This window comes from Corythoichthys intestinalis, chromosome 4 (genome assembly GCF_030265065.1).
Source record: "Corythoichthys intestinalis isolate RoL2023-P3 chromosome 4, ASM3026506v1, whole genome shotgun sequence".
Taxonomy (NCBI): domain Eukaryota; kingdom Metazoa; phylum Chordata; class Actinopteri; order Syngnathiformes; family Syngnathidae; genus Corythoichthys; species Corythoichthys intestinalis.
In genome coordinates, this window is record NC_080398.1 from 59,661,696 (window position 1) to 59,733,784 (window position 72,089).

Here is a 72,089-nt window from a genome sequence, read left to right on the forward strand (position 1 = left end):
GAAGTTTTTTTTTCCGCCAGAAGCGGCCGCTGTAAGTATTGTAAAAACAAGTCAATGTTGTGGAGGTGGGGAACACACCACTAATTTTGTGACTGAAAGTCCGACCGGCATCAGAGTTTGCATAGCATTAATCAGTGTGAATTTCCCAAACTCAAGTAGGAAGCTGCTTTGAGAGAAATATCCTCCTTTATGTTTTCTACCGTTAATGTTAATTAAACTGTAAGAAATGTAGTGAACCAAGGTTGACCCTCTTCTCCCAAATTTTTATTTTAACACTCAAAAAAAGATGGAGAAAATTATTCGACTAGATTTCAGAAAAATGATCAGATTAAGACATAAATTTTCAGTGTGAAAGTTTTAATGTATTGCGTGGGAGTATGACATACTCCCATTGTGATCATTATCATTATAGGAATTATGAGGGGACAGAAGAAAAGACGGAGAGAGAGACAGAACAAGTACAAACAACAACAAGAAATACATTGAACGCATAAACTAACTATGAATATGTCTGTGCTATCGCTAGCCAGTTGTATTTCCGTTTGACACCATGTGGGGGGGCCTGACGACCCAAGGAAAAAAGAAGTGGTGGGGGATGGGGGGCAGTCAGAATGATAAGTGATTGGGACGGTTGGAGTGTACACAAATCAGCCATGTGAGGTGTAGAACCTAGTATTTGCGTTAATCCCTTGTGAGTCTAAGTATGCTGGTATCCTATTCTGTGCTATTTGATCACTAATCCTGACACCGAGTTTTACTACTTGAGTGTGTCTAATCAATTTTGGAACATTTTTAGTTTTATGGTGTACCGCAAGATGTTTTCCAATGTAAAAATGTGCCGTGACTCAGAAAAGGTTGAAAACCACTGGGTTAGGCCACTCCAGAACCTTGCAATGCTTTTCACACAGCCACTCCTTGGTCAGTTTGGCTGTGTGTTTCTGACCACTGTCATTTTAGAAGATCCAGCCACGAGTTATCTTCCGGTCTCTGACAGAAAGAAGGAGGTTGTGGCTCAAAATCTGACGTTACATTTCACCATTCATCCTCTGTTTAATAAAGTACAGTCATCCTGTCCCCTTCGACAAAAACACAGCCCCAAGCATGAAGTTTCCACCTCCATACTTCACAGTGGGGATGGGGCTCTTGGGATTGTACTCATTCTTCTTTTTTCTCCACACACGACGAGTAAAGTTTGGACAAAAAAGTTCTACTTTGGTCTCATCTGACCATATGACTTTCTCCCATGAGCCCTCTGCATCATTCAGATTGTCCTTGGCAAACTTCAGACGGGCCTTCACATGTACCGATTTCAACAGGGGAACCTTCTGAGCAATGCACGATTTTAAACCATTGCACCTTAGTGTTCCACTGACAGTAGCCTTTGAAACTGTGCATCCAGCTCTCTTCAGGTCATTGACCAGCTCCTGCCGTGTAGTTCTAGGCTGAGCCTTCACTTTTTTCATTGAGATTTTTCTTTAAATCTCAATAACTACTACTCAAGCTCACCCAGAAAACTAAAATCAAAACATTGCCCAGATTGTAGTCATCAAATGTTAGAAGGAGTGATCAATTTTTGTATTTTTCAAGATGAACTGAGAAGTATATCCAATACAACACACATATAAACCCAACTCACCCTCATTCGTCAACCATTTTCCTATCAACTCACTGTCACAGCAGCAGCAGAAGACTGGAGAATAAGTTGATAAATGCCCAGAGCCAGACAACAGTTGGAATGATGACAACTCGACCACCCTGATGTCCAAAGAAAGCTTAATGTTTTTCCATTTTCTTACTTCAACTCCAAAACGCATCAGATTTTTTAAGACTACATGAAAACATTTGAGCTGATTGGACCTGAAGCAGCACCATCAGGAGCCTCAATCCTGGCTTCTCTTCAGCTCTACACCCTTTTCCTAAAATTATACCTCATCAAGTGCCCCTTTACACAAATCATTAAAGCGCTGTTTTAGTTTAGCTCATACCAACCAATGTAATTCAATTTACCCATTTCCCATTGCCAGAGGATACACATTTATGGAAATCAATGCAATGTTAACAGATCTAAATCAAAACATTCTGTTCAATGGATTTTCGCAGCAGTGACTAAACATGCTAAATCTGTTTGGAAATGTTTGCATTTTATGTTTATTGATTTATTTTAGGGCTGTCAAACGATTAATATTTTTAATCGAGTTAATCACAGCTTAAAAATTAATTAATCGTAATTAATCGCAATCCAAACCATCTCTAAAATATGCCATATTTTTCTGTAAATTATTGTTGGAATGGTAAGATAAGACACAAGACGGACATGAACATTCAACACACTGTACATACAGTAAGTACTGTATTTGTTTATTATAACATTAAATCCACAAGATGGCATTAACATTATTAACATTCTTTTTGTTAAAGGGATCCACGGATAGAAAGACTTGTAGTTCTTAAAAGATAAATTTGAGTACAAGTTATTGTAATATTATATTAAAACCCCTCTTAACGTTTTCGTTTTAATAACATTTGTGAAATTTTCAATCAAAAAATAAACTAAGAGCTTGCCATTGTTGACGTTGCCGAGCGGTGACGTCACATCGGGCTCCCTGCCGTTCTTCCACAGTTTCTTTAACTACGTAATAGGTGTCAATGCGAGTTTTAAATTAATTAGAGATCTAGCCAAGGAAAATGTTTGAGTAAGTTTTATGTGTATTTTGCATAGCTATTTTGATTGGGAATGCCAGTTCTCTTTGCATTGAGCGCTTTTCTTTTCGTGAACATTATTTTTTTGAGAGATAAGATTATTATTTTTGTTGTGCTTTCACTAAATGATACTGTAGCGACTTAACTGTTCCGCCCAAATGCATGATTGGAAGTAGGGCAACTACGGCTGTCAGTGGTGGCTGCAAATGGTGTAAAGTATGTTCTGCATTGTGTTCAATTAGGCTTGTTAAGTAAAAGGTCATCTCCTGCTCCGCCCAAATGCATGATGGGAAGTTGGGCAACCATGACTGTCAGTAGTGGCTGCAAATAGTATACAATATGTTCTGAGTTGGGTTCAATTGAGCATGTTAAGAAAAAGATCGTCTCTTGCTCTGCCCAAATACATGATGGGAAGTTGAGCAAACATGACTGCTAGTAGTGGCTGCCAAAACTTAAACCAATAAAAGGCGCGTTCCAATGGACGCATGTGTCCACTCGCATTTATCTGCCTTTTCGCTCTCAATGTGCTAAAACGGCGTCAATGTATACTGTTTGAGGCAATGTGTGAACGGATCATTCCGTGCATGCATTAACTGCGTCAAATATTTTAACGTGATTATTTAAAACGATTAATTACCGCCCGTTAACGTGATAAATTTGACAGCCCTAATTATTTACTTCTCTAGTGCAGAACAGCTAATATTTAAAATACTACTTCATATACAAAACCTCCAACTTGGAACTTGACCAAAGTTTAGGCAGAATATTGCACAGAGTTGCAGTAAACCTTTCAATTCTCAAACTAGTGCTAGCGATGACCATAGAGCAGCTTGAAAACAAGCAAACTCTTTTTAAAATTCTCTTGACCCTAATGAGGATAAAGCCATGGGCGTCGCTAGACATATTTCACTGGGGCACGTGACCCGGTATTGATCAGCAGTGCCCCGGTATAAATTTCACTGGTTAAAAAATTTTTTTTTAGAAATTTCAAGTCTGCATAGTATAACCTACAGTGTGCGCCTATTTAATATGGTCATACCGTATTACTCTATTCACTCCATATATGTACACAATCTGCACATGGCTCCTTTAAATGTTAATTTTTGCATGTAACTTTGGCTGTGTAGGCATATGAGTTGACACTTCTGCGGCGCACCTTCGGGAGATATGCTGCATTCATGTGTATCGGGAGATGAGCCGCTTTCGATGTAGTATACACAAATTCTGGGTACATTGGAATTTTACTATTTTATTTATTCGACGGCAATGTAAATCATATTGCAAATGTAATTTCTTAACATTATAATATATATGTTGTGGCATTAGCAGTACAATCACAGTGACATTTCAGGGCACACTTGAGTATTGTGACTGGCTGAAATAAAAGTATAAAACAATGTTATTAATACGCAAGTCCTTATCGTGAAGGCTGGAGTCTTCTAGCGATGTAGTAAAAGTGGAATTCAGCATTAATTCGTTTGAAACCACAAGTTTGTTAGCTTCGAAAGTTCCTAATACAACATGGCATTGGTCATTACAACAGCAGTGTTGCAATACCCCTGTATAAATGGCCATGTAGGTCTATAGCAAAACTGAAGGAACATTCTCCGAAACTGTCAGGTATTGATTCGTTAACAAGCAGGGATACAAGAGTGTACCAACATCCCCAAAAAGATGTCACTTTGTGCATAACCAGCCGATACTGTGTGCCAGTAAAATAACTAAAATTTTCATACTGTGATCAATGTATGACCTAAAATGAAGGGAGTGCGGTCAGATGAGCAATCTGGAATCTGTCAGCACCTCAGCTCCCTCGGTTGGGAATTCCTTCTTTATCCTGGCCACTTTGGAGTAGTTCCATTGGAAAGTACTGAGCGGTGGAAACTGGCTACCCAAAAATCTCTGCAGTCACAAGATGTCCAGATTTGCATTCCTTCCTTGTGACACAAAAGCAAGGGAGAACACCATAATTTGATCGAGAGGGGATGCACATTTGGCTAAGGGAGTTGGAGTGAGTGATCCAAAAAGAAGCTGACAAACTCGAAAAGTGCGGAAGGAGCAAATATGAGAGATGATGAGTAATAGAAAGTGGAACCCCCCCCCCCGAATACAGGGAGCTGTCAACAAAATCTATGTTGGCTTCATCCGTTTATCGAAAGAAAAGTTGGGCTTTATTCATCATTTTTTAAAACAGGCCTATAACTTGGCAAACAAAATAGTGGGCAGGACAGAGGAAATACAGAGACAACCGAGGTGGTGGGGTGAGCGGCGAGTAAGTAGGCAAGTTGACTAGAGACAGGAATGAGCTGCAGGGTTATTGCTGGCTTCTCAACAGTAGCATTCTTTCAAACTTGCTGGAAGTAATCAGTGACTGGGGCTAGAGCAAAAAAACAGCTCTTTTTGTTTGTTTTGGCAGTGCCTCCCCTCTGGTCTGACTTAATCCGCCTTCCCAAACAAAAGCTCATGTAGCCACAAAAAGTCGACCATCTCCTGCCTTCAAGTACATCACTCATCCAGTCTATAATAGAAAATCACCTCAACAAATGTATCCAATAGCGTACCGCACGAATGCTATTTTTAGACCGTGAGTAACCCGGAAGTGGGTCAACATGGACACGCCCTCGCATACAATCCATGTTATTACTGCTTGTTTTCTGCCAGTAATCTTTCAAAAAAGAACATGCCGAGTAAACTCTGCTGCTATGGAACTTTTAGAAACAACTCTAGACATTACAACATATGAAGGATGTTTTCTTCATATGTTTCCCGAAGCCAAAAACTCGGAGGAAAAATGTGAAGAATGCATCAACTTGCGCGGACGTCCAAAAGACCAGTTTAAAGTGCATTTGACAGGATTAAAAAAGTCTTAAATAGCATTATTATGTGGATTAAAATCATATTTTGAGATGATTAGACTATATACAACAATTTGGCAAAGCGCAGATGACGAGAAATTAGTCTTTTTATCTGTCGTTTAGCCACACCTACCATTATAGGCCTGTAGCATCCCCAACAGGAAGATGACGTCGGCAGGGTCATGGTTTCATCTGATTTATAATTCAGCCCATTCAGGGGGAATTATTCAGAACGAGGAAAGTGCGACAAAGAGAGCAGCAAAATGTCATTGTTTCAAACTCTCCAATATTTTTACAGGATATTCTTTTTATCGTAAGTATTTTCCCCAGTTGCTAAATAAATGCAATGGGGATGACAAATAACAGTCTTGTGCTAAATGGAATATGAAATATTAAAAATGCATTTATTCTGTACGACATGTCAAAATTACTCCATAATGGTCAAAACTGTTGACTTCACCTTTACTGTCGCACCTCCCGAATTATATTTTATGCCACCGTAGTTAGTCGGGCTTTTGTCATTTCCCTGCCTCGGCTTTGGAGAATGTAAACAAAGAGGCGTGACAGCTAGCTGACATGCTAACCCGAACCAAGTGACGTCTTATTTTCGCTTTTCGAAGCGAAAAATCACATGAAACTAGCACGGAATGTCACACGGCGGCTGTTGTCTTCGCCGATCAGCAACCTGCCCAGCGGCGAGCAAATTAGAGTTCGTCGTTCCCCTGCTGCGGGCAGAGGGCTCGTTTGCAGGGAAACAGCTGGACAAAAACTGGCCGACGCCAGAGGAGCGCGCAGCTGCCACATGGTCAACAGGAATATGGCGTAAAATAATGCTTTACTACACGGCAAAGACGTAAACGGTGAGAGAGTCGTACGAGAGCGGCGTGAAGTCGTTGTGCAGCTAAAATGGCAGGATGTGTCCGAGGAGAACTTTTCAACATGTCTGTCCAGGATCAAACGTAAGTAAATAGTCCTTTATTTAAAAAAAGTTTGTAGTGTTTACTTTGTAATCGCTGTATTCGCGGCCATTTTTAACACAAAGTTGAAATTTCTGACGGGATTGAAAATTTGACAGAACACCAAGCACACGAAGAGGGCAATAAGCCGAGAATAGAGGGGGGGGTGCAGCAAGCCGCTGGTCTAGTGGCATTCTCGGTGGACAATCAGTCACAAAATGCAAGCCACCTCTGTATTAAAACGTGTGCCATGATCCCAGTATTTGACATAATACAAAATACGATGTTTACTCACTTCCTCGTAAGTCCAATGGTCCCACAGTTGTCGCACACTTGTTTTGGCCGATCTCGGGGTGAACGGGAACTTTCTGAAACCCAAAACGGCTCACACGCCTCTCCCTGGTGCAGCTACAAAAGCCTGCAGCCATTTGGCTGGCGTGATGCGAAAAATAAACGAATTACTCCGCAAAATCAGCTGAATCCGCATTCCATCTGCATGCTGTAAAGAATTTCTGTATTGTGAGATGCTGACCCGACTGACGTCACCTTTTTTTTTTCTTTTTCTCAGTAGTGAGTAATCTAATTATTTCCTTTTTGCATCTTTGGAACGTTTTTACTGAGGATGTAAAGGGGCGCGTTACAACTATTTGGATGAATGAAGCTCAAGTTGTCTGATTTTGTCACAGCTTCCTGATAGAGAGCAGAGCATGAGGAGGTAGAAAGGGAAGGGGGTAAGAGTGTGACAATATCTCGATACAGCGATATATCGCGATATTTTGCAACCCGATTGGTTATCGATATGCTCCCGCCAAGTATCGATACTTTGAGTTGACATATTGGCCATACAATGGAGTATGAATGCTGTAAACTGCTCAATGTTTGTGGAGCAATTCCTTGGCGGCCCACTAGGGGCGCTCATGAGTGGCGGTGAAGGTAAAGTGCGCACAAGTCGTTTAGAGAAGAAGAGACGAAGCTCCAAGTGGGTTGAAAAAATATAAAAAAGCTCCGTGAGAACGGTGGAGGAAAAAAAGAGAAAATATTGCTACAAATCACACATGTGGACACACTTTAGATTTTACACCAACAAGAAAGGAAGTAAAGTGAACAAAGGACTTTGCTGTATGCACCGGAGTTTGTGTGCTTTCGCTTTCATCACTTGAGGTAAGAAAGTTTTGAAATGTAATTGACTTTTTAATTTACGTGTATTATTTTGATGATATTTGGTGTTGAATGATATAAAATAAACCAGGACCCTAAACTGGATGAAAAGGAATATCGAACGAGCCTACATGAATTTACTGATTTATTTGATATTATTTGAGTACCACTTTCCATCCAGTTTACTACAAAAACTGTTATTACTACCATTTTGATACAATAAGCTATAAAAATGGTTTGAATAGCTTCCAAGATGTATAAGGTGATGTGCATGATAATTAATGTAGCCTACATATTAAAAAAGGTAATTATTGCATTTTTAATTTCTATACATTCATATATTTTTTAAATTTACTCAATACTTCCAACACAACAAAGAAAATATCAGGATTTAAACTCAAAAGCTATTAAATAGCTAATATTTTTTGTTTTTAAGGTAAGGAAGAATGCGACTGACCGAGTGCGACATCTCAAATGCAGAAGCAGATTGGGGAAGTGCTCAAACCAATGCTTTTGGCAACAAAGGTCATATACGAAGAAAAGACCCACCAATTTTATCATTGCCCCACTCCAAGCTCAACTGCTGACAGACACCTACAGCTCTATTAATTATTTTTTAAAAGATTTAAAACTTTAAAGAAATTAAGGGTGCCATTCATCATGATCTCTCCAAGCGATATCAGTGGTTGTGGTGTGTTTCCTCTATATGTGCAGGTACACAATTTGCAGTAGATGTATATTTTACAGCAATGTTGCACAAAAAAGGTGTCACTGTTCAATAAATGACTTAACACTATTTTTTTCTATTTTGAAATATCTTTTTTTTTGGACCTGCTAGTATCGGTGCAAACTCGGGTTCGTTGTTTTTGTTTTGTCCCCCCATACTTGGGGTTTTTTGTTATTAAGTTTTCAATATGGGGTTTTCACAGTCATGGGGATCATTATGTTATTACTTTAGCGGGTGAGGGATTAGAGTTATTTAGGCTCTATCTGGAAGTTTTAGCGTTAGTTAGGGAAGGTGTGCTGTTTACTCTGACAGCTAGTTTCGCCTTAGGGGTTCGAGGAGGGTTAAGGGGTGGTGGTTTCACTCATTGCAATATTGTCATTTGCTGTCACTTTGTCATTAATGCTGTCAAAATGTTACTATATTTTTTGGGTTTAATGCTGACTATTGTCTATATAATATTACACAGAGGAGCGTCATGAACAGTGACCTTGATCTGGTAAGCTGGAACGTTAAAGGCCTTAACCACCCGGTTAAGAGAAAGAAAGTATTGGTCCACCTGAAACGAATGAGGACGGCAGTCGCCTTTCTTCAAGAAACACATCTTCGAAGGTCAGATCATTCCCGTCTGAGATGTGAGTGGGTGGGGCAGCTCTTCCATTCGACGTTTCAAGCTAAAGCAAGAGGGGCAGCTATATTGATAAATAAAAATATCTTTTTTACTCCCACTGGAGTCATAGCGGACCCAAATGGTCGATACATTATAGTACAGGGTAGCCTTTACAACATAAAGGTAATTTTAGCGAGTGTCTATGCTCCAAATCTTGGTGACGCGCAGTTTTTCGAACGACTTATTCAATTGCTCCCTGATGTTAACTCCCATTTACTTATAATGGGTGGTGACTTTAACCTTTGTTTGGATCCTTTGCTCGATAGGTCGTCGCATAGGTTTGGCAGGGTTGCATCCAAATCAGCTTCTTACCTCCAATCTTGTTTTTTAGAACTTGGTGTTTCTGATGTATGGCGTTTTTTACATCCAAAAGATAGGGAATATTCTTTTTTCTCACATGTACATCATACATACAGCAGAATAGACTATTTCTTTACTGATAATAGATTAATATCCAATATTTGCTCCTGTGAATACCAAACTATAGTTATTTCAGATCATGCACCTCTTGCGCTGAAGTTAAATTTACCGGAAGCAGGTGCTACCAGCAGGAATTGGAGGTTTAACTCACTTTTATTAGCAGATGAGGCTTTTGTAAATTTTCTTTCTGATCAGATTACGCTGTTTTTATATATCAATACCACCCCTGAGGTTTCTTTTTCAGTAATTTGGGAGGCACTCAAGGCCTATTTACGGGGCCAAACCATTTCTTATATGGCTGCCAAAAGGAGAAAAACCGATGCAAAACTTTTAGACTTGGACCGGAGAATAGCAGACCTTGATAATACTTATGCACAATCTCCTTCTCCTGCTCTGTATAAAGAGCGACTTCGTCTCAAATCAGAATATGACTGTGTTTCGTCATACTTTGTGGAGAATCTGCTGAATAGGAGTAGAAGTAATTTTTATGAACACGGGGACAAAGTGGGCTCAATTTTGGCTAGGCAACTAAAGGGTGTTAAATCAAAATTTACTATCACCGGCATCACATTGGATGGTAAAACTATTACGGATCAGTCGGGAATTAATACAGCTTTTAAGGATTATTATAGTGAATTATATACTTCAGAAGCTCCCAGGGACACAAAGGCCATGCTAAGTTTTTTTAAGGATTTGGAATCTCGACAGATATCTCCAGAAATTGTCTTAGAATTGGATAAGCCGGTGACTCAGCAAGAAGTTGGGAATGCCATAGCCGGGCTCCAAACTGGGAAAGCGCCTGGTTTAGATGGTTTCCCCAGTGCGTTTTATTTAAAATTTGCTCGGCAGTTGACTCCCATTCTGACGGCTGTGTATGGTGAGTCCCTGTCCTTAGGTTACCTTCCACCTACTTTAAATCAAGCTTGCATTACATTGTTAGTGAAAAAAGATAAAGATCCATTGAAACTTGGATCTTACAGGCCTATTTCTCTTTTAAATACAGACTACAAAATACTAGCTAAAGTACTTGCACATCGCTTGGAGTCTGTTTTACCAAATATTATAACCCATGATCAGACAGGCTTTGTTCAAAATAGACGTTCCTTTTTCAATATCCGTCGGTTATTTAACATAATTTACACTCCTGGCCAGTCTGTCTCTGAATGTGTTATAGCTATGGATGCCGAAAAGGCTTTTGACAGGGTGGAATGGAACTATATGTTCGAGACGCTAAAACAGTTTGGATTTGGGGCTACATTTATATCTTGGATTAGATTATATTCTAGACCTGTGGCTAAGGTTTTAACTAATAATGAGCTTTCAGAGCCATTTAATTTATATCGTGGGACACGTCAAGGTTGCCCTTTAAGCCCTCTGCTTTTCGTTTTGGCAATTGAACCTCTTGCAGTAGCTATTAGAGCTAACCGATATATAACAGGAATAAATAGAGGAGGCATAGAACATAAAGTTTCATTGTACGCTGACGATTTACTCCTTTACATATCTAAAGCTCAAACTTCGATTCCACCTGCTCTTGACCTGCTACAACGATTCGGCAGATTCTCAGGTTACAAGCTCAATCTCCATAAGAGTGAATTGATGCCTTTAGATCAGGGGTGGGCAAACCGGTCCTCAAGGGCCGTAGTGGGTCCTGGTCTTTGTTCCAACTGATTCAGCACAGACAGTTGAACCAATGAGGTTTCAGTGGAAACAAGAAGCACCTGACTGCAATCAACTGATTGCACTTATAAGAAACCAGATTGGTGAAAGGCTGTCCTCATGATGGGTATGAACAAAAACCCGCACCCACTGCGGCCCTTTGTGGAATAGGTTGCCCACCCCTGCTTTAGATGTTGTCAAATTTGAAATTGGTGAAGTCAGCTTGCCTTTTAAAGTGAATATTAGTAGCTTTAATTACTTGGGAATATCGGTAACCAAGCAATATAAGGGACTCCGTGAGCATAATTTTGACAGGCTCTTGGTTAGGACTAAGACTGATCTGGCTAATTGGTCACTACTGCATACCTCACTAGCAGCACGCGTTAATGCTGTCAAGATGACGGTATTGCCCAGATATTTATACCTGTTTCAATGTTTGCCTATTTTCATTCCCGCTTCATATTTAAAAAAATTGGATTCAATTATTTCTTCTTATATATGGAATAATAAACAGCCACGTTTACGTAAAGAATTCCTGCAAGGGGCTAAATGCGAGGGCGGTTTGGCTCTTCCTAACTTTCAGTTGTATTACTGGGCCGCAAATTTAAATTGTATGGCATATTGGTCATATTACCATCTTAAGGAGAATGGTCCCACTTGGGTGCAGATGGAATCATGTGCATGTCTCCCAAATTCATTAGCCGCCTTGTGTGGTGCGCCACTGCCCTTGACAGTTGGGATATCGGGAAATAACCCGGTATTATCTCACTCCCTTCGGATACTTTCTCAATTTAGGAAAAAAAACGGTGTAGTTGGTACTTGCCTTTTTAGCCCAGTGGCGTCGAATCATTTTTTTGTACCCTCAACAGTTGATAAAGCCTTTCATCTGTGGTCCAGCCTGGGTCTTACACATTTAAATGATCTTTTTGTGGATGATATTTTTGCCTCTTTTGCACAGTTAGTCCAAAGATTTAATATTCCTAATTCTCATCATTTTAGATATCTGCAACTTAGAAGCTTTGTTAAGAGTATCTTACTGCTTTTCCCAAATAAACCTCCTACAACAGTTTTAGATGATGTTATGTCTTTAGATCCGACAGAGAAAGGGGGAATTAAGCGCATTTTTAATCTAATTTCTCATTTGGCAGCTCCGTCCTTATCCAGACTCAAATACCTGTGGGCACGGGATCTTCAAATACCAATTGGAGAGGGACTGTGGTCTAAGGTTTTGGGCAGGGTACATAATTCATCTATGTGCGCTCGTCATGCTCGGATTCAATTTACAGTGCCTTGCAAAAGTATTCGGCCCCCTTGAACCTTGCAACCTTTCGCCACATTTCAGGCTTCAAACATAAAGATATAAAATTTTAATTTTTTGTCAAGAATCAACAACAAGTGGGACACAATCGTGAAGTGGAACAAAATTTATTGGATAATTTAAACTTTTTTAACAAATAAAAAACTGAAAAGTGGGGCGTGCAATATTATCCGGCCCCCTTGCGTTAATACTTTGTAGCGCCACCTTTTGCTCCAATTACAGCTGCAAGTCGCTTGGGGTATGGTTCTGGTTTTGCACATCGAGAGACTGACATTCTTGCCCATTCTTCCTTGCAAAACAGCTCGAGCTCAGTGAGGTTGGATGGAGAGTGTTTGTGAACAGCAGTCTTCAGCTCTTTCCACAGATTCTCGATTGGATTCAGGTCTGGACTTTGACTTGGCCATTCTAACACCTGGATACGTTTATTTTTGAACCATTCCATTGTAGATTTGGCTTTATGTTTTGGATCATTGTCCTGTTGGAAGATAAATCTCCGTCCCAGTCTCAGGTCTTGTGCAGATACCGACAGGTTTTCTTCCAGAATGTTCCTGTATTTGGCTGCATCCATCTTCCCGTCAATTTTAACCATCTTCCCTGTCCCTGCTGAAGAAAAGCAGGCCCAAACCATGATGCTGCCACCACCATGTTTGACAGTGGGGATGGTGTGTTCAGGGTGATGAGCTGTGTTGCTTTTACGCCAAACATATCGTTTTGCATTGTGGCCAAAAAGTTCAATTTTGGTTTCATCTGACCAGAGCACCTTCTTCCACATGTTTGGTGTGTCTCCCAGGTGGCTTGTGGCAAACTTTAAACGAGACTTTTTATGGATATCTTTGAGAAATGGCTTTCTTCTTGCGACTCTTCCATAAAGGCCAGATTTGTGCAGTGTACGACTGATTGTTGTCCTATGGACAGACTCTCCCACCTCAGCTGTAGATCTCTGCAGTTCATCCAGAGTGATCATGGGCCTCTTGGCTGCATCTCTGATCAGTTTTCTCCTTGTTTGAGAAGAAAGTTTGGAAGGACGGCCGGGTCTTGGTAGATTTGCAGTGGTCTGATCCTCCTTTCATTTCAATATGATGGCTTGCACAGTGCTCCTTGAGATGTTTAAAGCTTGGGAAATCTTTTTGTATCCAAATCCGGCTTTAAACTTCTCCACAACAGTATCTCGGACCTGCCTGGTGTGTTCCTTGGTTTTCATAATGCTCTCTGCACTTTAAACAGAACCCTGAGACTATCACAGAGCAGGTGCATTTATACGGAGACTTGATTACACACAGGTGGATTCTATTTATCATCATCGATCATTTAGGACAACATTGGATCATTCAGAGATTCTCACTGAACTTCTGGAGTGAGTTTGCTGCACTGAAAGTAAAGGGGCCGAATAATATTGCACGCCCCACTTTTCAGTTTTTTATTTGTTAAAAAAGTTTAAATTATCCAATAAATGTTGTTCCACTTCACGATTGTGTCCCACTTGTTGTTGATTCTTGACAAAAAAATCAAATTTCATATCTTTATGTTTGAAGCCTGAAATGTGGCGAAAGGTTGCAAGATTCAAGGGGGCCGAATACTTTTGCAAGGCACTGTAAGGTAGTACATCGGGTACACTATTCTAAAGTAAGATTATCCAGAATCTTTTCAGAAATCAGCCCTTTGTGTGATAGGTGTAAGCTGGTGGATGCAACACTGATCCATATGTTTTGGTTATGACCGAGCTTAGAAATATTTTGGAAGGGTATTTTTGAAGCCCTCTCCCTAGTGTTGGGGGTCAGAATCACTCCTGATCCTTTAATATCAATATTTGGAGTTTTACCGGAGGGTCTGCGGCTGCCTACTTGGGGGTGTAGGGTTATTGCATTTACCACCCTTCTGGCACGACGTTTGGTTCTTTTGAGGTGGAAGGAGGCTGCCCCACCCACAACATCGCATTGGATAAGGGATGTGCTGATGAACCTTAGGCTCGAGAAAATTAGATATATTCTTCGCGGTTCTGAAAAGAAATTTTACAGTACATGGGAACCTTTTCTTTCATTCTTTGATAACACCGCTACACAAGTACAGGAATGACATATGCACTGTTACTGTACATTGTTAATTTAGCTATGGGGGATGGGCAATAGTATGGTCGCTTTCCATGCTGCTCCTATTTGGACATTTGAACGTATTGCACTGTATTTTGATTCTGTAACTATTATGTATTGAGAATGATGGCACGGAAGAACTTTCTATGGCTCTCTGGACATTTACGATTAGACTTGGACTTCATGGTTGGCTGTGTTTGATAACTTAGAGTGAAACATTAATTTTTTTTTTTTTTTTTAAAGTTTGGGGAGGGGGGGTGTTCTGTATTTTTGTAAAACCAATAAAAAGAAATTTGAAAGAAAAAAAAAAGAAATATCTTTTTTTTTTTTCGTTTCAACAGTTGTATCGTAAAATATCATGTATCAAATTTCTGACCAGTATATCGATAATCGCTGTATCGTGATATCGTGAGATAATCGTTATCGTGAGCCTTGTATCGCGAATCGTATCATATCGTGAGGTGCCCTGAGGTTCCCACTCCTAGAAGGGGGTGCTGTCGCCATTGCAAACGTGATGATGATTGGTTAGGTGGCTCACAGCGTTAGCATAGCATTCGCGTTCTCGTTAGCATTAGCATTTAGCGTGGCGAGCGTCATCTTAAAAACTCTTGGGCAACATTTTTTTTTTTGCATACAGGTGGGTATAATTCATTGAAAATAATGTATTATTTTCCAGCTGAGTGTGCATAATAGTCACCAAGTTGGCATTGTCCTTGTAGATGCTACAATGTTTTTTAATTACCAAAAAAAGTCACTTGCCCTAAACTCTTCTTGAGTCTTTCCATGAACCTTGTATGTTTTTTTTTTGTTTTGGTTTTTTTTAAAAATCAAAACAACTAGAGCAAATATAGGAGAGGCAGGTGATTAAGAGCCTCACCTGCATATTGGAAATATAGGGTGTGATGATACACACAAGTCACACTTCAGTATGTACCTCGGTACGGGGGTCACGTTGCAGGTTCAGTACGACTGGAAAAACAAAAAGGCTTTTTTTTCCTCACAGTATTTTAAAGTAAAAGTTTGTATACTGAAAAGGAATCTGACCTTTCAGCCAGACTGCCAGAATCACGCCAGCCGAACCGCTGAACCCGCACTGGCGCAGCTCCAATGACCCGGGCCGGCGAAATCCCACAACCCAGCCAAAAGGCCAAACTCTGCGTGTTCACCTTAGTCTTAACCCCTTGTACTGACTCTATAAGTACACAATAATTATTGGACCGATAATAGGAATTATTACGTCATCCCAATAAATACACTAACATTATGAATAGGCCCGATAATATAAAGTATAATATTTTTGGCACTGTGTCGGTGGACTGGGAAATGTGCGTTCGTTTTTACTCCTGTTTTGGCAGTACAATGGATCCGTGACTGTGTGTGGTTTAAGAAGAGGGAGTTGTGCCACAAATCAAGAGCTCCCTTTCTGTGACGTAACGCTCAAGTGACGGCAGTGTGTAGCATGGCTGGCTACTACGTCAGTAGTGTGGGATTTTTTCAAGTTGTCAGCGGAAAACGCTTCACTCGCAATTTGTAACAAATGCAAAGCAGAAGTTCCACGGCGAGGGAAAAAAGTGTCGAGCTACAACACATCTTAATAAGCCACTTAAAAGAACACAATCGCTTCGGTGGTGTTTTAAAAGAGTACGAGGACGCGCGAGCTGCGAATGAAGCTGCCCATTCATTTCCAACGCCAGCTAAATAGCCTGGGTTGTACCATTTAATGAGGCCTTTGAAAAGTTTAACAAAGATGACCAAGGGCTATAGCGAGCACAAACATTATCACAGAAATGATGGCGCTACACTATGGGGCGCCGTTTGTAAAGCAGCACATGCTGAAAATTACGACAACATTTTCTTACATTTAAAGCCACGCAGTGTTAAAAATGTGGTGTGAAATGTTTACAGACACTTTTTTTCCACATTTAAACATTATTTAGCAACTTAAATATTTATTTTTAAATAATAAATATTGGACTTAAATGTTTAAATCCAGAACTAAATATTTATTTAAATCTTAAATGTAAATCTTAAATTTATATTCTATATATATATTTTAAATTTATATCTTAAATCTATAAATGAAATTTATATCTGAAATATATACAGTGCCTTGCAAAGGTATTCGGCCCCCTTGAACCTTGCAACCTTTCGCCACATTTCAGGCTTCAAACATAAAGATATAAAATTTTCATTTTTTGTCAAGAATCAACAACAAGTGGGACACAATCGTGAAGTGGAACAAAATTGATTGGATAATTTAAACTTTTTTAACAAATAAAAAACTGAAAAGTGGGGCGTGCAATATTATTCGGCCCCCTTGCGTTAATACTTTGTAGCGCCACCTTTTGCTCCAATTACAGCTGCAAGTCGCTTGGGGTATGTTTCTATCAGTTTTGCACATCGAGAGACTGACATTCTTGCCCATTCTTCCTTGCAAAACAGCAAGTAAATGTAAGATTTATACCCTAAATATACTGTATTTCGGATATAAATTTCATATATAGATTTAGGATATAAATTTAAAAAATATATATATATAGAATTTAAATTTAAAGCAGTAATGTGAACTAATTTCTTCACATGCCAAATAGGGTCACAAGTAAAGTAATTAAACATTGTCCAACAAATAAAGCATGAAAAAATAATTTGTATGTTGTATATTTGACAAAATAATCATGTTTCCGAAGTTCGAGCCTGAAAGGGGACGAACCCGGAATTGGTACGTCACACCGGGAACAGCGTTGGCAGCTCCATGCATACGGCCGCCATACAAAGCCCTTCAAGCAATGATTCAAACAGCGATATAAGCGATAGATCGAGCGCAAGGGCTGGAGATCCAAGCTTTTGAAGAGTTGGAGGAAGAAGAGGAGCTTGGAATTTTATGTTGGACCTAACATGTATTAGCCAGATGCTAATCAGGATGCAAACAATGTGCCTAGACTACCTGACATGGATATGAGACCAGTGTTGTTAATAACGGCGTTACAATATAACGGCGTTACTAACGGCGTTATTTTTTCAGTAGTGGGTAATCTAATTAATTACTTTTCTCATCTTGGCAACGCCGTTACCGTTACTGAGGACGGAAAGGCATGCGTTACTATTCGTTACTATATTGGTCGAAAAGTCTGAGGGAGACGAACTCAATGAGACGACAGAGCAGAGCAGGAGTGGGGAGAAGGCAAGAAAGTTGTGACGCCGAGCAAACGCGATGCTAGGTAGCTCCAATAATACATGTTGTAGCCGATAGCCTACAAACTACGCCCGCATGTCATGGTAGATATGGTAGACATGGTAGATAACACATTGTTAAGGTTGCGTGAGCAAGAGGGGATCCCAGAGCAGACACACAGGGGTGAGATGAGTAATCTTTTATTGGTGATCACAAGAATGTGGCGAGGGCTGATGACTTGGCTCGGGGTAGTTGAGCTGGCGTGAGGCGAGGGAGCTCGGAGGGAGGCAGGCGTGGAATCCGTCAAGGGGCGCGCAGAGAACAGGTCCTGGGGCGAGAGAAAAAACAAGTCGTGAGCCGTTGATCAGGAGAACATATCAAAGCAATGCGAGAAACAACTGACGGTGGAACCAGACGAGTTGATCGGGCGACGAGGTGGAGGCGTCCACTGGCTTTTATGGATGGTTGATTGGCATTGCCAGCACCTGTGGCCGCTCCACCCGTCTGTCGTCCAACCTGCAATCAGTAAAAACATGCACACCTGCCGGAGGTGGCTTAGGTCTCAGGAGGAAGGGGCAGAGGCCCTAACAGGACCCCCCCCGTCTACGGGCGCCACTTGGCGCCCGACGAAGACGTCCAGGATGGGCACGGTGGAAGTCACGGATGAGCTCGCGGGACAACACCCACCGAGCAGGGATCCAGGACCGTTCTTCTGGGCCGTAACCCTCCCAGTCCACCAGGTATTGGAGCCCACGGCCACGGCGGCGGACATCGAGAAGCCGCTCCACATGGTAGGCAGGACCCCTATCGATAGACAGGGGCGGCGGAGGTGGCTGAACAGGGGGTGCCAAAGGGCACGTGGAAACAGGCTTGACTTGGGAGACGTGGAAGGTAGGGTGGACTCTGAAATGGGCAGGGAGCTTGAGGCGCACGGCGTTAGGATTCACTATCTTGGTGATTTCAAATGGACCAACGAACCGGGGGGAAATCTTGACCGACTCAGTCTTGAGCGGTAGGGTCTTTGAAGAGAGCCACACCTTCTGACCAACGGTGTAGACGGGTGCAGGCCTGCGGCGGCGGTCAGCCTGAGTACGGGATTTCTCGGACGCACGGAGGAGTGCGGAGCGCGCTTTCTCCCAGACCTTGGAGCAACGATCAATGTGGGCTTGGACAGACGGGACGGCAATGTCGCGTTCCTGTGAAGGGAACAACGGGGGTTGGTAACCCACGGAGCACAGGTAGGGAGACATACCTGATGAGGCATTCGGCAGGGTGTTGTGTGCGTATTCGATCCAGGGCAGTTGATCGCTCCAGGTGTTGGGGTGAGCTTGTGTGGTGCAACGGATGGCTGCTTCGAGCTGTTGGTTTGTTCTCTCGCACTGGCCATTGGTCTGCGGGTGGTAACCGGAGGAGAGGCTTATGCCAACACCCAGGGCCGCACAGAAGGCCTTCCAGACCTGGGAGGTGAATTGGGGTCCCCTGTCAGAGACTATATCTGCCGGGATGCCATGTAAACGGAACACATGGGTCGTGAGCAGGGTCGTGGTTTCTGTTGCTGTTGGTAGCTTGGGCAGGGGGATGAAATGGGCAGCTTTGGAGAACCTATCCACTACGGTGAGTATAACTGTGTTGCCCTTGGAAGGAGGCAGGCCGGTGACGAAGTCCAGGGCTATGTGGGACCAAGGGTGGCTAGGAATGGGTAACGGGCGAAGGAGTCCAGAGCTGGGCTTGGTGGTAGTTTTACTGCGAGCACAAACAGTACATGCCAGAACATAGGATCTGGTGTCCTCAGTCATGGTGGGCCACCAGAACCGCTGGCGCAGCACAGCCAGCGTCCTACGGATGCCGGGGTGGCAGAACAGTCGAGAAGTGTGAGCCCACTCCAGCACCTGGGAACGGAGATCCTGGGGTACAAACAGGTTAGGTTGTGGGCCTGCTCGAGGGTCTGGATGTTCCCCATGGGAGTCTTTCACCTTCCGCTCGATCTCCCACTCCATCGAGGCAATGAAGCAAGTAGGTGGAAGAATGGGGGCTGGTTCTTCCTTGGGTTCGCCTGTTTGGAATTGGCGTGACAGGGCGTCGGGCTTGGTGTTTTTGCTACCTGGAATATAGGACCGGGTGAAATTGAAGCGGCTGAAAAACAGGGCCCACCTGGCTTGTCGGGGATTCAATCTCCGGGCGGACTTGAGGTATTCCAGGTTTTTATGGTCTGTGAGCACAACGAAGGGCTGGGGTGTCCCTTCCAGTAGGTGGCGCCATTCTTCCAATGCCAGTTTTACCGCCAAGAGTTCCCTGTCCCCGATGCTATAATTTCGTTCAGTGGGGGAGAGCCTACGAGAGAAAAAAGCACATGGGTGGATCTTGCTGTCAGCGGGACGGCGTTGGGATAGCACCGCGCCCACGCCAATCTCCGAGGCATCGACCTCCACGATGTACTGCAGTGAGGGGCTGGGATGGACCAGCACCGGGGCCGTGGTGAACCGGCTCTTGAGGTCGCCGAAGGCGGAGTCTGCAGCATCAGACCAGAGGAATGGTTTGGCGGTGGAGGTGAGGGCGGTGAGCGGAGCCGCTATCCGGTTATAATTGCGAATAAATCTGCGGTAGAAATTAGCGAACCCGAGAAATCGCTGTAGCTGCATTCGGTCAGATGGACGAGGCCAGTGCAGACCCGCTGTAACTTTTGCTGGGTCCATGCGTAGCTCCCCCTTTCCCACGACGTAGCCTAGGAATGTGGTTTCCGGAACATGGAACTCGCACTTCTCAGCTTTGACGTACAGTCTGTTCTGGAGGAGCCGCTGGAGCACTTGTCGGACGTGATCCTCGTGCTCCGGTGGTGTGCGCGAGAACACCAAGATATCGTCTAGGTACACAACCACAAAACTGTTAATCATGTCTCCCAGGACATCATTAACAAGGTTCTGGAAAACTGCAGGGGCGTTTGTGAGCCCAAACGGCATTACCAAATATTCAAAATGGCCTAGGGGTGTATTAAAAGCGGTCTTCCATTCGTCACCCTCCCTAATACGGACCAGGTGGTAGGCGCTGCGCAGGTCGAGTTATGTGAAAATAGTGGCGCCATGGAGGGGGGTGAACGCAGACTCAAGAAGTGGAAGTGGGTACTTATTTTTTATCGTTATCTCGTTCAAGCCTCGAAAGTCTATGCAGGGTCTCAGGCCACCGTCTTTTTTGCCCGTGAAAAAGAAACCCGCACCTACCGGGAAAGACGATGGGCGAATGGCACCAGTTGCTAATGACTCGGTAATGTACTTTTTCATCGCCTCCCTTTCTGGAAGAGAGATGATATAGAGGCGACCCCTTGGAAGAGCCGCACCAGGAAGGAGGTCGATAGCACAATCATAAGGACGGTGTGGAGGGAGCGACGCTGCGCGGTCTTTATTGAATACCTGCCCCAGGTCGTGGTAGCATTTTGGCACGGCTGACAGGTCTGGTTGTTCCAGGCTCGGGACAGGACAAGCAGGCACTAGAGCGGATTTTAAGCAGTTAGTATGGCAGAAATCGCTCCAAGCCGTAATCCTGGGGTGTGTCCAGTCTATGGAGGGGTTATGAGTCTTCAACCAAGGCAGACCAAGGACCAGCGGTGTGCAGGGGCTATGGAAAACTAAAAACTGGCTCACCTCTCTGTGGTTGCCTGACAGGAGGACGTCTAAGGCTTCCGTTTTATGGCTCACGCTAAACAGGAGACGACCGTCCAGCGCAGTGGTTCTCAACGGGGCAGGAAGCGGGTGCGTAGCCAGCCCCAACTGGTCCACAAGGCCACGATCTATAAAATTTTCATCAGAGCCACAATCAACAAGGGCAGTCACTGTATGGGACTGATCCTTCCAGGTGAGTGTGGCGGGGAGCTGAAGCCTTCGTGAGGAATTGTAAGACATGTGACTCACCAGTAAGTCTTTGCTTGGGGAGACCAGACGCACTGGGCAGCTGCGGATGAAATGCCCACTTTGACCGCAGTATATACATAATTGTGCACTATACCTGTGGGTGCGCTCCTCGTGTATCAGCCTAGTGCGGCCCCACTGCAGTGGCTCGGTCCTTCCAGCAGGGGGCGGCGCCGCCTGCGCACCATCAGAGGCTTGGACAGGAAACAGTGATGGCCGCGGAATGACCAAGAGGCGGGTGTGCCGAGCGGCCGGCTGTTCTCTTCGTTGTCTCCGGCGTTCAAGCAGTCGATTGTCAATATTTATGGCTTGGCGGACAAGATCGTCCAGCGAATCCGATTCGTCCCGTGTGGCCAATTCATCTTTGATCGTCTCATCTAGTGCGCAGATGAAGATTTCTTGTAGTGCTGCGTCATTAAAGCGGCTTTCAGCCGCCAAACATCGGAACTCCACTGAGAATTCGGCGACGCTTCGAGTCCCTTGGCGAGCCGACATGAGCCGTTTGGCTGCCTCTTTGCCGCGGACAGGATGGTCAAAGATTTTGCGCATTTCCTCGGTGAAGCGGGCGTACGAGAGACACACAGCGGATCCCTGCTCCCACACGGTCGATGCCCAATCCAAAGCCGCCCCCCGCAAGCAAGCGATGAGGTAGGCAATCTTTGCTCTATCCCCCTGGTATGCGGAGGGTTGCTGCTCAAAAACTAGGCTGCATTGAACTAGAAAGGCCCGACACGCACCAAGGTCGCCGTCGTACGGAGCCGGTGCGGGAACGTGGGGCTCTTGGCCCGAAGCCGATGACGCCGGGTTAGCAGTGGGCGCGAGGCTCGAAACGGCGGCGGGGTGGCTTGGAGATAACGGGGGCGTATGTGAGTGAGAAAGCGATGTGAGCCGTGCCTGGATGGCCTGGATTGTCCGAGAGACGTCAGTTACCTTATGGAAGAGCACTTCTATGGCCTGGTGATGATCAAGGAGTGACGTAGGCGAGCTGGCGAGGTTGTCTGCGGGATCCATGTTATGGCCCGATCAAGCTGTTAAGGTTGCGTGAGCAAGAGGGGATCCCAGAGCAGACACACAGGGGTGAGATGAGTAATCTTTTATTGGTGATCACAAGAATGTGGCGAGGGCTGATGACTTGGCTTGGGGTAGTTGAGCTGGCGTGAGGCGAGGGAGCTCAGAGGGAGGCAGGCGTGGAATCCGTCAAGGGGCGCGCAGAGAACAGGTCCTGGGGCGAGAGAAAAAACAAGTCGTGAGCCGGTGATCAGGAGAACGTATCAAAGCAATGCGAGAAACAGCTGACGGTGGAACCAGACGAGTTGATCGGGCGACGAGGTGGAGGCGTCCACTGGCTTTTATGGATGGTTGATTGGCATTGCCAGCACCTGTGGCCGCTCCACCCGTCTGTCGTCCAACCTGCAATCAGTAAAAACATGCACACCTGCCGGAGGTGGCTTAGGTCTCAGGAGGAAGGGGCAGAGGCCCTAACACACATGTACTGTATATAGATATAACTAGATGCAAAATGACAGACATGGCACTAAATGCGTTAGTAGACAGCCGCCATCTTAAAGCAGTAGACTTTTTAGGACGGCTCTGTTGTAGAGAACCTTCCTAGCGAACCTAAGTAACTTTTTATCTAAAATACTTCTAAATCGGCAAAATCTTGACTTGAATCTATCTTTAAATGATGAAACCGTTTTAAAACTTTCATATGTCGAAAGTAGAGAGAAGGGAACTAATGCAATAATGGGAGCAATTTTAACAACTTTTAACAGTTGATTCAGGGTAAAGGGTAAACTAGGGTAAAGAATTGGGCTCGGGCCAATTGTACCAAAAACCTTCACAAAAAACTTCACATAGTGTGGCCAATGTTTTTTTTTTTTTTTTTTTTTTTTTGAGGAAAAAAAAAAAAAAGTAATTATCACCAATTACTTTGCCAAGTAACTAATTACTCTTACATTCAGGTAATTGAGTTACTAATGCAATTACTTTTTGGGAGAAGTAATTTGTAACTATAATTAATTGCTTTTTTTCAGTAAGATTAACAACACTGTACGAGACCCATCGAGATTATAACATTGGTAAGATATAGGCTGTTATTATTTTCATGATTTGAAGATGCAGGCATTTGCACATAATTTTATGTTTTTGTCTTTCTGATGACATTGTTAAAAAAAAAAAAAAAATCAGACTTCATGTTCATTTTGGCAGATCTGGCAGCTCTCATGCATATAAAATAATATTATAAAAACGTTGGGGGGAAAGAAGGAGATGAGTCGTCGATGGCTTTCTCCACTTTATTGTGGCAACAATAAGAAAACAAAATAATAGCGGACTGCCGCCACATTCGACCGCGAAGTTTTGCTTCTCGCCGATCTTCTCCTCGCCTCCTACTCCAGCGTCTCTTAAACGGATCGTGCATAGTGTCTTGTTATGAGCTTTTTGTTTACAAATGTATCGAACACACGACGTGCTGACAACCTTGTCTCTTTATTAACACATGGAGCAGTTCTTATGGAAAAGTTAGAACACAGCTCGGCACAGCTCTCGGCAGGAAGTGGTGTCTAATGGCGTGAGGAAATGTATTTTTTTCACACAAGCGAACAGATTACAAAGCACCACTTCACTGTTGTCCCGAGACTACATTTCCCATGATTCACTGCGTGACCTACGCGCTCGATGATTCGCTGCGAGATTGACTCAATGCCTACACGCTAAATTGTCACCTGTCAGCGGCTCTCGAACTAGAAACAACAAACTAGAAGGCTATCAAGCGATCACCGTGAAAGAAACGCCGAACCGTACAAATGCAATTCAATTCAATTCCATTTTATTTGTATAGCCCTTAATCACAACAGAAGTCTCAAAGGGCTTTACAGAGGCAATATGATACACAATTAGAAATGAAGCAACAAAGATGAATAATCCAATGCTTGAAGCATGAAGGTGGAAATACATAATACAAATACAAATAAATGTGCACAAACTCACCGGCGGTGTAAACCTGCCGCTGTCAACGCTCTGGGAGGTCGCATTTCACAACATTCTGCCGCGGTCCTCCTTGCCAGCTGTTTGCTCGCCATTCACGCTCGTTTGCATTTATCGCTAGTCTGATACACTCCCGCTTTTTCGGTGAGGTCTTTTGTGTTTATTCGTTATTGGATCGTTTTTGTTCACCACTGTAAATAAGAGCACTGAAGCAATAGGTGTAAGTCGCCATTTCTGTTCAACCTGTTTTCTCCTGTTTTGTTTAGCGTAAGAAGCTAGGTTAGTAGCTGTCTTTTCTTCGGTCTTTTTCATGATCAGGGTTTAGTTCGCGGGTGGGGTTCAAGTGTAGATTCATTTTGTCTGTTGTTTTGGCCTGGGCTTACCCTGAAGCCGCACTTCATCCACATTTTGTACATATTCATTGCGAGTTTGATTGTTGTGTAAATAAATTTGTGCCACTTGTGAAATTGTGTGGCTCGTTTTATGTTACGCCCTTCGCGAGCCGTCCTTGGGACGTAACACTAGAGAACACAACAACAACTATGCCACGACTATTGCCACGAGTTGGCTTTCGGCTAACGTCGCTAGCTTCTACTGTACATTCCACAACAGTTGGCAGCTCTGCTTTGACAAAGTCATCAGTCATCTATCCAAAAATCACACTTACTTTTTGGCAAATACTTGATCATAAGCAGACCGGTTAAGGAAGCAGGCATCTTCGAAGTGTTTGCAGCAGAGAACATTACTCGATGATGGAGTGAAATTCATTCGCTTCGTGCAAACGAAAGATGTCCATTTACGTGCCCTGCTATCCTTTGGCCACTCATACAACTTTTCGTTTGAGTGAGAACAAAACATCGCCACACACCGCCGTGGCATCTTACCGAGAAGCAATGCAACAAACAATACTGTTCTATGGCGGACTTCCCTTGCACTTCCTGGTGTGACGTAATTTCCGAAGATTTCCGAAGATTGCTGAAGTAAAGCATTTTCGTTGTCAAGGGCGTTGCTATGGGTTAAAGAAAGAATCTGGAAGGGTTGCGTTAAAAAAAGGAAAAAAAAAAAAAGAAAATATGCTTATAATTGTTTAGCTATTGATATTATTCTAAAACATGGTTGGCCAACCTTAGTTCACATTTCCCCTTTAAGATTTACATTTAAGATTTAAATAAATAGTTCTGGATTTAAACATTCAAATCCAATACTTATTATTTAAAAATAAATATTTAAGTTGCTAAATAATGTTGCAAATGTGCAAAAAAAAGTAAACATTTCACACCACATTTTTAACACTGTGTATCGCTAAATGTGAGAAAATGTTGTCGTAATTTTCGGCATGTGCTACCTTACAAACGCCGCCCCATACTACACAACCAAGCCTTTTCCCTCGTAGAAGACATAGGATTCAGGCTGCTCCCACGTCATTTGGAGCCCAGGTTAATCATTCCAAGTCGAATGTTTACCGGCAAAGTATGATGAGATTGCCACATGCTTCCATACTTCGATCGGCAACAATGCACGGCACGTAAGTTCCATCACGGACATATAGACGTGTAATGTTAGTCCTGTCAGCATGCTTGGTATGACGGCGCAGTGGCTGGACAATGATTTCATACTGTGCAGCGAAGCCTCATGCTTTATTGAAAATGGGTTCACTCACTGCCTTTTATATGGATTATTGTAAGGCAACTCATTAATCCTTTTTGTTCTACCATATTTTTGATAATGAGGAATGAGTGATGAACCTTACTATATAATGTTTGCATTTTATAGTGTTAGTTATGAGTTAGTAAGTTACTGAGAGGCCTTTTGGTTATTGATTGGCTTGCTGTCCTATAATTGCCAGGTTAAGAAAGGCCATAGCAGTCTCCTCTCCTGTAGCACCAAACGTTTTTATCTGACGATAAAGCACAATACCTGTTGGGTTTATGTTTTAGTTTAGTGCTCATTGTTCAGGGAACATATCTTCACTGACATTGACTAATTGATTGTGATTGACTCAAATTATATTTGTTTGAAAAAATAAATATTGGCACTTTATTTGAAGTCGAGACTGTTTTTGTCTTTGTTTTGTTCATTATAAAAATGTTCATGTCATCATGAAAAATCTGGTTAGGTCAAAGGCAAATCTATGTGGAATCCACCACTATTTTTTTAACCTCCAGGTGTTCAAAAACATTTAAAAATTATTTATTTATTATTGGTTATCGGTATCGGCTTTGAGGAGCAGGAAGTAATCGATATCGGTTTCAAAAAAATAGATTTCGTGCATCCCTAACTGACTCCATTTTGAAAGCTGGAAAAAGGCTTCTAAACACAAGTTGATTATTTATTCCGAGTCGACAGCAATCATTGGGAAAGGCAAAACAGCAACAGACCCAGGTGAGGACGCAGACTGGTTCCAGGGTTGCCATATCACAAGCAGTGTTGTTAATCTTACTTTAAAAAAGTAATTAATTACAATTACAAATTACTTCTCCCAAAAAGTAATTGTGTTAGTAACTCATTTACCTGAATGTAAGAGTAATTAGTTACTTGGCAACTGGTGATAATTTTCATGTTTTTTTTTCCCCCTCAAAAAAAAAAATTTTAAAAATTAAAAAAAATAAAACGGCACACAATGTGAAGTTTAAAGGGGTTTTGTGACAATTGGCCCTAGCCCAATTCTTTACCCTAAAATTACAGTGTGGCAATTAAATATTTACCGGTAGTCAACCACTAATTGTGCAAGTTCTCCCACTTGAAAATATTAGAGAGGCCTGTAATTGTCAACATGGGTAAACTTCAACCATCGGAGACAGAATGTGGGGAAAAAAAAAACCAGAAAAACACATTTTTTGATTTTTAAAGAATTTATTTGCAAATCATGGTGGAAAATATGTATTTGGTCAATACCAAAAGTTCATCTCAGTACTTTGTTATGTACCCTTTGCTGGCAATAACGGAGGCCAAACGTTTTCTGTAACTCTTCACACACTGTTGCTGGTATTTTGGCCCATTCCTCCATGCAGATCTCCTCTAGAGCAGTGATGTGTTGGGGCTGTCGTTGGGCAACACGGACTTTCAACTCCCTCCTCACCCCGTGGCGTCAAAATGATAACAAGAACGGTGAGCAAAAATCCCAGAACCACACGGGGGGACCTAGTGAATGACCTACAGAGAGCTGGGGCCACAGTAACAAAGGCTACTATCGGTACCCCACTGTCGGTACCCCACTGTAACTAGACACAGGGGTATTGCAGATATTGCGGTAAATAGATAGTAACCTTTGCTATGTGTGGAAGTCATTTAATGTTGTGAATCAACCGTTAAAGTTGTTAAAATTGCTCCCGTTATTGCATTAGTTCCCTTCTGTCTATTTTCGACATGTGTAAGTTTTAAAACTGTTTCATCATTTAAAGATAGATTTAAGTTATGTTTGGCCGATTTAGGAGCATTTTAGATAAAAAGTCACTTAGGTTCGCTAGGAAGGTTCTCTACAACAGATCCTTTCTGAGAAGTCTACTGCTTTAAGATGGCGGCTGTTTACTAACACATCTAGTTCTTTATTACACATGTTGCTAATGCCGCTGTGTCTGTCATTTGCATCTAGTTCTGTATATATGTGATATCTACCGAAGCATCATGTGGGCGTAGCTTGAAGGCTATCGGCTAGTCAGGTATTATTGGAGCCACCTAGCATAGAAGCATCGCGTTTGCAACGGCGTCACACTCCCTTGCCTCCTCCCTACTCCTGCTCTGCTCTCTCATCTCCGTGAGTCTGTCTTTTTCAGACTTTTCTCGCGTCAGTCATCGTAACGCATAGTAACGCACGCCTTTTCCGCCTCAGTAACTGTAACGGCGTTGCCAAAATGAGAAAATTAATTAGATTACTCGCTACTGAAGAAAATAACGGCGTTAGTAACGCTGTTATATTCTAACGCCGTTATTAACAACACTGAAGCTACAAGTCATTAAAAGATACCCGAGAAAAATGACAACGATTAGTTAAGCATTCAGTCTTTTAAAGGCTCTGGTGAGGCGGGCCGTGGTCCTGAAGAAGGGTGTGTTTGGCCTTTGTTTAGGATAATCTTCTATCGCAGTTTGGGTTGTTTAGTTCGTGCGGCACAGTTGCTGAGTCCCGCCTCAGCGTCAAAGGGGCGCTTGGAGTCTTAGCAGTCGTGTTATAGGTTGCATATTGGGCGTTCTCTGGAGTTCCTTGTGTTGAGACAGGACATCCCGCCATTTGTTCTGGAGTGTCCTGATTGTGGGATTTGGTGTTGCAGACGTGGGCTTGTAAATGATTTGCCTATTACCTGGTTGTCAGCCTCCATCTTGCAAAGCTGCATGACGCACGCGTTAGGAGTCATGTATCTCTCATGCCCTATGTCAATTATATTCTGCTTGTATTCCTTAAACTATGATATGTTGTTTTATATTGGGTGTTTTAGTGTAAACAAACAAAACAAACAGTCGAATGGTAAATAAGAGAAAAGATACTATTCCCTTCAACGGTTACACTCTTACATGGGCAGAGGTGAAAGTGGCTAGAATTTCTGACAGGAACTGCCTGACATAGTGGTCAACCCAGAGCCAGATTTTTTTTTTAATAAGCGCGACGAACCTCCTAAACCCACAGAAATGCAAAGAGAACTTTTGGCAGACACAACAGCTTTTACACATGCATGAGACCACTGCATTACACTTACTGTAACAAAGCATACAGGAGAAAGTGATTTTCATATAAAATAATGTTTGCACCATTTTAATTTCAACAATAAATATAGAGGTGTGATATAGACACTTTTTAACAATATCACTTGTAGTCGTTCTTATTTTTCACAGAATGTTTATTTGGAAAAACCTGTTATTGTTACATTTAGCAGTATTAAAGCATCCAGTGGGACACCACAATAAAATTAGCCATATGTCCAAGGCCGCATATATCGGTATCGGTTTGATATCAGTATAGGATTTTAGCACTAGAATAAAGTATCATACGTTCAATGATTTTTGTGTGTGTGTGTGTGGTAACAAACTTTACCTGGTTCACAAATAAGGAATGGGACGAATAAACACAACATGAAACAAAACAATATTAAACATTTATTGCTAAAATTTCATATATTATAAAGGGGGGTCAGGATGAGTTAGGTGGAAGTTTGCGAAGAATCCAGGTTTTCAGCAGCTCCAATTCAGGCTGCGACAGTTGGTGGTAGAGACCAGGTAGGGAGTGAAAACCTGTTGTCATCCCAGCCTTCTGCAGCAGCATTGCTGTGTCCTCACCCCACTGATGAAGCACCAGCTCGTCACTTGTCCCATGGCACTGGAGCAACTCCGGGAGGGACTGTCCGGCTCTCACCTGCTCCTCCACTGCCTTCATGACACAAAGGTAAGGGGCAATTAGGGTGATTGTTTCAATATAGTCCGTAAACAGTGTTTTACATGAGCTTTCACTAGGCCTTTTCTAATTTCCTCTTTTAGTTGCACATTCCACGACAATCAGTAGAAAATCTGACTTTATGACTCTAACCGCACGGTCGGGAATAACATCCAGATGGTGATTAACCTGCGGAAGTATAGATTTACTGGTGCCACCAAAACTAGGGCCAATGCATCCTCGGACCAGAGTGCTTCCAGGTGTCCTGGTGGACAAACCCCTCCCCCGAAGAGCCTCGGAAAAATGCATGTCTCAAAACAGTAGTCTGAAATGATCGGACTGAAAGTGGCCGACCGACAATGACTGCCAGAGGAGCTGGTTGAAGTGGCTGGGGACCAGGAAGTCTGGGCTTCCCTGCTAAAGCTGCTGCCCCTGCAAACTGACCCCGCGTTAAGCGGTAGATGGTGGATGGATGGATACTGCAAATTTTAACGTCTTAAATTAAGACGTTATAAATTCGCAGTATCCACGAAAAATAATATGATTCAGACTCTTAATCATATTATTTTTCGTTATTTTAGTCAAATTTTCTTCATTTTGTTTTGAGTGTTAAAGACTCGTTAACGCAGTGCTTCTCAATTATTTTCTGCTACGCCCCCCCAAGCAAGACGTAAATGTTTCGCGCCCCCCAAACTCTCTGCCGCCACTGTAAATAGTATTATTTGTCTATAAAATTACTATTATAAATACGCATCTGCCTAATATTGTGTCCTTTTTTTCTAATGAAGAAAAAAAGTAACATAGATCAACTTATAATAAAGTATAACTTTATTAACATTGTTTTGTTTGTAACAGAGAAGACTTGACGTGCATCAATTTGCCTGAATTTAAAAAAAAAAAAAGTCACATTCAAACTGTAAAAATACATTCAAGGTACATTTTTGACCATTTGATACAGAAAAATAAAATGTAATAAAATCAGTAAATAATAACAAATTCAAAATGATTAGAAACATTCACTCATGAGGACAATATGCCAAAAAACTTGACCGAAAAAACAAAAATGAATAAAGGAAAAAAAGAGTGTCCTTGGACAGAAGGACAGTTTTTATTTTTGCTGCTCACACTCAGTATTACCTCCTTTGCAATGGTGTGGAGTCATATTGCAATGAGCATGCTAACAATGCTCACTGGTTTACTGATATAACACTGACAAAGCAGGACGATTGTTGGCAATATTCGGCACGTTTTCGCTGAAAAACAATCAAGCGGCTTATCAATGAGAATGGGGTCGAATGTCTTTAAGTGGCGTCTTAATTGATTTGGCTTCTGGCGGTCCGCTATAATTATTTTTAGACACAGTAAACAGTCTTTCCTCATCACCCACAGTATTAAAAGTCAAAGCTAAAACGCAAACGGCACGAACAAAGCGCATTCTCGGCGGCCGAGGTAGAACCGTAGGTGAGGGCGGTCGTCGTTCCGATCCCAAGCCGAAAATGGCACTTATTGGGCGGCGGCGTGAGAACCGGACAAGACAGTGGGTCGCTCCGTGAGTGAGTCCGGTCGGAAAACGGCTTTCGAAAACGGCGGCGGCGCACTGCTCTTCATATTTGTTTTCTGTGTGATGAGTGCTCTTCCTGAGTTCAAAAATACTGCACGCACTCTGAAAATGAGAGCGCCACTGCCACCCACTGAGTGGATGCGCAAGTACACTTTATTCCAGTACGGCAGAAAAAAAAAAAAAGCATGTTCCCCGAGGTCACACGCGCCCCCCCCTGGCATCGCTCTGCGCCCCCCCAGGGGGGCGCGCCCCACTATTTGAGAAGTACTGCGTTAACGGATTAACGTGTCACTATTAAAGAAATAAAAGAAAATATATTTAAGAGAAGAACACCCTGCCTACTGTGGAGCACGGTGGGGGGTCAGTCATGCTCTGGGGTTGTTTTGCTTCTTCAGGTACAAGGAATCTTGAGCGTGTGCAAGGCATTATGGATTCTATTCACTACCAGGACATCTTGGATGCAAATGTCATGCAGTCAGTGATAAAGCTAAGGCTTGAGAAAGGTTGGACCTTCCATCAGCCGATCTGTTCCGACTTCCCGCCTTTCGGCACCCTTCAAAAAGACTGAACAATCCTGTCAAACATCGTCACTTCTCTGGAAGCTTAGTGCATACTGCTAAAATTTTAACCTTGACCCAGGTTTTCCCACTGTTGCCAGTTATTTTTTGACTCTTCTCAACTCGTAATAAATATTCAACGCTTTGGAAAGTCCTTGTTAGAGCTCTTCAGATGATCGAAGTTAGTGTTCTTGGAGTCAATAGTGGTTAGCAAAAAATGAATGCCCGGTGTTTGTCTATGAGTCACTCGCCCACACTTCACAAGAACCTAAGTCGCACCACCTGTGAAATGGTGGCTCCACGACCTCTTTTATATACAATAAGTGACTCAAGCATGTCTGTGCAACTTGAGCATCAGCTGTTGGAGATTGCAAATGACGGCAACCATATATGTATGTTTGAGACAAGTTCTGTATGAAAAACAAGCCGGTATATCCTGACATCAACACAAGACCACCTAAAATCTGCTGTCCTTGTCAACCCCAGTCACGCTATTTAGTATTTGTTGTATTTTTCCATGGAAAGAAAGCTTGTAAAAACAGTCTTAAATGCTTTATACATTATTTAAAACAAACACTGAAAACAATCATTAAAGGACTTTAATCATGCGTTTGTGAATAATGATGTGTCGTACCTTAAAAGCAACAGAGTCTTTATTCAGGAAACTGGACAGTGCAAAAACGCCAGCCACATCAGGTTGGTACCGGCAAACCAAGTGGAGGGCCAAAGCTCCACCCATAGAGAATCCCCCTATTATAGTGAGAGAGAAAAAGAAGGGAAAATATATCAGCAGGGCCGAAAACGAAAAGTGGTATTTGCCATGTGGCAAAATGGATTTTGCCATGTGGCATTTTTTTGCCACGTAGCAAACTTGATTTTGCCATGTGGCTTTTTTTTTTTTTTTGGTATGTGGCGAAATGGATTTTGGTTTGTGGTATTTTTTTTTTTGCTATGTGGCATTTTTGGGGGGATATGGCATTTTTGCAGGCCATGCACGTCCATGCCATTGATGGCTATGAATGTACGAATTTTCCATTCATTATAAATGGCAGAAAAAACGTGTGGCTGTGATTTTTTTACCATACACTTACCATTCAAACGCATTAACATTCAACTGGCACCCAAGTCAGGCTGTGCCACTGACGACTGTGCACGTCCAAATTTCCTTGTTAGTCAGCTTTCTTTCTGCACTAATGAATCTTGGGTATAGGGCCGCTACGCTCGCGGGTGGACATAGCGGTTCATAGCCGTCAATGGCATGGCCTTACTTGGGTGCAAGTTGATTGACAATGCGCTGTAATGTTAAGTGTATGGTCAAAAATCACAGCAACACATGTTTTTCTGCCATTTAAAATGAATGGAAACTTTGGACGTTCTTAGCCGTCAATGGCATGGCCTTACTTGGGTGCCGGTTGAATGTCAATGTGCTGTAATGTAAAGTGTATGGTCAAAAATCACAACCACACGTTTTTCAGGCATTTAAAATGAATTGAAAATTTGGGCGTTCTTAGCCGTCAATGGCATGGCCTTACTTGGGTGCCGGTTGAATGTCAATGCGCTGTAATGTAAAGTGTATGGTCAAAAATCACAACCACACGTTTTTCAGCCATTAAAACTGAATTGGAAAATTTGGACGTTCTTAGCCGTCAATGGCATGGCCTTACTTGGGTGCCGGTTGAATTTCATTGTGCTGTAATGTAAAGTGTATGGTCAAAAATCACAACCACACGTTTTTCAGCCATTTAAAATGAATTGAAAATTTGGACGTTCTTAGCAGTCAATGGCATGGCCTTACTTGGGTGCCAGTTGAGTGTCAAAGCGCTGTAATGTATAGTGCAAGGGTGGGCAAACTATTCCACAAAGGGCCGCAGTGGGTGCGGGTTTCTGTTCCAACCCATCAAGAGGAAACTTTTTTACCAATCTGGTGTCTTGCAAACACTATCAGTTGATTGCAGTCAGGTGCTTCTTGTTTCAGCAGAAACCCTAATTGGTTAAACTGTCCTTGCTGGATCAGTTAGAGCAAAGACCCACTATGGCCCTTGAGGACCAGTTTGCCCACCCCTGGTATAGTGTATGGTCAAAAATCACAGCCATACATGTTTTTCTGCCATTTAAAATGAATGGAAAATTTGGATGTGCATGACCTGCAAAAATGCCAAATACCCCCCAAAAAAGCCACAAACCAAAATCCATTTTGCCACATACCAAAAAAAAAAAAAATGCCACATGTCAAAATCCATTTTGCCACATGGCAAAAAATGCCACATGGCAAAATCAAATTTTGCCACATGGCAAATACCACTTTTGGTTCTTGCCGTCTCTCAAAAATATTCATTATAAAGTTGTTTTTTTTCAGCGAAAGTACACAGGAATCTTTTTTTTTTCCCCCAGCTTTTCTGTCCCTTAACACTATATGTCTTTCACACAGTGCTCTCAAACCCCCCACCCTCTGCTGCAGCACTACCTTCCTGCCTTCAGGACTTGAGTTAACCCTTTCCCCTCCACTCTTACGAGTTTCTTCTTTCATGTGTGACTGTCAATCAGTGAAATTAAACACTTCATGGCCTCCTTTATGCCTCCTATGGGAACTCTTACCCCAGTCATAATATTTACTGTGCTTCATGTGACTCATTGTATTTCACAGCAATTTGATGGGCTTGATGAATATACTTCAAGCAAAAAGCTTTTTAGGGCATAAAAAATATTTTTACAATGTTATAGTCGTTATTGTCAAAACACTAAAGGCCACAATAACTCAATGTGTAGCTTTTTTTTTTTTTTTTTTTTTTACATCATGAAAGAGGGAGGCAGGGAGTAAGGTCTGTGACGGTGTGCGGGTTTGTGTATGTGAAGGGGAGGCGAATATAGAGGAAAAAGGATACTGTGAGAAAGGGAGTGAGTTGACAGATTGCATCGCCACCAGTCTGCCAAAAAGAACTGAGTGTGTGGGGGAGTTGCTTAAATCGGTTAGTGATGTCATTTAACGGATGAAGAACTCGCTATTTAAAGGGGGCATGTCGCATATTTTTCAGGCAGATAGTAAAATTCTAAAGCACATTCAAGAAACAATTTTCCCTTGAGTTGATTTGGGAAAGCTATAGATTTCATACACGACTCAATATAAACTTGCATCGTGGCCAACTCAAATGGCTGGAACAGGACTCTGGGCACTTTCACACTAGCGCTGTATGGTCCATTTTAAACGGACCAGAGTTGTTTTTCTCAAATAGTCCGTTAATGTGAATGCACATCCGAACTCTAGTTTTGGACCAAGTGACCGAACTCTGGTCCGTCCAAAAATCGTGGGTCTGCTTTGCTTGTGAAGCAATCAGAGCAGCGCGCGCTTTGCTACTTTATGTGCAGCGTCACAGCGTGGAGCTGTGATGCTCTACGCTGTGACTCTAAATGCAACGCTATTAAAAATCAACAATGGCAAGATGACAGATGATTAGCCATGGCCAAATTTTGTTGTGCTCCACTAAGCAGTTGCACTTAATCAGTGTTGGGAATAACGCAGTTATAAATAACGACGTTACATAACGGCGTTATTTTTTTCAGTAACGGGGAAATCTAATTATTTTTTCCGCCGTTACAACGTCGTTACAGTTACTGACGGTCAGTGTTGTTAATCTTACTGAAAAAAAGTAATTAATTATAGTTACAAATTACTTCTCCCAAAAAGTAATTGCATTAGTAACTCAATTACCCGAATGTAAGAGTAATTAGTTACTTGGCAAAGTAATTGGTGATAATTACTTTTTTTTTTCCTCAAAAAAAAAAAAAAACATTGGCCACACTATGTGAAGTTTTTTTGTGAAGGTTTTTGGTACAATTGGCCCGAGCCCAATTCTTTACCCTAATTTACCCTTCACCCTGAATCAACTGTTAAAAGTTGTTAAAATTGCTCCCATTATTGCATTAGTTCCCTTCTCTCTACTTTCGACAAATGAAAGTTATAAAACTATTTCATCATTTAAAGATAGATTCAAGTCAAGATTTTGCCGATTTAGAAGTATTTTAGATAAAAAGTTACTTAGGTTCGTTAGGAAGGTTCTCTACAAAAGAACCGTAATAAAAGGTCTACTGCTTTAAGATGGCGGCTGTTTACTAATGCATCTAGTGCCGTGTCTGTCATTTTGGATCTAGTTATATCTATATACAGTATATGCAGTGTTATTTTTACTTTAAAATAGTAATTAATTACAGTTACAAATTACTTCTCCCAAAAAGTAATTGCGTTAGTAACTCAGTTACCTGAATGTAAGAGTAATTAGTTACTTGGCAAAGTAACTAGTGATATTTTTTTTTTTCCTCAAAAAAAAAAAAAAAAACAAGAAACAAAAAAAACAAAACAAAAAAAAACCAGGTCACACAATGTGAAGTTTAAAGGATTTGGGGGACAATTGGCCCTAGCCCAATTCTTTACCCTCCACTTAACTAGACACAAGGGTATTGCGATAACTAGCTAGTAACCTTTGCTATGTGTGGAAGTCATTTAAAGTTGTGAATCAACCGTTAAAGTTGTTAAAATTGCTCCCGTTATTGCATTAGTTCCCTTCTGTCTACTTTAAACATGTGTAAGTTTTAAAACTGTTTCATCATTTAAAGATAGATTTAAGTTAAGATTTTGCCGATTTAGAAGCATTTTAGATTTAAAAAAAAAAAAAAAAAAGTTACTTAGGTTCGCTAGGAAGGATCTCTACATCAGGGCCTTCCTGAGAGGTCTACTGCTTTAAGATGGCGGCTGTTTACTAACGCATGTAGTCCTTAAAACATGTTGGCAATGCAGCTGTGTCAGTTTTTGCATCTAGTTCTATAATATGATATCTACCGTGTCATGTGGGCGTAGTTTGTCGGTTATGGCTACAGTCAGGTATTATTGGAGCCACCTAGCATCGCGGTTGCAACGGCGTCTTCCCCACTGCTGCTCTGCTCTCGTCCCCGTGAGTCCGTTTCTCTCAGACTTTTTTTATTCAACCAACTTAGTAACGCATAGTAACGCACGCCTTTCCCGCCTCAGTAACGGTAACGGCGTTGCAAAGATGAGAAAAGTAATTAATAAGATTACTCATTGCTGAAAAAAATAACGCCGTTAGTAACGCCGTTATATTGTAACGCCGTTATTAACAACACTGCTGACGGTCAAAAGCGGTGCGTGACTTACTCTGAATAAATTGAAGAAACTAACAGCCGTGGCGAGTCTGCTCTGTTTATTTGTCATCCAAGGCTTGGGGTGCGTTCAGATTCGAGAATAGCGCATGTACTTCTTATGACTCCAGGCTGTTTGTCCCTGCTCAATCAATTAGACAATGCTTTCCAAAGCTTGCTAACGTTTCTGTGTTTGCTACACCTGAGTGCTAGCCTTGTTCCCATCCCCCCTTGTCAGCCAGCAAGAATGCTGCTTCCATCTTGAGGACGGCAGACGCTTTGAGGGTGACGGGAGGAGCAGGGGGATGAGGCTACCTGAATGCACCCCCTGGATAGATGCGATGGAAGTGATTGTGATTGGCTGAGGGTTACAGGGTGACCCAAAAAAAAGTTTACACTCAGTTGACTGCTTGTTTAAAAGCCATTGAAACATATCTAAATAGGTTGTCATGCTTAAGTGATTTATTAAGGTCACTCAATGCAGCTGGTAATCTCTCGTCTGTACAATTCCTGTGCTTCTGCTGAAAATGAAGAAAACTTTAGCTGTACCTGAATTGCTGCGTGCCGGTCTGACACCTACTGAGATTGCAGCAAATCTGAGAATATCCAGATGTGCAGTCTACAAAGTTAAAAAGAAGCTGAAAGATACTGGAACAGCCTCACGAAAACCTGGGTCTGGAAGTGCGGATCTGTGCGGACCAAAAAGTTGATTGACAAGGTGATATGTGGCCACCCCAGAGTCCAGATCTCAATCCCCTGGATTATAGCATATGGGCAACTGTGGAGGACAGTGCCTGTAAGAAGCCACAAACTTCTGTGGCAGCCTTGGAGAGGTCCATTGTTAGATCTTGGGAAAAGATGACAGCATCCTACATAAATAAGACCTGTCAAGCGTTCCGCAGGCGCCTGGAGGCTGTTGTGACACTTAAGGGAGGACACATTGAAAAATAGAGTGTACTGTACATGTTCTTTACAATAATGTATAATTTGTGATTAAATTCTAATTCTAAGCTGAATAAACATGGCATTTAAGTTGTATTATGGCAGTGTAAACTTTTTTTGGGTCACCCTGTAGAGTCATGTTTCATGGTAAGCCAATCAGAGCCGGTGTTTTCACACACAAACCGGAACAGCTAGTGTGGCAAACACACACGCAAAACAGATGCAGAGGGATATGATGGCAGAGCATTTAGAGTAAAATTTGTCCTTTACGAGGTGGAGATATAAACATTATTTCAAGTTGGTCAAAATTAAAGGAAAGCACGTGCATGTAAAGTGTAATTTATGTCCCGGGGCAAAGCTTTTGTCGACATCTGCGGTAAGCAATTCAAATCTGCTGAAGCACCTAACAACTACACACGCTACCACAAAGCTAGTGGTGAAAAATCCCACCACAGAAACCGATGATGAACTACCTGTCTGTTCTTCTCTATCCAACTGACTTCAATACTGCTCAGAAAATTTCAAATTCTTTGACATAAAACAACTTTTTAAAGTAACGGAAATAGTTACTTTCCCTGGTAACTAGTTACTTTTACTATGGAGTAATTCAGTTACTAACTCAGTTACTTTTTGGAAGAAGTAGTGAGTAACTATAACTAATGACTTTTTTTTTAAAGTAACGTGCCCAAAACTGCATTTAATACACAGAATCGAGTTCTAATTAGGCGATTGTGTTCTGCATGCTGTTGCTGATATAGACGTGGCGTTTACCGGTTTCAAGGTATACCATGGAATGAAAACGTCATGGTTTCAAAACCGCAAAAAATTCCGTCATACCGTCTCTAAGGTATTTGCTATTTTTTTATGTCCCAAAAATGCAGGGAGAAATCCCTCGCTTGAAGCTGAAAGACTCAACCTTCACCCACCAGTTGTTGCTCAGTGTCAGTGAGTTAGGTGTGTAACACTAGCTATTAGGTGGCAGGGTTTCCTAACGTTTTTTCTCAGAATATGCATTTTTGTTGCTATATTTGGTTTAATGAGTAAAACAATGTTAATTTTTTGTTGTTTACCTGAAATTAAATCGCTTTCTTTTCCAGAGATAAAGAAAAACAAGATCAGACATTGATATGTGAACATTTCTTAATCAAGTATTGAATATTTAATGGAGTGAAAGTGACCTAATTTTTTCACATGACTGCATGTTATTTAGGTCAAAATAGGTTCATACCAATTATTATACGATGTTTGGGGATCCCAGCGTTGACTTCATCTTGAATAATGGAGCCTAAGGTGTTGCACATGGCGTCTATGGATTGTAGATGCTCCGGGCAGTCGTGTGAAATCTTGTAACGGTCAAACCAAACAGTGGACAGAGCTCCGTGCATAGGTGTATATGGTCTGATTGAAGAAAAGGGGTCAAGTTTCAGCATGGTTACTACCAGTGGATCCAGTATGTTACTACATTGGATTGGACCAACTTTTAAGCAACCTTATTGGCATAATATCATGAGATCAGTTATATAGGTAATTTAGATTGTTTTTCCATATGTTGTATGGATAGAATTGACCATACCATTAAGTTAATTACTTTCATTATGTTCAGATTTAGATTGACCGCTTTTCACTTGTTGAATGTGCAAGTCCATTTTTTTCCTTCAAACACACGTTTGATTGGCTGATGACATGACCCTCCCCGCCCCCCACACACATACACACGCACTCACAGCCCAGTCAGAAATACAACATGTCGACACATGCCGCCTCCTCCGCCCCCTTTGAAGACGAGGCATATTAGAATTTTATTTCAGCCAGCAGCAGCTGCAACCACTGTAAGTAATGTAAAAAGACGTCAATGTTGTTGAGGTGGGGAACACACCACTAATTTTGCTACTGAAAGTCCGACCTGCATCAGAGTAAGCATAACATTAAACTATATGAATTTGCTAACCTGCAAAACTAGAGTAGGAAGCTGCTTAGAGAGAAGTGCCCTTCGGCATGTTTTCTACTGTTACCGTTAATGAAACTGTGTGGAATGGAGTGAGCCGAGGTTTAACCCCTTCTCCCCAATTTTTATTTTTATTTTATTTCTTTGGTCTTAAAGCAGCCCAAAGGAGCTTTCTTTTTTTGTCGAGTTTGGTTGTGTTTGAGGACAAATGCAGTTGTGTTTTATCTGAAGGAAGGATCAATTTTTATTCATGTTGGTATATCCCAACTAAGACGTTTTTGTCAGTTGTAGAGCTGCAGCTATCAAATATTTTAGTAATCGAGTAATCGACTGAAAATACTATCGATTAATCGAGTAACCGGATTAAAAAAAAAAAAAAATTGAGGTAAAGAGCAATTGTACATATAGATGAGAAAACAAGACATTTCATGTAATATTGAACCATTTTCAGTCAATCAATGTCTTTATTTTCGATGCACATTGTTGAAAACAGCCAACAATTTCATCTCAAATGTGATTTACAGGGTGACCCAAAAAAAAGTTTACACTGCCATAATACAACTTAAATGCCATGTTTATTCATCTTAGAATTAGAATTGAATCACAAATTATACATTATTGTAAAGAACATGTACAGTACGCTCTATTTTTGAATGTGTCCTCCCTTAAGTGTCACAACAGCCTCCAGGCGCCTGCGGAACGCTTGACAGGTCTTCTTTATGTAGGATGCTGTCATCTTTTCCCAAGATCTAACAATGGACCTCTCCAAGGCTGCCACAGAAGTTTGTGGCTTCTTACAGGCACTGTGCTCCACAGTTGCCCATATGCTATAATCCAGGGGATTGAGATCTGGACTCTGGGGTGGCCACATATCACCTTGTCAATCAACTTTTTGGTCCGCACAGATGTTCACTTCCAGACCCAGGTTTTCCTGAGGCTGTTCCAGTATCTTTCAGCTTCTTTTTAACTTTGTAGACTGCACATCTGGATATTCTCAGATTTGCTGCAATCTCAGTAGGTGTCAGACCGGCACGCAGCAATTCAGGTACAGCTAAAGTTTTCTTCATTTTCAGCAGAAGCGCAGGAATTGTAGAGACGAGAGATTAACAGCTGCATTGAGTGACCTTAATGTATCACTCAACCATGACAACCTATTTAGATATGTTTCAATGGCTTTTAAACAAGCAGTCAAGTGAGTGTAAACTTTTTTTTGGGTCACCCTGTAAAAAAAGACTAATTCACTGCTTTCACTCCAAAAACTTTTAGATCTTATATAAAAAAAAAAAACATTATGTATATATTAGGGCTGTCAAACGATTAAAATTTTTAATCGAGTTAATTACAGCTTAAAAAATAATTAATCGTAATTAATCGCAATTAATCGCAATTCAAACCATCTATAAAATATGCCATATTTTTCTGTAAATTATTGTTGGAATGGAAAGATAAGACAAGATGGATATATACATTCAACATACGGTACATAAGGACTGTATTTGTTTATTATAACAATAAATCAAGATGGCATTAACATTATTAACATTCTGTTAAAGGGATCCATGAATAGAAAGACTTGTAGTTCTTAAAAGATGAATATTAGCACAAGTTATAGAAATGTTATATTAAAACGCCTCTTAATGTTGTCGTTTTAATAAAATTTGTAAAATTTTCAATCAAAAAATAAACTAGTAGCCCTATTCTGTCCTCAATGTGTGTGAGTACACAAATTGACAGATAGCGAACATAAGTTCCAAAAAGAAATTAGACGGTGTGGTAAAGTTGCATGGGCTTTACTGAAGTCATCTCTTTTTGACAGGAGCACGTTTCTTGTATTTTTGTAAAACTGAAAATAACAAGGCAATGTGTCAATAACTTGCATAAATCACAAAATAACATAAAATGTATACACACGTGTCCATTTGAGCAGTAGCACTAGCCAATTAGCTCACAAGCATCTTAACAATGTAACTGCATTTCACCATATATGTGAACAAACTCAAATACACATCATCAATAACTATCTAATGCTCATGAATATGAACAAAGGAGGAATATAACTCACAAGCGATGCATTTATTAGACACAAACAGTGTGATGGGGCTATGAGAACTGCCACTGAATACTGGATGCGGACGTTAGCTGGTCTGAATAGCACTATCTATTAGTGTGAGTTCGCGTCGACATATAATCACGTCAGAAAAGCGCGCCGAAACCCAAATAATCAGCTGCACTGAATCGCCAGCAGAGGGCGACATTACGCCATATAACATATGCAAGTCACACCCAAGCGCCAGCAGAGGGCGGAAAAACTCCATAAAACACAATTAACAAGTTGGCCTTTCACTGTACTGACATTTAAATCTGTCTGAGCGGGCCTAGTGCGTTAATTGCGTCAAATATTTTAACGTGATTAATTTAAAAAATTTACGCCCGTTAACGCGATAATTTTGACAGCCCTAGTATGTATATATATATATATATATATATATATATATATATATATATATATATATATATATATATATATATATATATTTCTTACCTAAAAATGTCATTACGCTTGATAACACACATGACTTAAAAGTTAGGTGTTTTTACTGCGTGTTTCAATTGAATTTTCACTTGTGTCAAGCTATAAATTCTAGCTAAGTTTTAAGTTAGTCTAAACTATAAGTCCTGATAGGATTTTGAGTTTTTGCAGTGTTCAAAATAAATGCTGTGCTGTATTGGAGCACATTAGGCACCAGTGCTACTTGGTGTTTTATCCAGCAATGACTACTGAGCTAAAATTGACAGCAGTATTATGTTTTTATTTTACACCCTAATCACTCTACAGTGCTGTTTTCACAGATTAAATAAAGCCTGTATGTAAGAGTTAGCCACGCATCGACAGTGGTCATAACGAATAGAAACCTAGCCCTCCACAGGGATAACGTTACGTGAGCGAGTGAAAGTAACGTTAATCTTATTTATGAGCGCCGAGAAGTGTACTGCTTTAAGATGGCGGCTGTTTTATTAACGCCACCGAGTCGGTCATTTCGCATCTAGTTCTACGTACATGTGATATCTATGACACGCATCAGACGCTACCTGCTAGGCTGCTACCACCGTAGCATTATGCGGGCGTAGTTTTTAGCAACGTCGGCGCAGTTTGTAACGGCTGTCAGTTGCAGTAAGGTATTTTTTTTATTGCTTCTTCCTCTACGCACGTGACGTCAGCACGTTGTCCCGCATTAAAAGTAGTCCGGGCAAAACGTGATGCTTAGAGCTGGCTAAACGATTCCTCGAGGTGAATAAAACTACTCTGATCAGTTTTTAAACTCGAGCTACTCGAGTATTCGTTTCAGCTCTAGTCAGTTGTATTTAATTTATTTATTTAGACAGAAAATGTTGAGTGGTCTTATGACAATTGTTTATTTTTTGCATTCCTGGATAGTTAAGAGATTATTGTGTATGCTAATATAATTTAAATTCAGTTCAAATATTCCAATTTAAATTTGCTAAACCCCCCAAAAAAATCCAGACATTTATTCTGGAAGTTCTCAAAATGTTTCTTTAGTAGTTTTTGAAAACAAAGGTTTGAATCGAACGATGTATCGCTTGAACTAATACATATGAAAGTTAGTATAAGTCAATACAGATTTATTTTGCATTGATCATTTAGCCTATAAATTAATCAGGTTCATATTTGTGAGAAATGTATCCCTGACCCCATTCACCCAATCTGTTTGGTCTTATTAATGTCCCGTCCCCAGCAAAAAGTATACATGCAGGTTATGCAATCCCTACCAATGTTGAGACCAAACCTACGCCCTTGGTACAATACATGTTTTTAGATAGTTATTTTGAGATTTCAGGGTACTTAAAGGGTTCATTCTGATGTACGCGGAAATCCAGGTTACGTCGCCAGCGTAGGAACAGAACTCGTTCGTAACCCGGGAACTACCTGTACAGTGGTACCTCTACTTACAATCGTTTCTACATAAGGAATTTTCAGGCGACGACACGCCTCGATGGGAAAAGACTGTCTTTTGTACAATAGAAATTTCAGGATGCGAAAGGCAAAAATATAGTTTGGGCTGCTATTCTCAGCTCCTGGAGTTTACTGAACATAACATATTTATAGCTGCTCCGCCATTGGCTATAGTTTATCATCTTCCAGGCATCCAATTGGCTATGAGGGACCTCTACTGTATGTGCATCCCAGTTTCCTTTTCATTTGCCCCCTTCGTTCCGACAGCTTTACGTGAGTGTATTAACTTTTATTCTTTTTTTTTTTACATTATGCACAACTCTTATTTTATTGTTATTGTGAACTAATCTAATTGTAATTTGTTATATGTTTTGATATATTTTTATGCTTTATAAAAGATTTATGTCTGAATTTTGGGGGCCTGGAATGGTTAAGGACATTTACATGGAAAGCGCGTCTGTGCTTATGGAATTTTCACTTTATGAAACTACTTCCAGAACCAATTAATTTCGTAAGGCAATCAACTTTTAAATATTCTGACACTAAATTGTCAAACAATGTCAAAGCGTGATGGAGTGATGATAGCACAGAGGGAAATAACTCCATTTGAAGTGAGTTTCTTAACACAAACAACAAAAACTATTCTAATTTAGTTGTCTTTTATTTTAATTTACTGTCGCTTTAATCAAATTGTACTCAGCAGCCATAACATGAATCGTGTACGGAATTTAGCGATATTTACACTGTCACAGAGTTAGGTCATAATATTCTCATAAACAACAGAGGCAAGGATTTTCACATCATTCCTGGTTTTGCTCCAGGCACATGATCAAAACATTAACAGCACGCCTACGCACTCGAAGTGAATGCTCTCGACAATGACCTATTCAGTTCACACATGGACTCAATCGGATCTTACACAGACTTTGTACTAGGAAGCTGGCACATCTGTTTAATATCTGCTTTGAACCTATCTGACTGATTCATGCATTTGCACTCGTCCAAACACCTCCTCCAAGATGACTATTTCAAAGAATACTGTGACATGTCTGAGACATATTTGATGGGAAGAAAACAAACAAAACTCACCTTGCTGGGGCTGAGGGATAAATGACTCTGATGTGGGCAAAAGTAAGACCAGGCGTCATCACATCTCGAACCCAGGCTCTTAACCCTTGACCAGTGTCACCTATAGTCGTGGGAAACAAGAGCATAAACATACAGTATAGCGACTATACCATCATGGCAATCACATTGATATACTGTCTGCACTAGGAGCTCTTCTTCTGTTTGCTAATGAGCTACGAGTAAATGGGCTGCAATGATCCACAATTAAGGTATTCTGGACCAGAAGGTCAGTCTTGACAACTTACTAATATCCGTCGGAGCTTTGCCCGTAAAAAAGGAGAGCGAACAGTAACTAGTTTTTTTGTTTTTTGTTTTAGTTTTGCACTTAAGAGTTATAGAAATAACGCACCTGACCCGTGCAGAAAGATAACCGAAGCTGTGTGCTTCCCCGTAGGAGACACAACACACTTCCGAAGCTTCTCCATTGCAGCCATCACATCAGCAACGAGTGCTGGAATCTCGCGAGATAACGCGCGAGGCAGATTTAAATGCCCCCAGAAAGAAATGCCGTTTTAAAAGCTTTATTTACATTTGCATAGTATTGCAGATACACAAGCTGAGGCTGGAGTTGGAAATAATTTTTTTAATAGTTATTGTTTTAGAAGGGCCGTGTCACAAGTGCAAAGATACGCTAGCGTGTAACCAATCACCAATGTGCTTACGAAGCGGCCATGTTGGCAGGGTCGACGTTCACACCAAATGCAATTCATATATCTACCTGCAATTTAATTTTTATAAACCGTTTATTATTATTGCTTTGTATAATATTCTTGAAGGGAATAAATTGCAATTAAGAAAAATCTTTTAAAATGATTTTTTAAATATACATTACCGTTCAGGGATTTCTGTCATGAATCGCTGTCTTCAGTGGTGGACTTGGCAATTTTGGGGCCTAAGGCGAACATATCCAGGGGCCCTCTTCATGGGTCAGGGGTTAAAAAGGTGAGAAGGGTGTGGAGAAAATATGTTCCGGTACACTAGGGCTGTCCTAAATGACAAATTTTCTCCTGATTAATCAGCCGACTAGTTTTATGATTAGTCGTCTAATCTAGCAATGAAATTTTTGTTGACGCTTATTAATTCACAAAACCATTTTGGAACACTTAAATTCTTTATTGAAGTACAAATAATCATGTAAATAACAATAATTAATAATCACAAATAAATAATGAGGTTAAATGCTGATAGCATTTACTAGTGCAAAAGAATGGAAAGTAAACAGATTCAGAACACTGACTTTACCTTTCCAACATTATTCAAAGCAATTCTTTAAAAAAAAAATCTAGCATTATTATTATAATATACTACTATATATAATAGTAGTATAATAATTATTCATTGCCAATCATATTTGTCATAAAGAGTGTCATTTGAAAGCTATTCTTAGTGTAGAATCTGTATTCTGTAGTATTTACTCTACATATTATCATATTAATTCTGAAGTATGTGGGATTAACTCCAGAAATCGTTATTTATATGACGAACATGATGTGCTTTTATTTTGAAATGTTCACCGGAGGTACGTTCGCTAAACCGCTTACCGAAAGCTTTCCACTCCGTAAAAAAACATTCTTCGTCATTGCTTGTGGTGTCACTAATAGATTTAATTATTTTTTTCGTTAGCAAATGCTGTTAACCAGCTGTTGAGTGTTATTGTATGACTGATTGGAACTGTACTGCATTGTTTCGCCACAGGGTATGCTGTCGTGTATTTTATGTACGGTGTGAAGAAGAAGAAAGTTAAAAGAGGCATTAGCGGCCTTGTGTCAACTTCTCCCTCACTGCACTTTGGCTCTCACTGAGAGCACGTTCGCTCATGTGTTCGAAATAAACGATAGCCGACATGCAAAGTAGCAGGTGAGCGGTAAAAAATAGCGAGCTTAGAGGCATGAAAAACGCGGGAGAGCTAAGTGAAGCTAACGAACAGCTAAGCGGAGCTAAGCGATGCTGAACGGAGCTAACTCCAAAACGTGTATTTTGTTCTTCTGAAACCATTCTGAAGTTGATTTACATCTGTGTTTTGGATCCTCTTTTAGCTTCAACTGTCTGACAGATGGCCTCAGGTTTTCCTGCAAAACATCCTGATAAACCTTTGAATTCATTCTACCATTAATGATTGCAAGTTGTCCAGGCCCTGAGGTAGCAAAACAGACACAAATCATGATGCACCCTCCACCATGCTTCAAGGTGGAGATGAGGTGTTGATGTTGGTGAGTTGTTCCATTTTTCCTCCACACATGACGTTGCGTGTTACTCCCAAATAATTCAGCTTTGGTTTCATCAGTCCACAAACTATTTTGCCAAAACTTCTGTGGAGTGTCCAAGTGCCTTTTTGCGAACATTATACGAGCAACAATGTTTTTTTTTTTTTAGACAGTAGTGGCTTCTTCCGTGGAGTCCTCCCATGAACACCATTCTTGGCCATAGTTTTACATATAGTTGATGTGTGCACAGAGATATTGGACTGTCACTCATTGGGAGAGAAGCAACAGGGTCAAACTGTAGACAACTGTCGATTGATGAACATCCAGACTTTTAGAGATGGTTTTGTACCCTTTCCCATCTTTATGCAAATCAACAATCCTTGATCACAGGTCTTCAGACAGCTTTTTTGACCGAGCCATGATGCACATTAGATAATGCTTCTCATCAAGACAATTTCTTACTAGGTGTGTGTTTTATAGTGGGCAGGGCAGCTTTAAACCACTCATCAGTGATTGGGCACACATCTGACTTAAATTGTTAGGGAAAAATTTGTTTCAATTGCTCTTTACGTCTCCTTAGGCAGAGTTCACTTACTTATTTTTTCCCCTTCTGTCGTTGTTTGCATACTATCCTCATTGAAACATGAAAACCTATAAATGTTTGAGTGGTTTTAGTTAAGCAGACACAGTTTTTACATCTGTGTGATTTTGACAAAGATCAGACCACATTTGATGGGGATTTAAGCAGAAATGTGAGAAATTCCAAAAGTTTCAGATACTTTGTCATACCACTGTAAAATAAAGCCTCACCTCAGACTGTAGTTCTGCACTGCTTTGTGCCGTTAAATCACAACGGTTTTTAATAAGCCATCGTACTTATTTTCCACTCCAGCTTGCTGCAGCTCACAAAGAGAAATAAAATGCTATGCAATGCATCCGTTTTTCAGTGCTTTTAAAAAGTGTAGTCATGCTCCTGTTAACAGTAGTGGCAATGATGCTTCTGCTCATACATCAGAGATAGGAGCGAACGTAACTACTTTAGCATCACTAAACTCTGCTTTTCCTGTACCTCCACCAACAAGTGCTGCCACAAAGCAGCCTGCTCAGCTACCTAGTGACTTAAAGTGCCTGTGACACGAAAAAGCCTGTTTATTTCATAATACACGCGATATTTTATGCTCCTGAATGAAATGGACCACTTGGATGTGTGTGGAAGCGATCGCTATATTTATTTAGTTTTTTGAATCCCGCGCCATGAAAAGTTGAGTCGAGTTGAGAAAGAGGGCGCTGTGACGTGTACGGAGGAAGTGTACAAAGTCATCTTCACTATCCAGCCGTACTGTTGTATGAGAAGGACTAAGGATTCAGCTGATTTTGCGGATTAATCGTTTATTTTTCGCATCACGCCAGCCAAACGGCTGCAGAAAAATCTTGCTGTATTAGGGTGAGGCGTGCGCGCCTTTTTGGAGTTTCAAAAGGTTCCCATTCACCGGTGGATATCGGCCAAAACAAGCCCTACTACTGTGGGACCATGGGACTTACGAGGAAGTGAGTAAACATCGTGTTTTGTATTATGTCAAATACTGGGATCATTTTAATACTGAGGTGGCTTGCATTTTGTGGCTGACATGCTCCTTGTCCCCTCGGCCGACAACCGGCAGCTTGTCGCACATCCCCCCGCCGGGCGAGCACTATACTCGGCTTTTGCCCTTTTGGTGTGCCCGGTGTTCTGTCAAATTTTCCACCCGATCAGAAATTGCAACTTTATGTTACAAATAACCGCGAATACAGCGATTACAAGTGTAAACACTACAAACTTTCTTTAAATAAAGGACTACTTACGTTTGATCGTGGATAGGCATGTAAAAAGCTCTCCTCATGCATATTAGCTTTACGTTAGCTGCACAACAACTGCAGCTGCCCTCCTCCGAGGAACGAGCTGTAAATTGCTCTCCGCCGGGCAGTTTGCCGATTGGCGAAGACAATCGACAACCCAGTCGTCATGTGACATGATCTAGGCTAGTTATGTGTGATTTTCCGCTTCGAAGACTTTAAACATCACTCGGTTCAGGTTAGCATGTCGGCTAGCTGTCACGCCTCTTGGTTTGTTTACATTTTTCGAAGCCGGGGAAGGGAAATGACACAAGCCCGATTTAGGTGTCATAAGATATCATTCGGGAGGTGCGACAGTAAAGGTGAAGTCGACAGTTTTGACCATTATGTAATAATTTTGCCATTTCGTCCTGAATAAATGAATTTTTATTATTTCATAAAACTAAAGGAGAAACGATATCGTCATCGCACACACCATATAACTGTTTGCATTAGTCTAACACATATATAGTCTAACACATACATATGGTACAGGTTTTCGTAGGCACCGTCTAACTGTTTGCATTAGGCTAACACACGAAATATAATTAATCAGGAAATAGTATCATTTTCATATTTACGGGAGGACTAGACTACTAATATAAAATAAATAGCACACCATAGTTTAATGAAAAGAAATAGAAGAGATACACAATGCCGTCTTATCACAAGAGTGACGCACCAACTCGGGTAATCTGCTCTCCCAGCAAACTCCAAGGACAAAGCGCTTTGTCCTAAAACAAGTACAACCAGCCTGGACAGCAAAGTTGATAGCGGGCGTCCCAATCCGCGCACGAACCTAAGCCGCCCAAAACCGGCCACAGCGGGGGTGGCACAAAAGCAACGCCCAGAAACGCCTTCGACAAGACCCGCGTAAGCAAAGACTTCAAAAAGACTGGACACTGAGATAAGACAGATTTCTTCTGCTCGGAAACATGTAGCCTTGTTTTGGATCCAGAATTGTCCCTCCGTCGTCTGTTTTTGCCTTGTTTTTTACCATTGTCGACGAATAAATTGTCAACCTGTTTTCGGCGAGTGTTCTTCAAGCTTTTGAAACATGGAGTCAGTGTGCAAAGGGTTAACACAGGAACGCGCGGAGTTTGGCTTCCTCCTGGCCTGGCTCTTTGGGGGCGTCGAGCGGCGGAGCACATTTCCGTTCTGTTGCCGGCCTCCCCGTGGGGTTTGGGCTGGGAGGACTAAATTCCTTCAATTTAGCACAAGACTGTTATTTGTCATGACCATGCCATTTAATTAGCAATTGGAGAAAAATACTTGGATGACAAGAATATCCTGTAAAAAAAAAATATTGGAGTAGAGAGACTGAAACAATGACATTTTGCGGCTCTCTTCGTCGCATTTTCTTCGTTGAGAATGATTCCCCCTCAATGGGCTGCATACTAAATCAGATGAGTGAATCGTCTGAATCGTGGCTCAGCTGACGTCATCCACCTGTTGGGGACGCTAGAGCCCTATGATGGCAGGCATGGCTAACCGGCAGATTAAAAGACTAATTTCTCGTCATCTGCACTTTGCTAAATTGTTGTATATAATCGAATCGTCTCAAAATATGATTCTTATTCACATAATAATTCTATTTAATTAATTTTTTATTAAATTTAATATTTTTTTCTCCTGTCGTACGCACTTTAAATGGCAATGCGCCATCTCAGGCAACACTGGGTAGCTACTCAAAGCGTGCATGTGGTACAACACTAAGATCCTTCAATCCTGCCTGGTACTGCACACGACCATGGCTAGAGTATTCTGTTGTACGAGATGCCTGCTTCGGTTTCTCATTCAATGCAGAAAACACTGTTACTATAAGGGGGAGGGGGTGCTGGAGCATGATGTGTACATATGATGCCCCCTACACATTTCTGGCTGCCCCCTCTTACATGCCTGCCTAGACATGGCTTACATTCCCTGGAACTCAACCTGTTTGATTCCATGGCCCAGAGTTCACTCCATAAGAGCTTCTTTTTCTCGACACCTTCCCACCTCATCCAGCGGCCCTGTTTGGCTTGTGTCAGTACTTTGGATCGTCTGGTTGATTCCTCCTATCGATACACCTCCTCTACAACCACAGTTCTTTGATCAGTTGGTGATGCCTTTTGCCAGAGAGGAGTTACCAAGGCTTCCTATGCCTTGCTAAAAAGGCCCATTACATTACGATCAAGGAGAGCAGATTTGTCCTGAAGGATAGAAGTTGCAGGGGTTAAGGTTGGGGTTGAAATTACAAATTACTTCTCTCATGTGTGTTATGAAAGGCAAGAATGATAATGCCTAGTCTTGCAGACCATTGATAAATACAAACAGACAATACACACTAAGACTCGATGAATAAAGACAACATTATGAAAAATTATAAAATGAAATAGAAAGGTTGGCCATTGTTTAGATATGCAAAGTCATGAATCCCTCACTGCTGCTGTTATCTTGATAAATACAAAATATTTTCCAACACTGTGTCACACTGTGTGGTGACCTCATGGAATTTCTGGATATCAGTTTAAAAGCATTTGAGCAGCATCTTATCTTGTATAAACCTTTGGCTCGTTAACTTAAATTCTGGTCATTTTCCTGAACTATGCACTCATTGAACCACACAACCAATGTCCCTGCTATGAATCCCCTCTAATAATAAAAATGGTGAAAGGGTTGCTTTCAAGGGGCCATAGCAAATACACAGAAGTTACTAGTTTTATTCATGAAATCAAGATCTTCTGCATAAGATTGCACCACTGAGAGTGCTTGTGACATTGCTATTGCTAGTAGACCCTACTTTTAATCTAAGACTAACTAGGACTAAGACGCTAATTGTACAACAGAGCCACCACCGGCGTGCATACCAAATTCAATGTATGATGATTTTGGCGAAAAATATAGCTGTCCTAAGCAATCTGATTTAGAATTCCCCTCAAAAATGATGGGAAACAAATATTCTTGTAAGTTAATTTTATTGCTGACACTGCGTTTCCAGGTCAGCAACATGTTGTGCCCCCGCCTGCCCCAAAAGTCAAACTCCGCCTATGAACTCTACCCATCTCTGCCCAATGTGACATGTGTTGTATTGTCAACTACAGGACTAGAGTAGAGCAGTATCATGGCTATCCTTCAATCAAATGACTCTTACCTGTACATGGTTTCTGTTAGTCGGGCTTAGTTCAGGTCCATTTTTACTTTAAGTGTTCCATTGCTCCCTTACAATGTGCAGCGCTGTGGTACCTGTCTAACTTCAATACGCAGTGTAGGCACCCCTGACCTGAGTATCCTGCCTGAGTCCAAATGTAGTTTTCAACCTTGGCAGCTCCTCTCCAGCTTTATGGCTTCACATCAAAGCCCTCTTCCTGCAGCCTTGCCAGCGAGTGCCACATAACTCAACCAACATGAAAGTACTCTTGAGTGTAAATATTTTATGGAGAGGAAAAAAGTAAACATGCAAACCTTTACTGTAGTAGATAACTGTGTGATTCATCAGTGTGGACTAAGACAATCCTGCACTTCTATCTGAAAGTTTGAATCGGCACACTTAGCTTTATGTCAGCTTTTTTTTTTTTTTTTTTTAGAACATTTTTTATTTTTTTTCTTAGGAACTTGGTACCAGGAAATCTAGTTTCAAGAACCATTTTAGTTCCTACTTTAAGGTAGTGACTTTCAGTGGGGCCGTAGAAACTGGACTACATTGATGTTTGGTGATTCGCTGAAACCAGCAGCTTTGCCGCTTTCATACTCGCATCGAGGAGCCGCCATATTTTAAAAAACTACACTGTGCAAAATCTGTCTCATCGTTAGACACTGAATTAACATTTAATGACAAATAACAGTCTTGTGCTAAATGGAATATGAAATATTAAAAATGCATGTATTCAGTACAACATGGCAAAATTACTTCATAATGGTAAAAACTGTCCACGTCAAACCTCCCAAAATATATTTTACGCCACTGGAGTTTTTTTGTCATTTCTCTGCCCGGGCTTCGGACAGCGTAAACAAACCAGGATGCGTGACAGCTAGCCGACATGCTAACCAGAACTGAGCGGCATTTCAAAGTCCTTTTAAAGTGAAAAATCACACAAAATTACCCAGGATCATGTCACACGACAGCGGGATTGTAGATTGTCTTTGCTGATCGGCAACCCGCCCGGCGGCGAGCAAGTTGCAGCTCGTCGGATTCGTTGCACTGCTCCGGCCAAGAGAGCTCGTTTGCCGGGGTAGCTGCTATCTGCCTACGTCGGACGAGCGCGTAGCTGCCACATGGTCAAAATGAATATGGCGTAAAATAATGCTTTACCACCATGCGAAGGACGTAAACAGTGTGAGAGCGGTGTTTAGTTGTTGTGCAGCTAACATAGCAGGATGTGTCTGAGGAGAGCTTTTCTACATTTCCGTCCATGATCAAACGTAAGTAAATATTCCTTTAAAGAAAGTTTGTAGAGTTAACTTTGTAATCACTATATTCGCGGCCGTTTTTAACACAAAGTTGGGCGGCGGTGGGGGGGGGGGGGGGGAGACAAGCTGCCGGCATTCTTGGTGTACAAGGAGCATGTCAGCCACAAAATGCAAGCCACCTTCGTATTAAAACGTGTGTATTTGACATAATACAAAAAACTATGTTTACTCACTTCCTCGTAAGTCCAATGGTCTCACAGTTGTCGCACACTTGTTTCGCTGATCTCAAGCTGAACGGGAACTTTCTGAAACCCAAAAAGGCCCACAAGCCTCTACCTGGTGCAGCTACAAAAGCCTGCAGCCGTTTGGCTGGCGTGATGTGAAAAATAAACGAAATAATCAGCAAAATAAGCTGAATCCGCAGTCCATCTGCATGCTTTAAAGCAATGCTGAATTCTGAGATGCTGACTCGAGAGACGTCACATTCGCATTCGTCCTAAACCCGAGATTGGAGCCACAAGTAACTCATTTTCATGGCGCGGGATTCAAAAGTTGAATATTTAAAATGATCGCTTCCACACACATCCAAGCGGTCCATTTCATTCAGGAGCATAAAACACAGCGTAAAATATGCAATAAACATGCTTTTTGGTGTCATACGCACTTTAGTAATGTTTTCAAAGAATTAGCATATTATGCCTACGTTGCAAGGAGGTGCGTTTTGAGTTTTTTCTTAAAAATGGAGATAGAGTGTGACATTTTAAGTGTTTCGTCAAGTTCATTCCAGATCTTTGGTCCTCTGCACACAATGTCAAAGCTTGTAGACTTTAGCCTTCTGTTTTTTCCAGTGATGTGTTTTTTTTCTTCTGGTGGTATATGTGTGCTGAGGAGTACAAATTGGGATGAGATTACTTAATTTATGGTTTAGTTTATGGATGACCTGATACATTATGCAAGCATTTTGAAAGTAGTTGTGCTCTTTTATTTGTGAGCTCATCAATATGTTTTTTTTTTTTTATATTAAGGCACTCATCAATATGGACCCCCAGGATTTTTTTTTTTTTTAGAGCCGACTCTTTCAATGTTTTCTCCTTTTATCTTGAAGCAGATTTGTTTGATGGCCTGTTTTTATGGGAACGAAACACAATGTAAATTGTTCATAGACTTCATAACCGATTGACATGACACGAAAAACAGGGCCGATTTGTAGGGGGCCTGTTTTCAAAAACTTCAAATTCAAATATTTACAAAACCAAAGCTGCTACCAACCTAAAACCAAAACAGGCACCCACTTTAGCCATAAATGAGTCTCCATGAGCAGCGGCATCAAAAAATTCAAAGTCGTTCCCTTATAAAATCCCGATTAATTATTTTCTATATAAGTATAACCAGGGGTGCACATAAGTGGTCCGCATGCGACTTCAACGACTTCCATACGCTTTTGCTTACCGATGGCTGACCACCGTATTTGCGGCGGACACGAGAAAATAACTTCTCAAAATGTCAAAGAGGCAGGCCACACTGAGTAATTACTTCCGTGTTCCCCCACCCCCGTCAAAAGACAGACAGACGACAGAGATGTCACCGGAGCTACCGAAAAAAAGGACTTTTGCTGAAAAGTAGGAGGTACCATGGCTAGAAGCAAATGATGCTCGCACGGAAATGCAGTACAAAATGTGCTGTGAGAATCCCAATGTCGCCGATAAGAGCAGCGCATTTTATGTAGGGTCAAAGAATTTCAGCCATCCAAACTTTGAAAAGCACGAAAAAAACAGAGAGCATGTGGCAATTGAGCAAACTATCGATGTCAAACAGGACCCCGCTCGCCCTATGGACAAGTGGCGGAATAAAGGTAATGAACAGCGACATGCACTGACAAACGTGTTTTTGCTCGCATTTTACAAAGCTAAACATGCACGTTCAATAAGGTCTTATGAGGAGGACATCCCACTTTTAAAAAGGCTTGGAGTTAGTGTGGGAGCCGCATAATGCCCTTTATTTTGAATTGGTGCTTTTTATTTCTTTACATTTCAAAGTAATGGCAATTTTGTTGTGCCAGTTGATGTTAATCAAGCATTAATTGTTAATATAATTAATTAAAGTTAATTGGCTCTAAGTAAAGCTTGTCATAAATTTATCGCATCAGGCGGGTTGGCTCTCAAGCTCAATGAGGACCAAGTCACATCTCCAGGTCCTCCTCTGAGAACCTGGGCAAAAAAATTATGTGCACCCCTGAGTATAACACAACTTAAAATGGCTATAAAAGTCTCAGATTTTACACTAGATGCACAAAAATCACCAAATGCAGAGATAATCACCATATTTTCAGCATCAATAGCAATATTTAACATATATAAGTTTTTGACCAAAATAGCTTTTTTTTTTTTTTTTTTTACTGCAAGTTTTCAACAGCTAATGAATCACTCAATTTAACATCAGAAACTTCATACTTGAGGAAAACAATCATAAATAATATGCAAATAGATAATTAATAAATTCTATATACGATCACAACTTATTATAGAATAGAATATCCCTTTATAATCATTATACACTATATACTGTTAGCGTATGAGGCTAGTGGCCGCCGGGCGTAAAAGGAGCTTTTCTGGCGAAAATTCTTGTGAATAAATGCTTAAATCCCCGATTTCCTCATAGATATGGATGATTCTTGGTTAAAGCAAAGAAACCGTGCAGGTAGCATTTGTTTCGCGTAAATATTGCCAACTATGAGGCTAGTCAGTTCGATGTGTAAACAAAGAAGAAAATTCCCGCGAATAAATGCTTCAGTCCCGCATGCATGGTACGAAAAATATAATATTTCCCTTGAATCCTCGAACAAATCACTCCGGAGACAATCCTTCCTGTTTGTATGCGGTACAGCTTTCGTACTTTTTCCAACCTAAATCCGGCGTTGGATGGTTGCATGTGTTTGAGAATAATTGCGACCGATTTAAGCAGAGTGTGGGACGGACCCCTACTGAAAGGCGTGGCGCAGTGCCTGGGGAATGTGTCATGTCAATATCCTTATGATCTCTATGATCGGGGACATTGTAACAAGGAGCGCTCCCTGTATTGTGTTTGAATTTCAGGTAGAGTAATACTACAACTGGTAGTCCCTGGGCCAGGTGATAACTGCAGAGGAAAGGTTCTACCCTTTAGGAATGTATGGGAGTTGAGCATCTTATCAAGGGAATAGATAGAGGAAATATAGCAATGGCATAGGAGGAACTGGTGATTAATGTACACGATAAGACTGAAAGTCACACATCCTACTCTCATACCTCTCCCATGGTAGAGAATCAGATTTGGCACTCAAAGAAAAACAAGGTAATGAATAATCTGGTGTGAACATGGTAGTTAGTAAAGGGGGATTTGAGATTCATCTATTTTCCATCTGAAAATGTTTTGAAGACATTCCAGCACTTAGGAAAGTGTGTGTGGTAAGTGAATAAACAGACACCGATTCAATTCCAGAGTCATATAAGCTCAAACACGATCCTTTGAGGGGCAGGGAGGGGGTGTATTTGGGCTGAAGACTTTTGAGGAGACTACAATTTTTTTGTTCACTTAAAGCAATAGCACCGGAAATCTTTTAGTATGAAATACCTTCCCATCACTCTTGGTTTTATTGCATTGTTAAAGGTAACTACATACTTAAAGACTTGTAGGCTGTAATAAGCCACAATTGTTCTCTTTTACGAAAATATGTTACTAGAAACACATTAAATATTGCCATTGATTTAAAAATCTATAATATTTAGTACATGTTTTGTCCTATGAAGGCCGTCATGTTATACGCATGCAATGCACGCTGGGGGGTGATGAAACGGTTGGGCTGGACTGGGAAATAGCTATGCTCTATCCTAGCAAAGCTAGTATGACGACTGGCATGATTTTGTGACATTCTGCTGGTGGTTCAGATTGTTTTGTTACAGAACTGTGGGATGAGTTCCCAACGTTGTACCTGAATCCAATTCCAACTCATCAGCAGTGTGTTTGAACCGATCCTAGGCGGGTTGCCGAGATATTGACTTTCTGCTATTTGGCAGTTTGTGGTTGCATCCTTGCCTTGGTTTTTTTCGTCCGTCCACCTCTCACCGCGGTTTCCCTCTGTTTTTTTTTTTTTTTTTTTAATTTCATTTTAACTGATCCCGACCTACTGTCATGGACCCTTTTTTTGCCTCCCTCTTTGCGATCGCGTGTTTTTTGTGTGTTCAAAAAACACTTTCATGCAATCCCTCTGTTATTGTTGTCTGCTTGCTCCTGTGTAACAGATTGGTGGTTTTCATCTGAGGACTTGTTACTGATTGCAAATAATAGATCGATAAGCATTACACATAGTATCTATGTAAAAACAAAATAACATAGTTCCTGTGGTGTTAGTTAATGTTACTAAACAGTGTGGTCTTGAACGCTACCTGCATGCAGCGACACTGCCGCGAGAAGAATTTGCCACATGAACACTACCGGTGTTCAGCAATGGCGCACCGCAAGCAACAAGTCACTTTTGCTCATTAATTTTCATGACTTTAGCAATTGTGGCTAGGCGGGTCGACCTCCCGTTTGTCCCTAATAGTAAATGGATGGAAATAGTGTACGAACGAGATGTTTACTGAGCTAAACCTACCAATTATGTCCGAAAATGATATCCCTGGTGCCAAATTCACTGGTAAAGATGTGGAAAAACATACAAATGTTCAGTTAAAGAGATGGCTTGAATGTTGAGGACTGAAAAAGACGGGAAAAAGAGCCGACCTGCTCCAGAGTTAGCTTTTTTATCGACACCTTTTTCTTGTGTGCTTTGCCTTACGCCACTGACAATGACATTCTCCTGTTTCAGCAATCTATCCTTTACCACCTTATGCCCTGTCTTATACATTATATCCTGTGGTTGTCCTTTAAGGACAACCAAAGTTGGTCTCTGACCGTTCTTGGGGGCAATTTACATTGCTATTTTTGTGTAGCGATCGCAAATGCTACTCAGTGACAGCCAACGAACACTTTTAATTTTTTCATTAATAACAAATCTTAATTCTATAATTTATTTACACTTCTCCCTTACTAAAGTTGTTGCTTTTTTTTTTTTTTTTTTTTTTTTTTTTTTTTTTTTACAACAGAAAAGGTAACAGTGGCAGTCAGATACCTTTTTCTTTACAACAGAAAAGGTAACAGTGGCAGTCAGATACCATTTATTTTTTTTTCAGGTCATTCCTTATCAAAACGCCATGCTAAAAATATGTAAAAATATGAAACTGGCTTACCTCTTTGTCCTCTGTAGGACCATGGCACCCAACAAAATGTTTACTGCTTATGAAATGTGAATGGCTTCACCTTGCTGGCGTTAAACTGGTCTTTTGGATGTCCGCACAAGTTGATTTTTCAAAAGCATTTTTTCCTCTGAGTTTTTGGTTACAGGAAACGTATGAAGAAAACATCCTTCATATGCCGTAATGTCTAGTTTCTACAAGTTCCATAGCAGCAGTGTTTGATCGGCATGTTTTTTATTGATTGATTTTTTTTTTTTTTTTTAAAGATTACCAGAAAAAATCAAGCAAAAATAACATGGCTTGTATGTGAGGGCGTGTCTGTAACGACCCACTTCCGCTTTACGATGGCGACGTCACGGTCTAAAAATAGCATTCATGCGGTACGCTAGTCCTTCTATGCGGCGAGACGTCTACATATGCGCACATCGGTTAAAAGCGGCAAGCAATTACTCTGTGTTTTTATTGAGTCTTTATTACCTCAAAATATTTTTTGCATGTGTTTCCCTCTCACACTTTTAAGTACGGTGCCTTCTTGTAGAAGCTTTAAAGCAGATTGTTGATCTGATGACCACATTAGTCACGTAGCATATTTAAACCACCCTTATTTGATATTACAAGTAAGTAAGTAAGTAAGTATTTTCTTAAGGCATTTTTAGTACGTTCTGCCTGTATGCTTTTAAAAGAAACAAGCTGAACGTGCACGGTAGTACTTTGGATTTCAAATTCGCCTCTTGTTGAGCCAGTGTGGCATATTTTGGCAGAACACTGGTTTTGTCCAAGTCTCGTCTCATCTCGTCTTTCCTGTTCATTTTACTTTTGCTGCTCGTTTTGTGAAATATCGACAGTGCTGTCCTGCTCATTAATGTCCCTCTCAGGTTCAAATTTAAATGGCTGAACAGATGACATATTTATATAGCTAGAGTCATACTCTGGAAGCCCGGCAGCGTAGCCCAATTACGTCACCGCCCTGCAACGTCAATAACATGGCAACCTACTAGTTAAATTAATTTTACAAATTTTATAAGAACGAAAATATCAAGAGGGGTTTTAATATCAAATTATTATCTTATTGTCACATTTATATTTTAATAATTACAAGGCTTTCTCACCATCGTTCCCTTTTAAATTTCCCGTTTTTTTGGGTCACCCAGGATATACACTTCTATATACAGGTTATGCAGTCTTTTGTGTCAGTCTATACATACAGTATCTATGTAGCTGTGTGGTTAGCATGTCTGCCTCACATTTCTTTTCTGTTGCATGTTCTCCCCGTGCCTGAGTGGGTTCTTTCCCGGTACGGCGTTCTGTGTTCGTCTCTTGGGCCTTGCGATTGACTGGCAACCGATTCAGCATGTACCCTGCCTACTGACTGCCACCCCAGTTGGGATAGGCTCCAGCACCCTTGTGAGGATAAGTGGCTCGGAAAAGGAATGAATATATATTTCTTTTTTAATCAGGATTTTCATGCCCCCACCTTCATTGGGCCCAGTGTAGTCAGGTCCACTTTTGAGTGAATGAATGAATGCTTCTTTTCACTCCCACCCCACTTCCATGCCCATGCTGAACGCTGTGACCTGTTTTCCAGGTTGTAGGCAGCTGAGGAATGATTGTTCCTGGGTCTCTGCCCATATTGCTATAAATTCAAATATCTTGGCTGCCACTTCCTGAGAGGTGTTGAAGAAAAGGATGTTTTTCCTGTTAAAACATTTTCACTCAGGCACCATGAGCGAAAGACTAAGCTGCCAAAAGTATGCTGCCAAACATTTCAAACTACACGAATGCAAAAATTGAATAATAAAGTTGTAATTTTTTAGTGCAAGACTGTTTCAGCTGATTTATACTCATGGCTGAAAGAGTAACTCCTCTGTCAATCAAAGAGCAACCCAGGGTGGTCCCAGAAATAACTAAAAATTCTTCAAAATATTGACACCCGGGACCGAATATTTTTGATGCACAACCTGTTGAGGCCATCAATGCAATTAAACAATTTTTGGAACTTTTAATGGGAATTCTGCAGCTCTCAGCAAGTATTTTGGCCCACGTTTTACTGCTCCAGTTCAAGGGTGTGTTCTCCAGACAGTATGTTTCAATTCCACAGATGCTCAAATGAATTTAATTCGTGCTCACAACATGAGGGAGTGGAATTGGGTAGGGATGCTAGGGACATGTCCCTTCCAATATTAAATTGCTACTGTGTAGTTTCTATAATTAGAACCGATCTGCTGTGTTTAGTCCAGTGCTTCTCAAATATTTTCTTTTGAGAATATGGGTTACATTCAAACACTAAAAATACACTCAAGGTACATTTTTTTTGACCATTTGATACTGAAAAATAAAATTTAATAAAATCAATAAATAATAATAAATTCAAATTCATTAGCAACATTAACTCAGAGTAGAATATGCCAATTAATTTGAACGTAAAAATAAAACTTAATAGAACAAAATTGAGAGTGTCATTGGACAAAGGGACAGTTTTTATTTTTGGTAAAGGCAGTATCAGCTATTTTGCTATGGTTTGGGGTTATTTTGCACTGAACAACACGGTACGCCACCTTATATGACGCTAACAGTGCTGGCTGGTTTACGGATGTAACACTGACAAAGCAGCTTATAAATGTGATTGGGATCTAATTTCTTTAAAGGGCAAATGAAGAGTTCTATTCTTGAGCGTTTTACTCGGTTGAACTGTATTGAATGCATTATTCGCTTTTTCATATTACGAAAAGAAAAATTTGATTTGACTGCGTAATTTTTGAGTTACTGCCCTAGCAACACCTTAGCAATGAGGGACACGCCTCGCTGCCGGCTGCTCCCTGATTACGTAATTTACAGAAGACCTCGCCAGCACTCCAATACAAAAGTATAGAACTAGGCTATTCTCGCCATATATTGCAAAGATTTTGTGGGTTTTCACTCACGAGATTCATAATGCCATCTCGATGTGTAGCGATGAATTGCTCACTCGAAGGCTGAAGAGTCTACAAGTGGCCTAAAAAACCTTCTTCTGCAAGGATTTGTACATCTTTTGTGAGAGTCAAGCGGAAGAACTTCTCCCCGGCTCCTCGATCGCTTCGTTGTGTTCAATATTTCAGCGACAACAGCTTTGAAAGCCTAGGGGAATACGACCTTGATTTTTCAAAGATTTTCAAACACCCTTACTGGCTTTTCTAATTCTAAAATTTGATGCTCTTCTGTTGATATAAGAGGGCAAATCCTACTACCTGTTCATTGAAGTGCGACCGTTTCTTTTTGTTGTTGTTGTTGTTGCTGGGCTGTCATAAGTAGATAGAACTGCTGACAGATTGTCTACTAGATCTATATAACTATTCGTCTGTTTTTACAATTACTGATAATTATATCACAGAATGACTGGGGAATGAAAGGTTCAGAGAAAAATCACAAAGCTAGACATCGCCTAAACACTCTTTCACATCTTTCGTGAAGTGCCGAGCCACCAATCACCGTCATTACCACCGTCTGCTGCACCCGGTCCTGCCCGTTAGCATGTACGCTGCAGCTGCTCTCATCGCCAGTTGATGCTTTTCTGACTCGTTTTGAGCCATCTTCCTTCTTTTTGAAAAAAAAGACAGTAAAAGTCTTTTTGGCATGTTGAAATACCGTTTGAGCCTGGCTGCTTGCTGCCTAGATGCCGCAAATTTCCAAAGTTTTAAAAAAAATGTCAGGTGCGTTATTTGTTGGTCCAGCTTTTCAGTGCATCAACAAATCTTCGACTCTTTCAATGACATCAAATTTTTATAAACAACATGGAATTCTTGGGATTTGTTCTGTAAAAGAATTTATGCATATTATTATTTTATTTTATACTCTAATGTCCGTAACTATGCACGGTCCCTTTAAGAGACGCTGGGACTGGAGAGCTGTGAAGTAGTATAGCGAAGGGGAGATGGGCCAGAAGCAAAAGTTAGCGGTCGAATGTGGCGGTAGTCCGCTGTTATTTTGTGTATGTTTTACTTATTGTTGCCACAATAAAGTGGAGAAAGCCATCAATGACTCCTCTCCTTCTTTCCCCCCATTCGGGGCTATTACAATATATATATTTTTAAAAACCTTTTATATTAATATTATTTTCTATACACAAGAGGTGCCATATCTGCCAAAATACGTTCCGGAACACAGGGAGGCCAAAATTAAGAGGTGCTGGATCTTGTTCCGGCAGGATCCGGCACAAATTAACCCCTGCTTATGACGGATGTTATTAAGTATCATCCAGCCAATAATGTCATTAACTCCACTTATGTCCAGCTCGGATCTTTTACATCTCTTTAAAATGAGATGATTTGCTGGATGACACAAAATGACATCTGTCATAAGCATTGATTAATGCTCATCGCAGTGTCATATAAAATCAAAATCTTTTCTTCTTCCAAGTTTTTTTTAGGATTAAGTATAATAATGTATTGCTTAAAATAAGGCTGTTGAGATGATTTTCAACTAGCTATTTTTCTTCCAAGAAATCTGAGAGAAATACACATGAAGTGCTGGCAGATAATTTCACTTATTTCCAATAGATTTACACTTAAAACTGACTAGTTTTAAGGAAGTGTGTTTTGCAGTGTATTAATGTTATGTTAGGAATGGCTTACTTTTAAAGGCATTTTTGTGCAACTTAGGTATTTACTCTGTAAGTAATTGTTGCCAAAAGTTTACCATTACACAATGTCAGACAATGTCATTATTTAGATGTTGGAATTGACGACTTGTTCGTATTTTATGTTGGAAAAAAAAAGCAATAAATTATATTTTTGCACAGTAATATTTTCTTTTGTTTAAAATTTTACATAAATTTTTTAATAGAATTATCGGCTTGACATTATCGGTTATCGGTAGGAATGAGGAGGAAATTATCGGTTATCGGTATCGGTTGAAAAACGTATTATCGTGCATCACTAATATGGAGTACAAATAACCAAAATCAGATGCAATTTTATTCCAACAGTTGCAAGTCTTAACATTTTGTCGAGTCTGAAGTCAGTAAAATAACAAGTCCTCTGAGGAATACTTTTCATTACTGATGGAAAATTAGGCTGATTTTGACAGAAAATTGAATTTCAGAAGCATGGTTGAGTGGCCAAGATGATTGCAGTACAAAATGAAACAGGACTTATCACCCATGGTTGCCTATCCAACACGATTGGAGAATCACAAAAACCTGGAAAGTAAAGTGAGCTGTAGGCAGACTTTCCCTGTTCAGTTGGGTTTCATGGTTTTCAACATGCTATGTTCATCACACTCAAAATAAGAGAAAGAAAGAGGGGAAAAGATAACAAGTCAGTTTTTCCACTCTCCCATTTCATTGACCTCAGCTTTAGTGAACTAGGGGCCTGTAATGTAAAACAAGATTAGAGTGAAACAGCTGGGACTTAAATAATATCTGGGAAAATTTGGGGGAGTGAAGGACACTTTCTCTGTTCTGCTTTCTAAAAATGGACAAATCAACATCCAAACTGTGTCTATATGGTCAAACAAAAACATCAGTGTTTGAGTTGCCATCGTGCACCTTCACCAGTAAAAGTACTTCAAATCGTTACCGTACTTTTGTACATTTTTGGGTATCTTTACTTGCATACAAATATGAAGAGGTACTTTTTACTCTTACTTATTATTATTTTACAGCACATATCTGTACTTTTTACTCCACTACTCAGTATCAGGATAACAAGATTCTTTGTTAGCTGAAAGTCATGTCGGTGAGTTGGCGATGAGCTGCTGACGATGATCAGCGGCACCTGGTCCCAGGCTCAACCCATCTGTGCAATCAAGGCAGTGACACAAATACACAAAACAAGGAGGAGGGGCTCAGTTTGAATAATAGTATTCAAACATTGAAACTTTTACACCAACAGAGTAAATGCTTTCTCCCTCCATATGTTATGCAACAAATGTTGAATTACTTAACTTGCAGACATGGCAAATCACGTTAATACACTGGCCATTTTATTAACGCTCAACTGAATAACTTGTTTAGCAGGTAAGAAGTGACTTCAAAACGTAATTAATTTGAATAAAGCACTTACCATAAAACTATCTGTACACCGAGATGACGTTTCCTGAATCCTGTGTGTTCTCCTGTTTAAGGCTGGTTTATGCTTTTGCGTAGCGGTGACGGCGGACGGAAATGTTCTGAACGGACCAAACATTTGCATATGTCTTCTGTGTTGCCTACGCTTCAACATTTGTGTTAACAGCAAGACTTTTAACAGGAACTAATCGAAGAGAGCACATCACCCCTGTGCTTCAAGCCCTTCATTGGCTTCCAGTTGAGTTTATAATTAAATTTAAAATCCTCCTTCTTAAATTTAAGACCAATAATGGTATGGGGCCATCTTATCTCACAGGTGCTCTGGTTCCATACCGCCCCAACAGAACACTTTGTTCTCAGAATGCAGGTCTACTACTAGTTCCCAGGGTCTCTAAAAGTACAGTAGGAGCTAGAGCCTTTAGTTACCAAGCTTCTGTCTGATGGAATGAGTTTCCAGCTAATATTAAAGAGGCCGACACAGTCTGTACATTTAAGATTGGACTAAAAATGTTCCTATTTGACAAAGCTTATGGTCAGGCTAGTTGAAAACTGACTGGACTCACAGCAGAATTGCAACATTTTTCGAATGGAGACGGGCCCATATAAATGCAAACATGAAATTTTTCGTCTTTTCGGAGAGTCACCATGTAAACGGCCCCTTTGCGAAAATATCTCTTCAAAAGAGTTATCTTATAGAAAGAAATTAATCCGAGTGATAGTTCGCTGTACATTCGAAGAAAAAAAAAAGGGGTATTCCTTTTTATCCGGATTAAAAAAGCACCAAGGATCAGAAACATGCTCACAAAATTTCTGCCTAGATTAGCGTTGGCCATTGCAAGAAAGAAGTGATAATGGGAAAGAATACACCTGATGAGGCCTGTGATACATAAGCTTGACCAAATGCATACAAAAATAGATATGTGCCTCACTCTCTGTGTTGAAAAGCCCAACACACCCTGGGCCTCAGACCCCGTATCACACAAAAAAACAAAACCTACAACAAAAAACAACAAAAAAACTCTTTCTCTCTCTTAGCAAAAGCATCCCAAAAGGGGAGCATGCTACCTTACCTAAAGACAAACTAAATCCTGTCATGGCTTAACAAACTACCGTTCACTCTAACGGCCTGGGGAATGCTAGCATGGATTGTCCAACAACATTTAAGATACTGGTATCAATATAATAGTGGCACAGGCAATGAACAATGCCCAGGATCCACAGCGTTGGAGGCCAACGCAAAATAATGCATTAATAATAATGGTAATAAAAAAAAAAAATAAATAAAAAAAAAACATAACAAAGCAGAAAAGTCTGTACTTATTCCCGACCGTAATATAGAGCTTCGTATACATACAGACATGGTCGGAGGCATAACATAATGATCGTCTTCAGTATTTCAATACCAGGACAACATACCTTGTAGGCACGGAAGAGTACACTGTTGTGTTAGGGTAAGAGCACAAATGGACACAAGCTTGGCAGTCTGAAAACTCGTTTACATCCGTGTGCCACACATGCTAACAACACTCACTCCTAACCTAACCCTAACCCTAAACCCTAACCCAGTGCAACTAAGCACAACCAACCAACAAGAGCATTAATATGCAACATAAACTATTGTCAAAACCCAACCTAGGTATAATAAGATGAAACATAGTCCCGAAGAGTAACCGGCCGAGCACGGACCCTCACTGGCCTGGCATCCAGCTGCTGTGGCTCTTGAAGCTGGGGAGCAACCGCTACCTCTGGTACGGTCCACACTGGAAGTGCAGGTGGTCTAGGGTCCGCCTTCACTGGAACGGAATGTGCTGCTCCATCTGGAGGTCAATGCGCTGGAACCTTTCTCAGCCTGCAGGCATGCCAACAGGAGCCATCGTCCAAAAGGAAAGTCTCATGACCCAGAGTCCGTATGACTTGCCTAAGTTGCGACCAGAAAGATGACACCTTGTTGAGGCGTTGTGGCCGGCGAGTCCTAACCCAGTCCGACACCTGAATCGCTAGTGGACGTGCCCTGTGCCTCCTGTCCGCTTTCTCCTTCATCTTCTGCTGCTGTGTTGCCAAAATCTCCTGTGTCTGCGCAAGTGAGGGTCTGTTTGGTAACAAAGTGGGGGACCGAAACCTGCACGCGTGAGTTCAATATACCATCCTCGTCGCGAAATTGTTGTGTTAGGGTAAGAGGACAAATGGACACAAGCTTGGCATTCTGAAAACTCCTTTACTTCCGTGTGCCACACATGCTAACAACACATTCACTCGTGCCCTAAAACTCCACCCTCATATATCCCACAATCCACGGGTATTCAACCCTCCATACATATATATATCTTTCGGACACAACATGCACATTACTTGTCCCGATTTTGAGGTCTCTCAACAGCATCATTCGTGTGAGAAGAAGAAGGGAAAGGAAAATAATAATAAATAGCAGGTTGGAAAAGCCAGACTCTTCCAAGATGACCAAGTAGTTAAAGTTGCAGAGAGGTTATTCCAAATCAAAAGAATCCTGTAATCCCGCCAGGGCAGCATCCGAGCAGAAGAAAAAAACGGGCAGGCGAAAAAACACAGAAAAAGTCATGTTCCCTCTGATCCTGGGGCTTCAAGAGAGTTTTGTTGATAAATTCCAAAACCCATTGGGATCTTCGAATCGATGACTAGCACCATTGGGCAACATGATGTGTAGAGTGGCAGGGTATCTGAGACTGAACCTCATATTACGAAAGGAGTGAAGCTCCCGCTTCACCTTTGCGAAGGCCGCCCTCTATTTAGCCACGGTAGGAGTGAAGTATTGGAAAATGGGGAGCCTTTTCCCATTGTACAGCAAAGGCGAAGCTTCTCCAGCCAGACGCAAGACTGTGCTCTTCTCCTGCAACATATGGATCCTTATGACCATCGGTCGCAAAGGTTCGCCACTGTTTGATTTAGCACGCAGCATGCGGTGGGCCCAGTCCAGCTCAGGATCGTTCTCGAGACTCAGCATGTTGCTCAAGCGCTTAGCAATGAACTTAGTTGGGTTGGAACCCTCGGCACCTTCATGTAAGTCCACAAGTCTGATATTATTTCGCCTTGAACGGGCTTACAGATCCCCACATTTTGTGCTCAAGGATACCACTGTTTCCGATAGCTTAGCCACATTATCCCTTAAGCTAGCTAGCTGGACTTCGTGATCATTAGCTGCGCGCTCAAGGTCTGAAATTGTTTCTCTCTGAGCATCAACTTTCGCTTCTACAGGCTTCAGAGCCCAGGCCACTTCGGCTTTAACAGACTCTGAGATCATTGCCTCGAATTTGGTGACAATTTCTATTTGAAGTTAATCCATTATATCCTTGATCCTGCATAACAGAGCTTCATTTGCCACCGGCCGCAGCGGGTATTCAGGCGCCGTAGACAATTGTTGCTTACCATGGCCACTTTTCGATGACTCGGTGAAAGCACATACAGTACACGTCGAACCAAACTAACCACCATGTGCTCGATAGCAAAACACAGCTAATCGTTCTCGTGGATAGAAGGTCTGAAAACAAATTCATGGGCAGAGCTGTCCTTTCTTCTTTCCAACATTGCATGGCCTGTACAGGGTTTGAACCCGTGACCTTGGCATTATTAGCACCACACTCTGACCAACTGAGCTAACCGGCCAAGTCCTGTGATGGATGGACATACAGTTTGATCCCATCTAACTATGATGTGTTCGACAGCAAAATGTGGCTCATCATTCACATGGATTGAAGCTGGATATAGGTCTGGAACAGGCACAGCATGATTGTGATAAACAAATACATAGGCAGAGTTTTCCTTTCTTCAGTCCAACATTGCCTTGAAGGATTTGAGGTATTCTTAATGAAAACACCACATATCATATCAGTTCTCTGTTGAAGGCTCGCCATTTCAAAAAAAGCGGTTCTCCAAAATGTGTCGCCACACATTGTGTGCTAAATCTCAGCGTTGGACAGTTTTATAAATTCTTATAACAGGAAGTGATTTGAGGATTTGGCTCATAACCGCCAGATGATTTTGCAGCGCTGATAAAACCCCAAAGAGTGAAGTCCATCCTTGAATCTGAAACAACAAGTTGCAACCTTCAAATTTAAAACTGGACAACAAAATAACTTTAGCTATGCATTTAAAAAAATATTTTGCTTTAATTTGTTTTGGCCTGTCAATTTTTAGTTAATTAAAAAACTACCTTTCAATTGCACTGTGATTTCGATCAATTATGTACCATTTGAAGTACTCCTTCATGATCACTTTTTTCCTCCAACGACCTTGCATGTTTTAAGCACTCTGCAACATACTGCTCTTACTCACAATCAGGTCTAGTAAGGAAACAGGCTGTATTCTGTATCTAAACATGACATGAGCTTCAAAAACTACATTTATGTACTCATTTCGAATGCAAAATGTGATGCAAGGTAACCAACTTTGTATTTTCAAGTGGACATAGCAAGATGAACTTTGCCCAAATTTCCCACCTTTCCAAACATGAGCTTCAAACCTCACACAGCACTTTGCTTATTTCCCCGTCAGTTATGTCTTGTACAGATGAGCTGCAACTCGGTATTCCAGATATGTAGCTAACCAGGTCCCTTGAGGTCCAGATCCACCAAGCACAATGGACACGGCAATAGGGGGGATAATCATCAAGTTCAGAATTTCAACACATCCATTTGGGACTTGATTAACACTATCAATACAAGAACTTTGACACCAAAAGTAACTCTGTATCTTGAAAATAACCCCCCACCCTTTGAAAATGAAAAAACGGAGCAAAAAAGGTTGCACTTTCTGCACATTCCGCCTGGTATGCATAAGCTATAAATTTACTGTTTGCCAACATACTGTTGAATATATACTTCCAACCCATTTGGGAATCAATAAACACTACGGTTTCACCTCAAAGTAACTCTGTATTTTGAAGATAATTATTAATTAAAGAATAATCTTTAAAAATAATTTAAAAAAGAACACAAAAAAGCCTTTTTTGGGCTGTTCCGCACTTTGTATGCATTTACCATTGTTACAGTCTGCCAATACTAAATGACCGGTGTTGGGAGTAACGCCGTTACGTAACGGCATTATAAATAACGCCGTTACGTAACGGCGTTATTTTTTCAGTAATGGGGTAATCTAACTAATTACTTTTTCCGCTGTTACAACGCGTTACCGTTACTGACGGTCAAAAGCGGTGCGTTACTTCCTTTGAATAAACTGAAGAAACTACCAGCCATGTCGAGTCGACTCTGTTCTGTTGATTTGTCATCCAAGACTTGGGGTGCGTTCAGGTTCGAGAATAGCGCACGTACTTCTGACTCCAAGCTGTTTGTCCCTGCTCATTCAATTAGACAATGCTTTCCAAAGTTTGGTAACGTTTCTGTGTTTGCTACACCTGATGCTAGCTTCGTTCCCATCTCCCACTGTCAGCCAGCAATAATTCTGCTTCCATCTTGAGGACGGCAGACGCTTTGAAGGCGACGTGAATTGTCGGGATACGAGCCTACCTGAATGCGGCCCCTCGAGAGATGCGATGGAAGTGATTGTGATTGGCTGAGGGTTAGAGTCATGTTGTCGTGGTAAGCCAATCGGAGCCGGTGATTTCACAAGCAAACCGGAACAGCGCGTGTGGCAAACACACACACGCAAAACAGATGCACAGGGTCGGAATGGCAGAGCATTCAGAAGAAAAATTGTCCTTTAAGAGGTGGAGATAGACACTATTTCAAGTTTGTCGAAATTAAAGGAAAGAACCTGCATGTAATGTGTAATTTATGCCCTGGGGCAAATCTTTTGTCGACATCTGTGGTAAGCAATTCAAATCTGCTGAAGCATCTAACAAGTTAACTACCTGTCTGTTCTTCTCTATTCCACTGACTCGAATACTGCTCAGAAAATTTCAAATTCTTTGACAAACAACAAGTTCTTTTTAAAGTCATCCTCTAACTTAAATACATGTAGGCTCTAATAAACCACAATTGTTCTCTTGTACTAAAATATGTTGTTAACACATAAAATGTAAAATCAATGGCAATATTTTATAATATTTAGTCCATATTTTGGCCGTTAGTTGGCGCCATGGTTTGCGGGCTCGCAGTGATGACGTCATTGGTATCTTTTGTGTTCAACAATTGCTTATTGCTACCTAAACTCGCGAAGTAAAATGCCACGATGTGCTGCTTTTGGGTGCAATTTCCAGTCAAATGAAAACAAGGGGAGTGACGTGAGTGGTCAAGGTGGAATTACTATTTTTAGTGAATAAATGTGCATAAGTGGAAGCTTCTCCCCCTTTTTGGTCCCTGTATGCACGTATCCTACCCACCACGCGTTACAACTAGCGCCCGAACATTTTTCCTTGATCCTCAGTCAAGTAAGGGATCCGTCTATTTTCTGGATCCGGCGGTACCACCGCGTCTGCAATATTGGTTTCGGATCTGTCCATTTTTTTTATTCGTCTGTCCCACAGCGGCTTTTAGGATCAGTCTATTTTTTGGAATCGACGGCTGCGACATTGCCATGGGATCGGTCTAATTCCTGGATCTTCGAGTGAGTAAAAAACGCAGATTTGGATTACTATTGCGGTCTTTTTTGTTGACTATTCTTCGTGGGAGTTTTCCCCAAATCATACTAAATAATTACAGCACTATGGCACGCAACAGTGACGACAGTGACTCTGATGTGGACCTTACAACAATGTTGGGAGTTCGTCAGGGAACGCGTGTTTGCATACTGCTGAGCTCCCGAGTGAAGAGTGGTCAAGGTGGAAATATTATTTTTTTGTGAATAAATGTGCATAGTGGAAGCTTCTCCCCTTTTTGGTACTTTTATACACGTATCCTAGCTATCACGCGTTACAATTTACAAGACATGGATTACACATTACGCTCTTTGGCCTGTACTGTAAGCACACGACAGCTCTGGTTGCTAACAATCTACATAATTATATTGGGATAAGTTTGAAAACGCAATATGCTTACCTTGAATATCTGCTAATAAAACCGGACAGCATACACTCTCGCTCCCAACCGGACTTCCCAACAGGACTCTCTCACATCACCAGTTTTGCCCAACTTTTGTCTTATCAGGTATTTGCTGCACGCATTTTTC

General features: G+C 41.2%; 1 protein-coding gene and 1 non-coding gene across 3 annotated transcripts; both read right to left on the reverse strand.

The window, feature by feature from the left end:
• Positions 1–28,605: 28,605 nt before the first annotated feature.
• On the reverse strand, positions 28,606–52,589 carry lyplal1 (lysophospholipase like 1). 2 transcript variants are annotated; one of them, XM_057835435.1, is made up of 5 exons: positions 52,426–52,589; positions 45,178–45,277; positions 39,399–39,568; positions 32,715–32,830; positions 28,606–29,959 (listed from the first exon to the last, which is right to left on the reverse strand). In XM_057835435.1, exons 2-5 carry the CDS (start codon positions 45,234–45,236, stop codon positions 29,723–29,725), a joined length of 582 nt encoding a protein of 193 aa, XP_057691418.1. In that variant the 5' UTR covers positions 45,237–45,277; positions 52,426–52,589; the 3' UTR covers positions 28,606–29,722. The 2 variants fall into 2 exon arrangements, with proteins under 2 accessions (XP_057691418.1, XP_057691417.1); XM_057835434.1 differs by lacking the exon at positions 52,426–52,589 and adding an exon at positions 45,566–45,664 and having other exon boundaries at positions 28,612–29,959.
• A 15,967-nt stretch (positions 52,590–68,556) lies between these two features.
• trnai-aau (transfer RNA isoleucine (anticodon AAU)) lies at positions 68,557–68,630 on the reverse strand. Its single transcript has one exon. It is a non-coding gene; the product is annotated as a tRNA-Ile (tRNA).
• Positions 68,631–72,089: the final 3,459 nt, after the last annotated feature.

Bases quoted from the DNA above. Each gene is read 5' to 3' on its own strand.
- lyplal1 (XM_057835434.1), bottom strand. From the start codon at position 45,650: ATGGCTGCAATGGAGAAGCTTCGGAAGTGTGTTGTGTCTCCTACGGGG. The intron at 39,569-45,177 runs GTGAGTTTTGTT...TTCTTCAATCAG, and splicing joins TATCCCTCAGCCCCAGCAAG to ACCATATACACCTATGCACG. The intron at 32,831-39,398 runs GTATGAACCTAT...TCACTATAATAG, and splicing joins CAAACATCGTATAATAATTG to GGGGATTCTCTATGGGTGGA.